Source organism: Hibiscus syriacus, unplaced genomic scaffold (genome assembly GCF_006381635.1).
Source record: "Hibiscus syriacus cultivar Baekdansim isolate YM2019G1 unplaced genomic scaffold, ASM638163v2 tig00110783_pilon, whole genome shotgun sequence".
In the NCBI taxonomy this organism is placed as follows: domain Eukaryota; kingdom Viridiplantae; phylum Streptophyta; class Magnoliopsida; order Malvales; family Malvaceae; genus Hibiscus; species Hibiscus syriacus.
This window is the reverse complement of record NW_024062861.1, coordinates 1,850,676-1,922,764: the sequence shown is the minus strand read 5'-3', so window position 1 is coordinate 1,922,764 and position 72,089 is coordinate 1,850,676. Positions and strand designations below refer to the sequence as shown.

General features: G+C 34.5%; 3 protein-coding genes across 3 annotated transcripts; all 3 read left to right on the top strand.

The window, feature by feature from the left end:
• Positions 1-28,669: 28,669 nt before the first annotated feature.
• Positions 28,670-40,282, top strand: LOC120140204 (polypyrimidine tract-binding protein homolog 1-like). The gene is made up of 10 exons (XM_039155218.1): positions 28,670-29,039; positions 29,703-29,912; positions 30,599-30,661; positions 30,757-30,830; positions 30,989-31,084; positions 32,179-32,236; positions 32,309-32,412; positions 32,509-32,588; positions 39,832-39,900; positions 40,197-40,282. Exons 1-10 carry the CDS (start codon positions 28,857-28,859, stop codon positions 40,202-40,204), a joined length of 945 nt encoding a protein of 314 aa, XP_039011149.1. The 5' UTR covers positions 28,670-28,856; the 3' UTR covers positions 40,205-40,282.
• A 12,080-nt stretch (positions 40,283-52,362) lies between these two features.
• LOC120140197 (expansin-A5-like) lies at positions 52,363-53,387 on the top strand. Its single transcript, XM_039155211.1, has 2 exons — positions 52,363-52,599; positions 52,693-53,387. The coding sequence occupies exons 1-2, from the start codon at positions 52,401-52,403 to the stop codon at positions 53,289-53,291; spliced, it is 798 nt and encodes a 265-aa protein (XP_039011142.1). The 5' UTR covers positions 52,363-52,400; the 3' UTR covers positions 53,292-53,387.
• A 6,443-nt stretch (positions 53,388-59,830) lies between these two features.
• LOC120140324 lies at positions 59,831-60,700 on the top strand. Its single transcript, XM_039155309.1, has one exon. It carries the CDS (start codon positions 59,831-59,833, stop codon positions 60,698-60,700), a length of 870 nt encoding a protein of 289 aa, XP_039011240.1.
• Positions 60,701-72,089: the final 11,389 nt, after the last annotated feature.

Below are 72,089 nucleotides of genomic sequence, written 5' to 3'. Positions count from 1 at the left end.
TATCGATACCCTAGACACAGTATCGATACTTCCTTACTGTGGTATCGATACTTTACTTCAGTATTGATACCCTTTCTAGATTCTGGAATTCGTCTTATAAAAATGGTACTGATACTTGTACATTGGTATCAATAATCTTAAAATGATTCATCAACTTTTACCTTATGGTATCGATACCCCGATATCACATATTTTTGCTTTGAAGTATCGGTATTGTTCATCTAGTACCGATACCCCCTACCCATAACTTGCTCGTTTCAACTTGAAATTTGACCAAACTCCCTTAAACCTTCCACTATGACCTCCTCTCAAGCCTTTAAACTTAACTATACTTATAAAAACTAACTTATTTTACTCTAACACACTTAATCATCCAAAATCCCATAATTTTACTTGAAACTAAAAATCTTACCAAAAATTCAACATGTTCTAAATCCATTTCTAACACTTTAGATTTCTTATTTCAGCTTATGACAAGTCAAATATGACTTCAAAATCCATTTTTTTTAACATTTTCTCATCAATTCATTTAAAAACCTTTTTTCTTCAATTACATATAACTTGAAATTCTTTTAGTTTCTACTTCTCTTTTAGCTTCCTTAAGCTTTCCTAACACTCCAAGAATCAAAATCAACTTAAAAATGAAAGAAATAACCAACTGGAAAAATTCTTACCTTAACCAAGCAGTCACGGTGGAAGAAGAAGAAGAAACTAACTTTGCAGATTTTTCTTTCCTTTCTCACATCCTCCACGTGCTTATTTAATACACCACTAACCAATTTTAAATTCATTAATTGCCAAAAGACCAAAACGACCCTTCCTCTTTTAATCTTTGCTAAACAATCCTTCACAAATATATTCTAAATAAATCCTTGAACTTTTCAATTTATCTAAATTGACCATAAAATTTTAAAATCTGCACTATGGTCACTAGCCCGGTTTTTTGGATGTTACACTCAATTTGGTTCGATATAATCTGAAGACCTATAGCCTTAACACGCCCTGGAGCGAGTATAATATTTTCATTTGTGCCTTTGACTATATTGTCTACATTTTAGAACATACGAAGCCTTAACCAACCCTCTGAAACTCGTTATTGACGTAGATGTTAGTGGCCTCTTACCATGTCTATAACGGATATCTGACCCTATCTCTAAGAATGGGAAGAGGCTTCACCTCTTGATCCTCTTGAATATCAAGACCTTTTAGTATGTTGTTGGAAAAAGCTCATAGAAGTGGAAGTTCTTTTTTTTACTGTCAAAATATCTGATTATATTTTTCTTCATATTTTGGACTCTATCCACAGCCTTGACCTGTCGTTCCAGCTTCGATAATACCTTAAACTAGTTTGCCACCATCTGCATGTGAATATCAATGTAGAGCCTCTCTCTAAATTTATAACACCTACCAACTCATGTGCATATTAGCTCAGTCTCATAAAATTTCGCTCATACTCAAAACATTTATCTATCCAATAAAATTAACTAAGAGAATCGATGTAACACCCCCAACCTGTACCCGACCCGGATACGAGTCTGATGTGTCACATTGACCAGTCAAAGCATATACTTTTATAAAAACCATAGAAAATTTAAAACTTCTATTCTATAAAGCAATTATTTTACATAAACATTTTTAAAACCTTAATAGACTCCATCAGAGCGTACATATATAATGACTTAGTTACATGCCAACATACTAAATTATATGACAAGACATACTTTACAAAAAAATTCTGATATGAACTTTGCGCGGAGATATGTTGCTTTACGGATCCGAAGCTTGATCTTCTGACTTATCCACACCTACGTATAAAACACTTACACACTAAGTCATAGACTTAGTGAGTCATGTAAATGTACAATGCAAACTAATAAATGCATACATATATCATATAATACACATCATGTAACCCCCTAGACCCAGCCTATGCGTTTCGACTAAGTCTAGTGGCTCACATTATGATTCTTTAAGACATTTTTTTTTTCCGAAACCGTTATTCAATCAATGTAAAATCACATTATAAATGACATGAAGTTATAATAAATCATACTATCAAAACCTAACTTGTAAATATAATACCAATAAGTAATAAATTAATTTAAAACATATCTTAAAAATCAAATCACGATAAACCGAATAGTAATAGCAAAAGTGTCATCATATTAAAATACCATACTTTAAAATAAGGTCCATGTTAACAAAATAAAGACAACTTGCAAGGTAAAAACATTACAATCAAATATACTTCAAGAGATATGTTGATCCTCCAAGTGCTCAATCCAGGGTAACTAACCAACAGTATCTGAAAGGGGGAAAACATTTTCGAAAAGTGAGCTAGGCTCAGTGTGTCCCAATATTACCATAAAATCACTATAGGTACACTAAACAAATCATAGTCCAATAAGTCTCATAAAATTATACTGCAATAAATCTCTTTAAAAAGCGTTACCCTAAGGGAACATCTTAGGGCCTGAGAGCCTACCCAAGATAGATTTCGGGGCCGTGGGGCCTACCTAAGAACACATCTTAGGGCCGCAGGGCCTACCCGAGAATAATCTCAGGGCCGCAGAGCCTACCTAAGAGTCACATTAGGTCTGTAAAATTTTCTAGCTTGATCAGAGCTGTACTTTATAAATTCGTATTCCAAAAATTCAATTGCACCGTGTTATAAATTCCATAAATCCATAAACATGGTAATCATATACCATTTCAAAACAATTATCAGATAACAGTCATAATCCATAAATCATCACATTAAATCGGTGCATCAACAATACGGAAACCAAAGAATTCAGTGTACCACATATTAAAACAAATAAAACAGTTCAGTAATAAATAGGGAACACACCTCGATAATAGTTCAAATCGTGGATCTACTGATTGCTGGTTTCACCACGCTCTGCTACAGTTTTCGAACCTAATTTATAATATCACTATATTACTAATGGGTAACATAAATAAATCTCTAAAATCATAAAATTTACGAGTCTTACGAGTGAATACTGGTATACGTGGTTTAACTGATCTAGAAGAGTTGGGTCGAGCTATCGAACGATCCGGAGAGTCTCTTGTACCTTCAAACAATAATAATTAATCAGCCCCAAATCTTACTTAATTGTTCAAAGCTAGAATTCTTAAGTATATAAGCATTTTTCGGGTTTGACTATCATTTTGGGGTATTTCGAGTCTGAATTTGGCCAAACGAACTGCGGAATCGGAATCAGGACGTCGAAAAACATAAAGTATGACTTTTTGAAAATTCAGATTCTTGGTCAAAGTCAAAGTCAACCACTTTGACCGTAGATTTGGAGACCTTCGGATTCGAATTTGACAAAACAGACCACGGAAACGGATTCGGCACGTCGAAAACTATCAGGATAGGTATACTCAGAAAAGATTAACGGTCGTTTAATGCTCGGTCAAAGCCATTTTAAGTTTTGGTCAAAGAAAGTCAACGGTCAACGTCAACGGTCAACGGTCGGGTCGGGTCGGGTCAACGGTCGGGTCGGGTCGGGTCAACGGTCGGGTCGGGTCAGACCGGTCAAACCGATTCAGACCGGTCAAACCGGTTCGAACCGGTTGAAACCGGTCAAACCGGTCAGAACCGGTTGAAAACCGGTCAAACCGGTTTCCAGTAGCCACTCGCCCTGCGGCGGCGCGTGTGGCGCGTGAGGCGTCCTCCGGGGCCCTAAAAATCCCGGAAAAATTTCTAAAAATTATTTTGAACGATTTTAAGATACTTACAACGATCGGTTCAAATTTTTGAACGGCGGAGAGCTCGATTTCAAATCGGCCGAATCTTTGACTGCACCACCTCCTCACGCGCCGCCATCTACGGCGGACAAGATTGACACCGGTGAACTCGGAACGGCACAAGGAACACGATGGTGCGGGAGGTGTCGTAAACAGAGCAACGATCAGCGGTGAATTTAAGATTTTCTCGGCGATAGAGCTAACAAAACCGTCGCTACTTTGACTGGAAATTCCCGACGTTTGGCCGCGTTTCGCTTCAATTAATTTGAAGGTTTTGCTCCTCGCTCGATGATGAACACAACGGTGGTTTCAAAACAACGATCGGAATTCGGACGGCGTCGGAATCGAGTTTGGAAGTTGTGTGCGTGAGGAAGGATTTGTGAAATTGATTTTTGTTTTTCAAAACAGAAATCACGCATATATCAATTATCTGCCGACACTCCATGGTTAAATTCAGGGCTTGGTCCCTGAATTTTCTTTAACTTTAAAACAAGCTCCAAGTTTTAAAATCTTTCAATTCAGTCCCAAATTTTCACAATTAAACCCTCAAATTTTAATTAAATATTATTTTGAAAATCAGGTTGTTACAATTCTCCCCCTCTACAAGAAATTTCGTCCTCGAAATTTACCTTATGAGAATAGTTGAGGAAACTGAGCCTCCATTGACTCCAATGTCTCCCAAGTAGCTTCTGAGGGGCCTCGATTCCTCCACTGAACTTTGACCATTGGAATTCGTCTATTCCGAAGAACTCGTTCATCTCTCTCCAAGATCTGAATGGGCTCCTCTTCATATGACAAATTAGGTCTCAGCTCTACTTCTTCAACCTGAATAATGTGACCTGGATCTGGACGGTATCTCCTCAACATTGATACATGAAAGACATCATGAATACGACTTAGCTCAGAAGGCAACTCAAGCTGATATGCAACAGGTCCTACCCTCTTCAAGATACGAAATGGTCCAATAAATCTTGGACTCAATTTACCCTTACGCCCGAATCTTAATACTTTCTTCCAGGGTGAAACTTTCAAAAAGACCCGATCTCCCACTTCAAACTGTATATCCTTCCTTCTTTGATCTGCATAAGATTTCTGCCTATCAAATGCCTCTTTCAGACGGTCACGGATTAATCTGACTGTGTCCTCCGTCTCTCGCACTAACTCAGGTCCCAACGTTTTCCTATCACGCAACTCAGTCCAACAGATCGGAGTGCGACATTTACGCCCATAGAGTGCTTCATATGGTGCCATACGAATACTGGTCTGATAACTGTTATTGTAAGCAAATTCAGCCAACGGCAAAAAGTTCTCCCAACTACCATGAAAATCGATTACGCAACCCCGCAACATATCCTCCAGAATTTGAATTACTCTCTCAGATTGACCATCAGTTTGTGGATGAAAGGATGTACTATAATCCAATCTTGTTCCCAAAGCCGTATGTAACGCCTTCCAAAATCTCGAAGTAAATCTCGGATCTCGATCAGAAATAATAGACAATGGAACACCATGCAATCTGACAATCTCTGAAATATACAATCTTGCCAGCTTATCCAAAGTATAATTTACTCGCACAGGAATGAAGTGAGCTGACTTTGTAAGTCTGTCAACAATCACCCAAACAGAATCTTTTTTTCAAAGGAGTCATAGGCAAGCCAGTAACAAAATCCATAGTAATACGCTCCCATTTCCATTCAGGAATCTTGATAGGCTGTAACAAACCTGATGGATGTTGATGTTCTGCCTTAACTTGCTGACAAGTCAAACACCTAGCCACAAAGTTAGATATGTCTTTCTTCATACCAGTCCAATAATACCTCTCTCTCAAATTCCAGTACATCTTATCTCCTCCGGGGTGCATAGCATATGGACTACTATGAGCCTCAGTAAGGATAGTCTGCCTCAATTCAGCGTCATCAGGCACACAATATCTACCTTTAAAGCATAAAACTTCATCCTGATCAATTGCGTAATCTGTGTTTGTCCCCTGCTCTACTTGCTCAAAGATGGAAAGCAAGGAGCTATCAAGGGGCTGCTTAGCTTTAATCTCATCAACCAAGGTCGGCTTAACTTGCCATTCTGCTAACAAAGTGCCATCGTCATATAAATTCATCTTGGCCATTAAAGACCTCAACTTCGATACCGTCTTTCGACTCAAAGCATCTGCTACAATGTTAGCTTTACCAGGGTGGTAATCAATCACGCAATCATAATCCTTTAGAAGCTCTAACCAGCGACGCTGTCTCAAATTAAGTTCCTTCTGGGTCAGAAGATACTTTAAGCTCTTATGATCTGTGAAGATGTAACACTTCTCTCCATAAAGATAGTGTCTCCAAATCTTCAAGGCAAAAATTACTGCTGCCAACTCTAAATCGTGAGTAGGATAATTACTCTCATGCGGCCGCAGCTGACGGGATGCATAAGCCACCACCTTACTTTCCTGCATTAAAACACAACCAAGTCCTGAATGTGAAGCATCACTATACACTGTAAAATCCTTCCCGGACTCCGGTTGAATCAACACCGGTGCTTGAGTCAAAACCGCCTTTAATTTCTCAAAGCTCTCCTGTTGTGCCTCGCCCCAGTCAAACAACACATTCTTCCTTAACAACTTTGTCAAAGGAGAAGCAATGATCGAGAAGCCCTCAACAAAACGTCGATAATAACCAGCCAAGCCCAAGAAACTGCGGATTTCAGATACGTTCTTAGGTCGTTTCCAATTCATAATAGCCTCTATCTTGCTGGGATCAACCTGAACACCTCGCGCAGAAATAATATGCCCCAGAAATGACACTTCTTGAAGCCAAAACTCACACTTGCTTAGTTTGGCATATAGACGATGCTCTCTCAAAGTCCGCAGAACGATCTTCAAATGCTCGTCATGCTCTGCCTCAGTACGAGAATAGATCAGAATATCGTCAATGAAGACCACCACAAATTGATCCAAATATGGTCGGAACACCCGATTCATCAAATCCATAAAAGCTGCAGGAGCGTTCGTCAAACCAAAAGGCATCACTAAAAATTCATAATGACCATATCTAGTGCGAATGGCCGTTTTTGCAACATCAGATCCTTTAACTTTCAATTGATAATACCCCGAACGAAGATCAATCTTAGAGAATACAGTAGCTCCTCGCAATTGATCAAATAAGTCATCAATCCTGGGTAATGGGTATTTATTCTTGACCGTCATCTTATTCAATTTCCGATAGTCAATACATAATCTTAGCGACCCATCCTTCTTTTTCACGAATAGAACTGGAGCTCCCCATGGTGAAGTACTATGTCGGATAAATCCTCGATCGAATAATTCTTGCAATTGGACCTTCAACTCCTTAAGTTCCTTTGGAGCCATGCGATAAGGTGCCATAGAAATAGGTGAAGATCCCGGATAAGTCTCAATCTCGAACTCTACCTCTCTATCAGGAGGTAACCCAGGCAACTTCTCAGGAAAAACATCAGGAAACTCGCTAACTGTACGAATCTCCTCGATTGTGGACAATGCACCTTTAGTGATCAAAATACAGGCAATGAACGTCTCATATCCCTTTCGGATCATACGATCAATTTCCATCGCTGAAACTATATTGGAGAGATAGCCACGCCGTTCACCAATTAACACAACAGTCCGACCATCTGAAGTCTTCAGGGTAGCTCACTTGTACTCGCAATCCAGATTTACCTTGTGTTTATTCAACCAATCCATCCCAAGAATTAGATCAAACTCCTCTAGAGGAAGCTCCATAAGATCAGCGAGAAAAATTTCTCCCTGCACCTCCAAAGGACAACGCCGAAATACCTTATTCACTAATACCGCTTGTCCTACTGGACTTGTAACTGTAACAGTATTTTCAGTGTTCTCTATCGGAATCTGAAGGTTTCGAGATACTGAGCTCGATACATAGGAGTGAGTGGAGCCATTGTCCAGTAATGCAAAGTATGGGATAGAATAAATAGTAAATGTACCTGCAATAACCTCAGGCTCATCTCTGTCATCCCGACATCTAGTGGCATAAACCAAGGCTGGCTCTCTAGCCTCAGAAACTGTTGGCCCTCTATTTTGCTGAGGTCGAGCTCTACTGTCTGTCATGGACGCTGAACCACGAGCGTTTACTTGGCTACAATCTCTAATTGGAGTATGTACTGTAGTCTGAGAACGCACAGGAGTCTGGGTAGCGATCCGCTCAGACGAAGCTAGCTGAGGACAATCCCTCCGAAAATGTCCACTAGATCCACAATGAAAACATGCTCCGGTCTTCCTATAACACTCTCCCGTGTGCAGTTTCCCACAAAAGTCACACTGAGGCACTAGAACCGGAACCGAAGAACCACCTCTACTAACAGCTGAAGGTGATGATACAGTAGGCCTGAAGCGTGTATTGCTCCTCTGAGGGGCTGAAGTACGAGTCCTCTTACCGGAATGTGCGGATGATTCAGTATGGCCAAAAGATTTCCTAGATCGCTCCTGATCAACACGCTCTCTACCATAAGCTAACGCCTCCATCTCCTCAGCATCCTTGGCTCTGCTTACCAGCACATCAAAAATCTCATCTTGAAGGGCTACCACCTGCCTACGTACCTCGTATCTGAGTCCAAAGGCAAATTTACGACATCGATCTCTTTCGGTAGGCACCAGACTGATTCCATACTTTAACAATTTCAAGAACTCTATCTCATACTCTGAAACAGTCATGTCACCCTGAACCAAGTCCTGAAACTGCTGTCGTCTCTGGACTAAGTAGCGCTCACCCAAGAATCGGCTCCGAAAGCGCTCCTTGAAGAAATCCCATGTCAAACGATCAGTAGAAACACTACTGGTCACTGACTCCCACCATGTGTGGGCATTTCCATCTAACATCGCTACTGCCCCCAAATATCTCTTTACTGAGTCCAAACCCAACTGATCCATGCGTCTTTCTGTATCCTGTAGCCAATCTTCTACTTCAGTAGGAATTCCTCCAAGCTGTCCTCCAAAAGTCCTGACCCCATTAGCAATTAGAGTCTGCGAAATAGGAACCTCAGATACAACACCAGCAGCTCTGACTGCTCCCTGTATCAACTGCAGAAATTGTCTACCAAAAGTCTCATCCAAAGCAACTCCGGTAGATTCTGACTCAATATCTGTCGCTCCTATGATCGGTGTAGTCATGCCAATACCATCGGTAGGAGGCATATTCGTTGGGGTCGTAGGAGCAGGATCACCTATCGGAGGTGGGGGATCTACTCGTATCTCATCGATCGGATCTGCAAATCTAGCCACTCGACCTCGTCCACGGCTAGTTCGACGACCACGTCTAGCACTCATTTTGATGGATCTCAAGTTTACTACAGAAGATAAAACTTAGGGTTAGATAAGCACTTGGAGTCTCGAACACAGTTAAAATTTTTAATAACTTTGTGATATGACCTTTGTATCTTGTTTTGTAAAATATTTCAAAATCGTATCTTCCATGTGGACTCATACACAGTCCGAGGATTAAAAACCAAAAGCTCTGATACCAAAAAAATGTAACCCCCTAGACCCAGCCTATGCGTTTCGACTAAGTCTAGTGGCTCACATTATGATTCTTTAAGACATTTTTTTTTCCGAAACCGTTATTCAATCAATGTAAAATCACATTATAAATGACATGAAGTTATAATAAATCATACTATCAAAACCTAACTTGTAAATATAATACCAATAAGTAATAAATTAATTTAAAACATATCTTAAAAATCAAATCACGATAAACCGAATAGTAATAGCAAAAGTGTCATCATATTAAAATACCATACTTTAAAATAAGGTCCATGTTAACAAAATAAAGACAACTTGCAAGGTAAAAACATTACAATCAAATATACTTCAAGAGATATGTTGATCCTCCAAGTGCTCAATCCAGGGTAACTAACCAACAGTATCTGAAAGGGGGAAAACATTTTCGAAAAGTGAGCTAGGCTCAGTGTGTCCCAATATTACCATAAAATCACTATAGGTACACTAAACAAATCATAGTCCAATAAGTCTCATAAAATTATACTGCAATAAATCTCTTTAAAAAGCGTTACCCTAAGGGAACATCTTAGGGCCTGAGAGCCTACCCAAGATAGATTTCGGGGCCGTGGGGCCTACTTAAGAACACATCTTAGGGCCGCAGGGCCTACCCGAGAATAATCTCAGGGCCGCAGAGCCTACCTAAGAGTCACATTAGGTCTGTAAAATTTTCCAGCTTGATCAGAGCTGTACTTTATAAATTCGTATTCCAAAAATTCAATTGCACCGTGTTATAAATTCCATAAATCCATAAACATGGTAATCATATACCATTTCAAAACAATTATCAGATAACAGTCATAATCCATAAATCATCACATTAAATCGGTGCATCAACAATACGGAAACCAAAGAATTCAGTGTACCACATATTAAAACAAATAAAACAGTTCAGTAATAAATAGGGAACACACCTCGATAATAGTTCAAATCGTGGATCTACTGATTGCTGGTTTCACCACGCTCTGCTACAGTTTTCGAACCTAATTTATAATATCACTATATTACTAATGGGTAACATAAATAAATCTCTAAAATCATAAAATTTACGAGTCTTATGAGTGAATACTGGTATACGTTGTTTAACTGATCTAGAAGAGTTGGGTCGAGCTATCGAACGATCCGGAGAGTCTTTTGTACCTTCAAACAATAATAATTAATCAGCCTCAAATCTTACTTAATTGTTCAAAGCTAGAATTCTTAATTATATAAGCATTTTTCGGGTTTGACTATCATTTTGGGGTATTTCGAGTTTGAATTTGGCCAAACGGACTGCGGAATCGGAATCAGGACGTCGAAAAACATAAAGTATGACTTTTTGAAAATTCAGATTCTTGGTCAAAGTCAAAGTCAACCACTTTGACCGTAGATTTGGAGACCTTCGGATTCGAATTTGACAAAACAGACCACGGAAACAGATTCGGCACGTCGAAAACTATCAGGATAGGTATACTCGGAAAAGATTAACGGTCGTTTAATGCTCGGTCAAAGCCATTTTAAGTTTTGGTCAAAGAAAGTCAACGGTCAACGTCAACGGTCAACGGTCAACGGTCAACGGTCGGGTCGGGTCGGGTCAACGGTCGGGTCGGGTCAGACCGGTCAAACCGATTCAGACCGGTCAAACCGGTTCGAACCGGTTAAAACCGGTCAAACCGGTCAGAACCGGTTGAAAACCGGTCAAACCGGTTTCCAGCAGCCACTCGCCTTGCGGCGGCGCGTGAGGCGTCCTCCGGGGCCCTAAAAATCCCGGAAAAATTTCTAAATATTATTTTGAGCGATTTCAAGATACTTACAACGATCGGTTCAAATTTTTGAACGGCGGAGAGCTCGATTTCAAATCGGCCGAATCTTTGACTGCACCACCTCCTCACGCGCCGCCGTCTACGGCGGACAAGATTGACACCGGTGAACTCGGAACGGCACAAGGAACACGATGGTGCGGGAGGTGTCGTAAACAGAGCAACGATCAGCGGTGAATTTAAGATTTTCTCGGCGATAGAGCTAACAAAACCGTCGCTACTTTGACTGGAAATTCCCGACGTTTGGCCGCGTTTCGCTTCAATTAATTTGAAGGTTTTGCTCCTCGCTCGATGATGAACACAACGGTGGTTTCAAAACAACGATCGGAATTCGGACGGCGTCGGAATCGAGTTTGGAAGTTGTGTGCGTGAGGAAGGATTTGTGAAATTGATTTCTGTTTTTCAAAACAGAAATCACGCATATATCAATTGTCTGCCGACACTCCATGGTTAAATTCAGGGCTTGGTCCCTGAATTTTCTTTAACTTTAAAACAAGCTCCAAGTTTTAAAATCTTTCAATTCAGTCCCAAATTTTCACAATTAAACCCTCAAATTTTAATTAAATATTATTTTGAAAATCGGGTTGTTACACATCATAATTACATACATATTAAACCAATCATTGACATATTTCCTTATCATTAAATCTATTCCATCATATGAGCATATATTTGACATAAACGTATAATATAACTCTAAAACACAATAATACATGAATAAATACTAATGTCATATCATACATAATTACATATCATCTCTTATCACAAAACACATATGCACTCATTATCATTATCTTCTTTTCTATTATCATATGATTCTGAGCTTATCATTTATACCTGTCATATAATACCAATATCATTTCACAAAAAACACATACATTATCATAACACATATTTATTATCTTTAAAGCCCATGCAATCTTTTGAGAACTTAATGTATGTGAGTACATAGAGGTTGTACACAATGTTGTCACCACAGCTCGTATAAATCCCACTAGGGGCGTATAGAAGTTATCCCGTAGGACCACTACGTCCCGAAGGACCACTGTGTCCCGAAGGTCCACTATATCCCGAATGACCACTCCTTAAGAACCATATACATAATACAATGGACAAATAAGTGTACCGAAGTACCACATATACGTTTCACAGAATTATATATATGTCCCGAATGACCACGTAGAGCCCTCGACTCTTGGCATGTCAACTATACCTATAGCTCTCATAACACATGACATGGGCATTATTTTTTTATATCTTTTCACATATTTATGTAGGCACATAGTTCACTTTCACATAGCATATTTCCATGTAATTCACATTCATTTATCACATAGCTTTTCACTTTTACTTGTATTCATTTTCACATAGTTCATAGTCATGATTCTTATCTCATAACACATGTTCGAATATACATGTTCTCATACAATCCCTTCATTCAATTATAACATTTATTCTAGCTTATTATGCTAACATGTATTCATATCATTCATTTCACATACATAACATATCATATAACATTATAATAGAAACACATATGAGTCATATTACTTTCACATATATTTTATCATGTATCTCAGGATCACATGACCTATTATTATAAATACATGCATTTACATAGTTCACACATAAAGATGCATTCAGCAATTAGACATATACATTTACTCATATACCATACATCTAACACCATATCACTACATGTTTATGCTTTAGTACTTATATCATATAATATTGGAATTAGACTCATCACAAGTCTTAATCCCTTAACATAACGTACACTTACTATCATGTACTCATCTGGTCTCAATGAACACTCTTAAGCTCTTGTTTTCTTTGCGTTTCTTACTATGCCGACCTATCTGAACTTTGCTTTCGATCGATGTCTACACAATCTGTAACACCCCTAACTCATATTCGACCCGAATACAAGTCCGAGATGTCACATTGACTTTTCAAACTTTGATTCTTAAAGAAAAATCCTGGGAATTTAAAACTTTCATTAAAACAAAATACTTTAATTACATAAAAGAGACCACTTAATACAAAATCGATCAGAGCATTCGTAATTAACCAATTATTACATACCAACACTTTATACACAACAAAATACCTACTTTGTCAATAACTTCTGATCTGATTTCTTAGTAATGTTGTTGTCTGTGCCACTGCTATTATGAATCTTCTTATTTCTTGGTACCTATAAATCACTTACACGCTAAGTCATACACTTAGTGAGGCAATAAATGAATATGCAACAATATCTTCATGAATATGCATTCTTACCATTTCCTTAATGACATTTCAATATGCATGTATCTATTACACAATAACATATATAATCATATCATACATGTACAAAACTTACCTTATTGTACCACTTTCACTTTACTTTGTATTTCAATTGCCCATGTATATTATTGAGAATAGAGGTATGTGAGTGCATTGAGGTTGTGCACTAATGCTGTCACCACAGCTCGTATCAATTCCCTCATGAGGCACCGAACCTTAATTCAGTATTCGTCCCGAATGACTGTCATATATGTCCCGTAGGACCACTACATCCCGAAGGACTACATCCCGAATGACTATTGTACCCTCGACTCTTGGCATGCAAATTACACCTATAGCTCTCATATCGTATACTATGGGCATTATTCTTAAATTTTATATGCTCATGTACTTATGTCATTTCTCTTGTGATCATGTAGTTCATGTCATTTCTCTTGTGATCATGTAGCTCATGTCATTTCTCTTGTGATCATGTAGCTCATGTCATGTTCTCATATCACATATCATATCACATGTGTATTTGAATCTATTCATATATATACATCATTTATCCAATCACATGAACATATATATGCCTTATGCATGTATTACAATAATTATCATGTATGCATGTTCACAACTATTGTACTATGAAAATCAATATAGAAATTAGACTTATCACAAGTCTTATTCCATTATACTATACATATAGTATGCACTCACCTTAGCTTTGCTTTGATTCGATTCTAATCCTTTGATCGTTCCGGAATAAGATTACTTTTAGTATCTACATAATCATACATGGATCTATATCAGTATTATAGCTAATATACTCTAATGGTTCACTCTTTAGATTAAGATAAATGTCAATTTCCTCTTTGAATGAAGGTATGCATCGATGCACTACTTGTGTATCGGTGCATAAAATGCATTCAATGTTTTATTATTAATGGGATGCATCGATGCATGCCTTATGCATCGATGCACTAATTGCATTCGATGTTTTTATTTTAAAAGAGTGCATCGATGCACTACCTGTGCATCGATACACCTTCAAACACTTTCTGGGTTTTAACCTTGATGCATCGATGCACTATGAATATGCATCGATGCACTCTGCCCAGAATCCTCTTTTTGAACCCGAAAATTCATTCATTTTGGATTAAATCCTTCATGTTTAATCCACTTTTTCATTCTTAACTATAGTACACATCCTTAAACCAATTTATACTCATTTATTTCATCTTAAACCTCTAAATTCTATCCTTCATATGTAATTTAAGAATTACATCAATAATTCAACATGTTTGAATTTCACTTTTAACACTTCATATATCTTAACTAGATTGATGACAAGTCAAATTTAACTTTCAATTCTAGTTATGAACTCTATTCCAAAATTTCATTTAAGAACTTCAAATCTTAAATCTATTCTAACTCCATCATCCTTTGATGTTAAGATAACTTAAGCTTTCCTTAAGCTTAGTTATCATCTAATAATCAAAACCCAATATTAAATTTAACAAGAAATTCAATAATCAGAAATCTTACCTTTGCTTTGGTTCACACGCACAAGGAAGAAAGAAGAAGAAGAGAACTCTGGAAGTCTTGGGTGTTTTCTCCCCTTCTACCCACGTGTATCCTTATATATACATACGTATCCATTCTTTAATTATTTTTCCTTGCAATTACTCTATTGTCCTTTCATTCCTTCTTCCTTTCAATTCCATCCTACACAATAATTTACATGTAAATCTTTATACTATTCATTCATTTTATTTTAACCACCAAATTTTGAGACTTTACAATTTAGTCACTAACCCGGTATTGAGGATGTTACACAATCATATATTTATACTATCAGTATCCCATTGTTATACTATAATCTATAATTTCTTAGACTGAAAGAAAGATTTATTTCATTTCCCATTAAAGTGCATCGGTACATTCTACAGTGCATCGATGCATTCTTTAACATGTACATCGATGCACTATCCATGCATCGGTACACAAATCACCTTCGATGTTCTAATCTTAAGGGGGTGCATCGATGCACTAATTGCATTCGATATTCATTTATTTGAGAGTGCATCGATACACATTGAAGATGCATCGATGCACACAACCCAGAATTTCAATTTTAAGCACGAAATTCACTATCTTTTATCTCAACTCTTCATCTTTCACATCCTTTAATTTTCCTAACTTTCATACACACACTTAAACTCATTTCTACTCAATAATCATTTCTTTAAACTCAACATCCTATCCTTTATATGGCATTCAAGAATCACACTCAATTTTCAACATGTTCTAAATCTAATTCTAACACTTCATATTCCTTAATCAAGCTGGTGACAAGTCAAATTCAACTTCCAATTTCATTTAAACCCTCTTATTCAAATTTTCACTTGATCACCCCTTATATTAAATCTTCCATAATTTCTTTATCTTTAGTTTTCTATCTCCTTTTAAGTTCTCTTAATCTTTCCTAATGCTCTATCAATTAAAACCATTCTTTTAATTACAAGAAAATCAATTGAAAATCAAACTCACCTTAGCCATGAAGAGCTCACGTTGAGAGGAAAAAGAAGCTGAAGAAGACTCTGGAGAAATTATCTCATTCCCACGTGCTTATTATCCTTTATAAAGAGAAATAAAATCTTCCCTATCAAATGACCATAATACCCTTGTTACTTTTAAACTTTGATATTAAATCCATCATCAAAACTTTTCATTTAAGTCCCTAAACTTTCCATCTTTTCTAAAATTGGTCACTAAATTTACCAAAATTCTATTATGGTCATTGACCCGACTTTTAGGATGTTACAAATCTCTCATCCTTTAAAGAAAATTCGTCCTCGAATTTTTCACTGCACGCACATTAAGAACATATCTTCTAATGTTCTTATGTTATTTCCTTTACTTAATCTTTCCTTCATTCATTAAAAATCAAAATCTCTTTTTACACAAATCATATCTTTTCTTTCATGCTCACATGCTATTTTCCTATCACTTATGCTCATCTCTGATTACTGATCTTTATCACCTATTCATAACTTTGATAATTAATACTCTTTGCACAAATCTTATTCTTTGTAAAGTCATTGTTCGCATCACAATACACATATCCTTAACTTCCTTCAAACATATTAATCGTTATCTCTTTCACTACATCACATTTACATAATCAAATACATAACCATTTACAAATTTACACCATACTCTGTTAGTTTTACCTGATATCATCTTTAATCTTTTAACTACATTCTTCATCACTTAACCTTGTCAGTCCACAATAGTTATTCCAATCATATACACTATTTCCGATCGAAATTAACTCATTATTAATTTATTTTATTAATTCAACTCACATTCTTACTCATTCATAATGCAATTTTCCTGAATTCAAACTCAAACATTTCAACTTTCTTTATCTTATAAACCAATCATCAATGTACCCATTCTTAAACCCTTGTAAAATAGTACCTATATCACTTGATCCTTTGATATGGAATGCATCTAATTCCAACCAAGGTTGTATTTGACACCTAAAATATCAGTTCTCTTAATCCTTCTGAACTCTCTCCTTAAAACATTAACACTATAACACTCATTCCATCTGGACACAAGCCATTCACAAACCACTTGCATACCTCATTTTCATTTAATTTAGCCTAACAACAATTCCTTCAGCTTATCAAACTGTACTCTTATTCATACACGTTAGAATTTTCTTGTTTCAAATTCATAAACTATGTTCTCATATTTCTGATGAACTTACCACCAAGATACATATTATCAAACTTTTCCAAACTAATAACCACATCACTAAATCTTCTATCATTCTCATGATAATATCTATTCACTATACTTCAACTCATACATATAGTAACTAAACTACTTCATCCCACTTCTCTACTTCCAAAACAGTTGAGACCCTATAACATTATTCTAACATGCTTTCAACTTTTTGAAAAGCAACCTTTGTTGTTCCAAAGCATTTCCTGAGGTGTTCGCTCTTCATCCTGCCTGGCCAGGTGAATTGCTACTACCATCAGGTTCACCTCTCGCTTTCTTTGAAATTCTCATAATTAGATTTCTACTATATTAAACTAATCTTGTTCTATTAGCAAGACAACATACTACTTACACTATCAGATCAGAATTTTTTTTCACTCTGTGTTGGCATGTATACATTTTAAAACTCTTTTACCTTTGGTTTAAGCCTAGAATTGACTAAACCTTAGCTCTGATACCATTAAATGTAACACCCCCAACCCGTACCCGACTCGAATACGAGTCTGAGGTGTCACATTGACCATTCAAAGCATATACTTTTATAAAAACCATAGAAAATTTAAAAATTCTATTCTATAAAGTAATTCTTTTACATAAACATGTTTAAAACCTTAACAGACTCCATCAGAGCATACATATATAATGACTTAGTTACATGCCAACATACTAAATTATATGACAAGACATACTTTAAAAAATATTTCTGATCTGAACTTTGCGCAGAGATATGATGCTTTACGGATCTGAAGCTTGATCTTCTGACTTATCCACACCTACATATAAAACACTTACACACTAAGTCATAGACTTAGTAAGTCATGTAAATGCACAATGCAAACTAATAAATACATACATATATCATATAATACACATCATAATTACATACCTATTAAACCAATCATTAACATATTTCCTTATCATTAAATCTATTCCATCATATGAGCATATATTTGACATAAACGTATAATATAACTCTAAAACACAATAATACATGAATAAATACTAATGTCATATCATACATAATTACATATCATCTCTTATCACAAAACACATATGCACTCATTATCATTATCTTCTTTTCTATTATCATATGATTCTGAGCTTATCATTTATACCTCTCATATAACACCAATATCATTTCACAAAAAACACATACATTATCATAACACATATTTATTATCTTTAAAGCCCATGCAATCTTTTGAGAACTTAATGTATGTGAGTACATAGAGGTTGTACACAATGTTGCCACCACAGCTCATATAAATCCCACTAGGGGCGTATATAATTTATCCCGTAGGACCACTACGTCCTGAAGGACCACTGTGTCCCGAAGGTTCACTATATCCCGAAGGACCACTCTTTAAGAACCATATACATAATACAATGGACAAATAAGTGTACCGAAGTACCACATATACGTTTCACAGAATTACATATATGTCCCGAATGAGCACGTAGAGCCCTCGACTCTTGGCATGCCAACTATACCTATAGCTCTCATAACACATGACATGGGCATTACTTTTTATATATTTTCACATATTTACATAGGCACATATTTCACTTTCACATAGCATATTTCCATGTAATTCACATTCACTTATCACATAACTTTTCACTTTTACTTGTATTCATTTTCACATAGTTCATAGTCGTGATTCTTATCTCATAACACATGTTCGAATATACATGTTCTCATACAATCCCTTCATTCAATTATAACATTTATTCTAGCTTATTATGCTAACATGTATTCATATCATTCATTTCACATACATAACATATCATATAACATTATAATAGAAACACATATGAGTTATATTACTTTCACATGTATTTTATCATGTATCTCATGATCACATGACCTATTATCATAAATATATGCATTTACATAGTTCACACATAAAGATGCATTCAACAATTAGACATATGCATTTACTCATATACCATACATCTAACACCATATCACTACATGTTTATGCTTTAGTACTTATATCATATAATATCGGAATTAAACTCATCGGAAGTCTTAATTCCTTAACATAATGTACACTTACTATCATGTACTCACCTGGTCTCAATGAACACTCTTAAGCTCTTTTTTTCTTTGCGTATCTTACTCTGCCGACTTATCTGAACTTTACTTTCGATCGATGTCTACTCAATCATATATTTATACTATCAGTATCCCATTGATATACTATAATCTATAATTTCTTAGACTGAAAGAAATATTTATTCCATTTCTCATTGAAGTGCATCTGTACATTCTACAGTGCATCGATGCATTCTTTAACATGTGCATCGATACACTATCCATGCATCGGTACGCAAATCACCTTCGATGTTCTAATCTTAAGGGGGTGCATCGATGCACTCATTATGAATCGATGCACTAATTGCATTCGATATTCATTTATTTGAGAGTGCATCGATACACATTGAAGATGCATCAATGCACACAACCCATAATTTCCATTTTAAGCACTAAATTCACTCTTTTTTTCATCTCAACTCTTCATCTTTCACCTCCTTTAATATTCCTAACTTTCATACACAAACTTAAACTCATTTCTACTCAATAATCACTTCTTTAAACTCAACATCTTATCCTTTATATGGCATTCAAGAATCACACTCAATTTTTAACATGTTCTAAATCTAATTCTAACATTTTATATTCCTTAATCAAGTTGGTGGCAAGTCAAATTCAACTTCCAATTTCATTTAAACCCTCTTATTCAATTTTTCACTTGATCACCCCTTATATTAAATCTTCCATAACTTCTTTATCTTTAGTTTTCTATCTCCTTTTAAGTTCTCTTAATCTTTCCTAATGCTCCATCAATTAAAACAATTCTTTTAATTACAAGAAAATCAATTGAAAATCAAACTCACCTTAGCCATGAAGAGCTCACGTTGAGAGGAAGAAGAAACTGAAGAAGACTCTGGAGAAATTTTCTCATTCCCACGTGCTTATTATCCTTTATAAAGAGAAATAAAAATCTTCCCTATCAAATGACCATAATACCCTTATTACTTTCAAACTTTGATATTAAATCCATCATCAAAACTTTTCATTTAAGTCCCTGAACTTTTCATCTTTTCTGAAATTGGTCACTAAATTTACCAAAATTCTATTATGGTCATTGACCCATCTTTTGGGATGTTACAATTGCATCCGAAGATTGTCCATTGTTTCTTTATAACGTACTTATCTCTGAACTAATGTAGGAATATCTCTCAAATATGTACCTCTGGTTGTATGACCATCTCAATCGTCTCCCACCAGTCAATTATATCACCATTGAGAAGAGTAGTGGTGTATTCGAGATTACCATCAGGGGTAAGGTAGAATTGCCTCAATATCTTCAGTGTCTCCTTGAACCACTAGTCAATAGTTATCAGGTTATCCTCACTTGATCCATGAAAGTCCATAGTCCTATACCTATAAAGCCTCTTTATCAGAGATTCCTATAGAGCGATTCTAGCGAAAACAACTGACATAATTGTTTATACCACCGGAATATCATCAACTATCTCTCTCTCTCAAGGTAATCGTTAAGAAAAGTAAAAAAATATATTTTAGGGCGCTAGTTTCGAAATTCGATAGTGAATTTTGATACTACAATAGAAAATTTTATGGTATCAAAACTTCACACTGAGTTCTGATATTCATCGAAACATTTTCGATACTATCTTGATAGTTTTGGAACTTTCAAACCCTAATTTACAATTTTTTTATTTTAAATCCTCCTTGATGATATTAAGTCTTTTATAACCCTTATATTTGATACAAAAGGGTTGTTTATTAGCCTCTTAATGGAACCATTGCTCGTTTCAACTTGAAATTTGACCAAACTCCCTTAAACCTTCCACTATGACCTCGTCTCAAGCCTTTAAACTTAACTATACTTATAAAAACTAACTTATTTTACTCTAACACACTTAATCATCCAAAATCCCATAATTTTACTTGAAACTAAAAATCTTACCAAAAATTCAACATGTTCTAAATCCATTTCTAACACTTTAGATTTCTTATTTCAGCTTATGACAAGTAAAATATGACTTCAAAATCTATTTATTAACCTTTTCTCATTAATTCATTTAAAAACCTTTTTTCTGCAATTACCCATAACATGAAATTCTTTTAGTTTCTAATTCTCTTTTAGCTTCCTTAAGCTTCCTAACACTCCAAGAATCAAAATCAACTTAAAAATGAAAAGAATAACCAACTGGAAAAATTCTTACCTTAACCAAGCACTCACGGTGAAAGAAGAAGAAGAAACTAAGTTTGCAGATTTTTCTTTCCTTTCTCACGTCCTCCATGCCTTCACAAATATATTATAAATAAATCCCTGAACTTTTCAATTTATCTAAATTGACCATAAAATTTTAAAATCTTGCACTTTGGTCACTAGCCCAATTTTTGGGATGTTACACTCGATTTGGTTTGATATAATCTGAAGACCTATAGCCTTAACACGCCCTGGAGTGGCTATAATATTTTCATTTGTGCCTTTGACTATATTGTCTACATTTTAGAACATACGAAGCCTTAACCAACCCTTCGAAACTCGTTATTGACGTAGATGTTAGTGGCCTCTTACCATGTCTATAACGGATATTTGACCCGATCTCTAAGAATGGGAAGAGGCTCCACCTCTTGATCCTCTTGAATATCAAGACCTTTTAGTATGTTATTGGAAAAAGCTCATAGAAGTGGAAGTTCTTTTTTTTTACTGTCAAACTATCTGATTAGATTTTTCTTCATATTTTGGACTCTATCCACAACCTTGACCTGTCGTTCCAGCTTCGATAATACCTTAAACGAGTTTGCCACCAACTACATGCGAATATCAATGTAGAGTCTCTCTCTAAATTTATAGCACCTACCAACTCATGTGCATATTAGCTCAGTCTCATAAAATTTCACTCATACTCAAAACATTTATATATTCTCTAAATTAACTAAGAGAATTGCATCCGAAGATTGTCCATGCGAGTCTTTATAACGTACTTATCTCTGAACTAATGTAGAAATATCTCTCAAATAGGTACATCTGGTTGTATGACCATCTCAATCGCCTCCCACCAGTCAATTATGTCACCATTGAGAAGAGTAGTGGTGTATTCGAGATTACCATCAAGGGTAAGGTAAAATTGCCTCAATATCTTCAGTGTCTCATTGAACCACTAGTCAATAGATATCAGGTTGTCCTCACTTGATCCATGAAAGTCCATAGTCATGTACCTATGAAGCCTCTTTATCGGAGATTCCTATAGAGCGATTCTAGCGAAAACAACTGACAGAATTGTTTATACCACCAGAATATCGTCAACTATCTCTCTCTCAAGGTAATCGTTAAGAAAAGCAAAAAATTATATTTTAGGGCACTAGTTTCGAAATTCGATAGTGAATTTTGATACTACAATAGAAAATTTTATGGTATCGAAACTTCACACAGAGTTTTGATATTCATCGAAACATTTTTGATACTATCTTGATAGTTTTGGAACTTTCAAACCCTAATTTACATTTTTTTTAAATCCCCCTTGATGATATTAAGTCTTTTATAATCTTTATATTTGATACAAAGGGGCTGTTTTTTGCCTCTTAATCACTACAAGAAAATATACCTTTAATGACACACGAACGATGACACACACTAATTTATGACTTGCAAAACATGTTTGTCATAAAAAAATGTCATGTTTCTTAAAATCATAACGATTTATGACTTACAATAATGTGTGTCATATTTAATAGTCATAATCTAAAAAATTTAGCAAATACACGGAATACACTTTTCATTGTGTGTCATCTCTAAAGGTCGTCTTTTAATTTTCCCCCCATAATTTTCATCTTCACTTCTTTTCAGTCTCTTTTTCCAGTCTGTTTCCCTCTCTCTACGTACCCTTTCAAACTTTTCAAATATCAGCAAAAAATGCCCCATCCCTTCCGCATTAGCATTGTCTCGTATCCATTTCTCTTCTCTTCTCTTCTTTTCTCATTTTTCTTCAAAATTAGTTTCCTTTGTTTCGTTTATGGGGGTTCTATTCAACAATGTCAAAGGCTAATGTCGAGAAGGTGAAGCGGTTAAGAGCTTAGGTTTAAAACTACGATTGGGGAAGATGTGGGATGGAGGCATAGGTGGTGAGGCTTTTGGCTTTGAATTCTGGGTCTGAGATTGAGCTTGATAGGCCATATGCTGAGTTTTGGATGGGAACCCATGACTCAGAGCCAAGTTTTATGGCTGATGATAATGGAGAAGGTGGGAATTTGGGTTTAAGAGATTAGATTTTGAAGAATCTGAATGTGCTTGGTCACAAGGTTTTGAAAAAATAGGGGCCTGATCTTCCTTTTATGTTCAAGGTTTATTCTTTTCTTTTACACGTATTTCTCTACTTTATTTTTGGGAATTTCTTTTTTTCCCTATTATTTCCTTTGATTACTGGAAATTTAATTTTGATTTTTGTGTGCATGTGTTTGGAATTGGGTTAATGAGTTTTCTTTTTCATTTTAATGGTAATGGCTAGAACCATATCAATCATTGTTTTCTGTATTGTCTTACGGCCACCATAACTCTTTGCTTCTACATTCATTGTACTTGCCGATAAAAAAATATGATGATAAGGGAAGCCTGGATGATGGTTGAATCAACCATTTTCTATGCTGAAACTACTGATATAATTAGAATGGGTTGCATTTGAAAGCAACATAACCTCATTCTCATATATAGCTTTGAATCCATCGAAAACATTCAAGATTTCATAGCTCAGGAAATATTGATATGGCGTATGCAGTTGCGGACTGATTCTGTGTTTCATATGCTTTAATATTGGTACTTTCATTGGAAAAACCCCTTTCAAGACAGGCACATCCGGATAAAGAATTAGCCAAAGAATTGCATAAGTTGAAGCGAAATCTCTATAAGGATACTAATCATAAACCTGAGATGGCTTTGGCCATAACATAATTCAGGGCCCTTTGTGGGTTCATTACTTTTGAGATAATACATGAATCATGCTCGGTTTTTTATGGTGAAACTTCCCTTTCCTGGTTGTCTTCTTCGAGTGAATTACTCTTGCCTTTATGTTTGCTAAAATTCTTTAATTATATTGTTCTCTCCATGATTTGTAGATCTTGTAATCTAGGTCTTTACCTAATTGCATGCTTGATTCACATTGGGCTTATGCACAAATTCACAATTTTATACTTTTTGTACTGTTGAAGTCTTGAAGATGGCATATAGTAATACTAATGTGAAACTTGCAATTTCCAGAGAAAAGTAGCAAAAATGATCAACAAACAGAGGGAGGCTCTATTGAAACTACAGTTTCATCTGGTCACTTGCATGAAACGAGTCACGAAGGTTATGATGTTCCAAGTACTGCCACTGGTGACCTTAAGAGTGAGAACCATGGAGATACAGATGGAAGTGGCAACTCTGGAGTAGATGAGAATGATGTGCAGAATGGAAGGCCTTTGTCTCCTGGAACACGTGCATTGATGTGTGATGAAGAAGACACAATGTTTATGGAAGTGAAGTCACCTAATTTATTGATAAATCATTCTCGAAATGTCACTCAGAAATCATCTAATGGCCATGAGTGCACAGAGGTCTATGCAGAGCAAGAAAGGCTTGTTTTGACATTGTTTCGTGATTTTCTCAATAAGCTAGTTGGTTTCACAATTCTATACTCCTAATTTTGATAATTTTATTAGGGGCAATATCTGGTTAGTGTTCATTCTCAGAAACTCTCCAAAGAGTTAAGTTACTACCTCCATTACAATTTGCACTATTACGGCTTTCTTTAGAGCTCTAAATTAACTGATTAATGTTGAAGGTTCTACTTTTGGGTGTTAAAAAATTCAGAATTGAAAGAAATAAAAGATTAGTTTTCTTGTCTTTTTATCCCATCTTGATATTCTCATTGTAAATCTTAGGTGTTAGTTTTCAATTAACATTCTTAAATGCTGATTTGACCTAATACGTTTCACAGAGACAATGTGGTCTTAATCGGCTAGAAGTGAAAAAAGAAGTAAACAAGAAGCCATGGAAAATGGTGCTGGGAAATTTGGGAATGCAACAGTTAAGGAGCCTTATCCTAGAGGAATTGTAAAGTCTCTGATCCCAGCACTTGTAGAAACAGGTCACGCTTTCCCTACAGTATCTTCTGCTTTGTGTTTTGTATTAGTTGATGGATGCTTCTTGTTTGTACTTACCATTTTCTTTGATTCTGCCAACTATTATCATATATATGAAGCAAGTATTTTTTTTCTTCTTTGTAGGAGCTTCTCGGTCGATCCACTGATTTCTTGTGTACACGCCCGGATGGTAAGGGCATATTAGTTTAAAATATTGTGTGCAAAATAAAATCTTTGTCGTGAAGCCGAAAATTGCTTAGATATATCGAAGTGGTAGCAGGTGAAGATTGTTGATTTGCAGTGCCAGGTAATATTTTACAGGATTATCCGTTACCGAACCGAACTTAATTTTACTCCAACCCTTTACATTTCAATTCCCTCTCGTTCAACGAACAACGGATTTAAAGACTTCTTACTGTGGAACATCTCCGAAAGAATTCTTCGTGGAAACCGTATGTACTTAACATATTTGATTGTTTTCTTTTAGTTTTCTTTTATTTATTATTTATGTGGATTTAAAGACTGGTTCAGGTATCTTGATATGCTTCCCACCACTTTTGGGAATCCGTTATGGTTTACCGATGATGAGATACTGGAATTGAGAGAAACAATCTTGTATAGAGCAACTGAATTGCGGGTAAATATAAGCATATAGTTTAACGTTTCTCTTGAAGATGGAATGCATGTAATTTGACTACCCATGATGATGAAAGTTAGTGTAATTGTTTTATAGAATTGAATTTTGTTGTTGTTAATTTTATTTTTAGACTTGAAGGCAGTGGCAACATGGGAAGTTCCTGTCCCAAAGGTAAGCATTAATGCATTATTATTTGTAATCAATAAGCTTAATTCTCAGTATTATTGGAAACGTTCTTTAATAAAATGTAAGTTCCACTGTCAATATGCCTTTTGTTCCTAATATTTTCTATGTTGTTAATTAGTTCCCTTTGTTTGGGACTCTGCTGTTATGCTTTTAACTGATCTATGAATTTCTTGTTTTTTGCCTTTATAATATCCTTTTTGTATTCTATTTTTCATGCATATAGCATCGCAAGCCAATTTCAAAGTTAAATTACTATTAATAGTCTATTCCCGAGGACATTTAACTTATATGTGACTTCTGTGGTTACCAACTGATCGGTATGTAATTTAGTAATCTAATTTGCTAAATCAGTGCGATTGAGTAATTCATGTTTCCATACTTTATGCATTATTATCCGTCTTTCCCACCTTAGAGGGATTGTAATTAGAGTTCTATGTGCCAAGGTGGGTATTTGAGTTGTACTATATTTCCTGTTTAGAAGTTGTGAATTAAGCATGCTGATAAACAAAATTGAATTATTTTGATTCTTAGTTTTGACATAATTGGACTACTTAGCGTTGTATTATTCTTGTTCCTTATCACTTCATTTTCAATTTTCTTTTGTAGATATACAATGAGCAAATAACAGATTTATTGGATCCAAATCAAAGAAACCTGCAGGTATAATGGATTTTGTGCTATAATTTTGGGAAGGGTTCGGGAACAGCTGGTGCATCTGATGTTCCTACTAGTTTAATTGAAGTCAATGCTCATTCGCAGCCTGTTTCAAGAGTTCTCGACTCTGAAGAAGCAACTTCAAAATTACAGAAGAAGCTAGAGGAGTTGCATATAAGATCTTATAATCTGTTAGTATCTTCTTGTGATAATCTGAGAACATTCTTGGTTTTTTGTTTTCAAATAGCCATAGGTGCTGGATATTATGTTTGTAACTTAATGTGAATATATTGTATGTAAATGGATTGCTTATATATAATATGATATATATATTTAGTATTATGAGGCATTAAATGTGATTTCGTTTGATTATTTGTCAATCTACAATATATATAACAATAATTTACAAAATACAATCACGACACACGAATTTGTGTCATCTTTTTTAATGGGGTGTGCTTCAATGACACGCAATGTAAGTCAAACATGTGTGTTACAAATTTTTGACACACAAATGTGTGTCATCTTAATTTATGACGGGGGCTTCAATGACGCTCAATGAACGTCATAAATGCGCGTCATAAATGTGTGTCATAAATACGCGTCATAAATTTATGACGCACAATTGCGCGTCATCTTAAATTCATGTCGGTGGCTTCAACGACAGGCAAATGTGTGTCATCTGCACCCATAGATGACGCGCAATGCGCGTCATTAAAGAGGTTTTTTCTACTAGTGAATGGAACCATTCAGTGCTGAATGATGAACCGTTCAACATTCAGCGCGTTTGTTTTGCACCTCTGAATGATTCAGTGCTGACTAATTCAGCAAAACAATGTTTAATGATTCAACAAAGAAGTACATTCTGAATCATTCAAATCCATTATCAAACAACATGTCACATTCAGAGCTAATTCATACAGAGCTTCTAAATTATTCAGCATTTGAATCATTCAACGCTTAATTATTCTGAAGTAAACAAACAACCCCTGAGTCTTTTATAACCCTAATTTATTTGCGATTAAATTTTGACCAGTAAACTTGATATCTATAATCTAATATTTTATTTAGTTTTGATTGTCTAATTTAATCCTAAAAATAAAAAAATGAACAAAATTATTGACGTACCATAGTCGATGAATTTAGGGGCTATTTGAACTCTGGATCAATCTTTCCTTATTTTTTATTTTTCCATTTTCCCGTTTATTATCGTTTATACATATTTAAAAATTTTAATTATAATTGGAAAAGAGCTAAGAATAGAAATGGACACGACACTCGAACTTGACGGGTTTAAGATGAGAAATATTCGATATGACTGAAAACTAATATAAAAAAATGGTTGTCCCTTGTTCCCATATGTAATGGGGTAAGGGGGAGGAAAGATAGTAGGCTACCTCCAACACTAGGTTGAGAGCAACACTGAAAACTAATATAATTATACCTTATATATTTAGAGATAATTATAATAATACCCCTCTTTATATTATTTATTTTAAATTAAATCCCTATTTCCCTCAACACTAGTTTGAGAGCAACACTGAAAACTAATATAATTATACCTTATATATTTAGAAATAATTATAATAATACCCCTCTTTATATTATTTATTTTAAATTAAATTCCTATTTTATAGAATAAAATTAATAATTTTATATTTTTTCAGATCAAATCAACTCAAAATCGAATTTTATATTAAAAGTTGGATCAAATTTTGAGTTGATTGAAATTTACTTTAAACTCGGGCCAAATTAAATTTCGAATAAAAGATATAAAATTTTCAGATTATATCAAATTCATCAAAAACCCAATTTAAAAAACCCCCCTCAACCCGACTAATGCCCCTCCCTAGCTAAGAATGACAAACCAGGGCAACGTAGTAAATTGATTGGCACATGCTCTCACATTTGAACCATAAATATTCCAGCATCACAAAACCCCCAAAACTGACGAAATCAAATATCCTCATCGCTGAAGAATACTAAGAATTTTCCCGAGAAAATTCCCGTATTTTCTATCGAACCAAATACCTTTCCTCCTCCTTTCAGAAACCCTAGATGTCAACGTCAAGCCAACCCCAATTCCGTTATACCCAGACGCCGTCGAAGGTCTTGCATCTCCGTAATCTCCCATGGGAGTGTACGGAAGAGGAAATCGTTGAACTTTGTAGACCCTTTGGGAAGATCGTTAACACTAAGTGCAATGTTGGCGCCAATAGGAACCAAACTTTTGTTGAATTTGTAAGCTTCTAATTCCATCGATTTTTTTCAAGTTATAGTTTATGGATTGCTTTGCGTTGGGAAAAATGAAGAAGTTCAGTTTGTGTTACGTAAGGGCAATCAACTATCGATTGTTTACTCTTTTGGTAATTCAATTTTCTAGTGTAAATTTCAATGTGTATCTTAAAATTGTCAAAGCATGAGTTCTTTTTTGTGAGTCTTGTTTTCTTAGTTTGGCATGGTGAAAATCTGATTTTATTTTTGCTGATTTTTATAGATATTGTGCTATGTAAATTTGATGGATTAATTTCTGAATTCCAGAGTGTTATTTTCGGTTTTTCTTTTTTGTTCTTTTTAATATTGTGGTGTATTGAGCTGGTGGGAACTGGTGCTTTTTTATCTCCGTGTTGGATTAAGGTTAATAAGTGAAGTACTCACTGAAAAATATTAAATATATTTGTTTTTGTTCACATTTGGAAGTGTAATTTCCATGTGTCAACTTGATCACCAATCGGGTTGGATTTTGGATTTTTTGGGTCAATGGTAATTTATCGTTTGGGTTCTATTCTTCTTTTGTTTTGTTTAAATTTTAATGGGCTAATTCATATAGTGAAATTTAGATAATATTTACAGGTTGAGCAGTGATGTTTTTCTGTTACTCAATGATGTTACTTTTATTTTCAGGTAGACTTAAATCAGGCTATTTCGATGGTTTCATACTATGCTTCATCATCAGAGCCAGCACAGGTTCGTGGAAAAACTGTTTATATTCAATATTCAAACAGACATGAAATTGTCAACAACAAGAGTCCTGGAGATACCCCAGGAAATGTGTTGCTTGTTACCATTGAAGGCGTGGAAGCTAATGATGTGATCATTGAGACAATTCACTTGGTAAGTTCTTATTACTGGGTTCTGCATTTCTTCAACTAAATGCCTTCAATTCTTGCAGATGCTCTGTTAACTTGCCACTAAAAGAAATGTCTAAAATTTTAAAACTCTCTCCACGCTTAAGGTGCCCCAAATTAAGGAGCGTATTTGTATGATTAAATGAAGATGTCTTGTATTTGTGCCTCTAGAAGAGGCCTACTTTAGTTCGGCCAAAGTCTTGTGCACTACCATACGCTAAGTACCACTCTTATTGCCTTGTGTTATTGCTTATTCGGATGATGAATGATGATGTTCTTAAACCCTGTCTTTTAAGGAATGTGCTTTTCAATTAGAGAACGCAGGACCATATCCCATATATATGAAATGAATTACACTCATCTTTTCTTGTTCTTTTACATATATAGAGATAGCAGTTTTTGATTGAAATCAGTTGAATCACAGATGGCTATGCCCCTTATTTAGATTCCTTTGTTGGAGACCGTTTGGAAATATAATCATGTATGTCATACTCCTTTCTAAGGTCTATCTTGAGGAATGTATGCACAGGTGTCATTCTGCACTTATTTCTCATCCATTTAGATTTGCTAACAAAGTTTTTTTACATTATACCCATGTTTGTGACGGTTTCTAATGTTCTTTCTCATTTGTATTTTTGACATATAATTGTTTCTAATTTAATTTTGTTTCAGGTATTTTCTGCATTTGGTTTTGTTCACAAAATTGCTACTTTTGAAAAGGCTGCTAGCTTCCAGGTGAGATGTCAAAATTGCATTTAGTTTTTCTTTTGGATCTGTGTAGATTGCATATCTTCCAATATGATGTTCATTTTTATGACAATGGTTGGCAGGCATTAATCCAATTCACTGATGCTGAAACTGCTTCTTCAGCGAGGGATGCCTTGGATGGTAGAAGTATTCCCAGGTATGTACTGCTTCCTTTCCTCTTCTTCCTCCTCCCATACCAGCACACTCATTTTTGTCATTTCTCTAGCATCACTTAATTCTCTTATACATATATGGTTTGGGAATTGAATAAAAATGTGGTTTCATTCTAATGCTTTTTTCATGATATTATTTAAGGTACTTGCTTCCGGATCATGTTACTTCTTGTCACCTGCGGATCTCGTATTCTGCGAACACTGATCTGAATATCAAGTTTCAGTCTCATCGGAGCAGGTAAAAGTGGACCAATGAATACCGAGTTGTTTTCTATTGAAATTCAATGTTTTGGTCATTTTTATTTCTGAAATTTCAAGTAATGTGACTGCTTAACTTTTATTGTGGCATCTGATATGTTGCCAATTAATGTGTGTGCTTTTTTGTCATCTAGGGTGTTAGTGAAGCCTCGTAGACAGCACACAGATGTGTTGTCTAATAATTTTCTTAACTTTTGAAAACAGTTCAATACATAAGCAGATCTCATCTTAGTTGAAGTTGTTTTTTATGTTGATTGAGGAATTGCCTTTTGGTGGTGCCATGAGTGGTAGTCACCCTTTATACATATATGTTTTCAATAATGGACTGTAACACATATCCTCTAACATGCTACTGTGGTAACATTAGTCTGATTTCAGGTTTAAATATTGCTTTTAAGCTTATTTAGTGTTCACCATTGGGAACTTTGTATTTGGGGTTGACACTTCAAACAACTGCTTTGGGTTTGCAAATTTATTTATTCTATTAGCTGGTATTTTATAGTATTTTGAAGTCATCAACTATGATGGTGAGCATAATGTTAACTGGCATGAGAAGTAAGTTCATTGTGGACGGAAAGGGCAATTTGTAAAATTTATTTCTGATCAATTTATGGTGTTATAATTTGAGTAGCACTTCATAAAAATATGATTGGTCTAGCTTCTCTTAGTCCACATATGGAATTAATTCTCACTTTCCCTTGGCCAAGATCAACGGTAGCATCCAGACAGTCGGTTGCAATTAGACTATAGTCTTCAATTGATATTAGTTTGAAAGCTTTTGTTTCTCTTTGTTATATAATTCAAATCAACTGGAGTGTATAAAAAAAAATATAATTCAAATCAACTGGATGCTCATATTTTCTTGATCTGCAATTGCTGTTAGTCAGGATGCTGATGGATTGGAGCCCACAATTCATTCTCATTTTGTATATTCATTTGCAATAGCATCACTTTGTTACCCTTATTGCTTCTATCTTGATCAAATGACAATTTCTATTCAAATTGGGTTATGCATTTCTACTTTATTTGTAACAATTACATTAAATTTTCTGGTTGTGTTTGAGCATTTTGTAGGGATTATACCAATCCATACCTTCCTGTCAATCCGACTGCAATGGAGGGGCTTATGCAGGTAGTGCTTTCATTTACAAATATTTGAGCTATTTTTCAATAGCGACTGTCACTAATATGTTGTAATCTCCAGCCTGCAGTTGGTCCAGATGGAAAAAAGCAAGAACCTCAGAGCAATGTGCTACTTGCTTCAATTGAAAATATGCAGTATGCTGTGACAGTAGATGTTCTTCACACGTAAGAGATTCTGCTGCACTGCTACTTAATTGACATGGAAATACTGGTTAATTGTTTCAAGATGCTCACATATTACTCTACTGGTTGCTTATTGTAGGTATTCTCTGCATTTGGTGCGGTCCAAAAGATTGCTATATTCGAGAAGAATGGTGGAACACAGGCACTAATTCAATATCCTGGTATTCTTTTTATCATATGAATTTTTAATTGTTTTATGTATCTTTTTGGCAGTGTTGTCGAGGTGTGTACTTTGGTGCTAAGGCTTAGTGCCAGGTGACACAAGTGCCTTAGGCCTCGTCAGGAACAACACATTTGATTTGGCACATGCTTGGTTCACCTAGGCTACTTTTTATGTAAGGTGATAGGATCAAAGAAAGCTTGCCTGACTGATGTCCTGTTGGCTTCATTTTTGTGCGTGTGTTTTTTCCCATTAATTGTACTTTTAATTGTAAAAAAAAAGGGGTATAATAATAACTCCCTACTTATTGCACAACCACCTTTTTGTACAAAAGTTCTTTAAAAACCAAAGCTAAGGATTGATGTTGTGCATCACCATTGATGCAAGCTAGCTTTCTTTGCTTCTGCGGCATTGTAGCCTAGTAACAAAAGTAGCCAATTGAAATTTTCTATAAGACCAATTTTTAGAAGGAAGAGAATTTGTGTGCATATACTTATGTGAAATTTCCATTTCCCATTTCAGGCACTTTTTAGATGACTCATGCTCAAAATTTTGAGAAAATTATTAGTATAACCCTTTAAACTCCTATTGATACCTGAACGTTAGTCCATGCAACATCGTTTGAGTATTCTAATGTTTTTTTTTTTATAAAAATGAAGGCCTCGTTAAAAAACCCCTTCATAACCGTCAAGCAACAAAGACTCATCGGACATTGGAAAGAGGAAAAAAGTGCCTTAGAAATTTTATTGCATAAGAAGCAAGTACAATAAGATCATACTACCACCCAAGAACGATGGCAGCCCACTTAACCCATTGCAAAACAGCAGTACCTACATGAATATGTTTATACCCTACAACAAAACCAACTCATATGATGATCAACCAATTACAAACAAAAATCATTCCCTAATGTTCCCGAAAAACCAAAAATTGAAAAACAACCACCCAATTAATTCCCCATCATTTAACCAATCCCTTGTTTGGCAAGTTTATTCGCTTCACAATTTGCTACTCTGGCTACATGACGGACAATGACCCCTTTATTGACCACGATGTTTGCAATATCTTTAACAATGGATAGAAACATCGGAGTGGAGATAGCTGGATTTTTTATCCATTCCACTGCCACTGCACTATCGGACTCCAAAATAATCCTTTGATTAATCGACAAATCCGAATCCAAGAACAGATTCAAACCTCTCTTCACTGCCATCAATTCTGCCATAATAGGAGGACCGGATCCAACTTGTTCTGAGAATGAAACCAACATCACTCCTTTCTCGTCTCTTATAAGTCCACCAATTCCTCCCTTAGACCACTATCTGTCCATAGCACCATCTACATTCAGTTTAACAAAACCCGTAGGTGGAGGAGACCAACTGACTACCTTTTGCGATATCTTTTCGTCGAACTTAACACGATCAACTAGCAACTGATCCCCCACAAGACTATCAAAAGAGACCATCAATTTGGGAAATTTTGAAGAAAACCATGATGCTACTCTATACCTTGATAGAAAAGATAACAAAGTGAAATATAATTTCCCATTATTAAAAATAATATCATTCCTCATTTTCCAAATTGACCACAAAACCGCTCCTGGAATGAAGGTCCAAACGCATGAACGTGGCACAAGATCAAACCAAACTGAAAATAAGGCCACAGGGCACTCTGGAATTGCAAAGGAAACATCCCACCGACGCAAGAAGCTAGTCCATAACCCCCAAGACACTTTGCAAGAAAAGAATAGATGAGAAACCGTTTCTTGAACCAACCCACAGAACGGACAATACGGATCTTCTATACCTTGCACCCCACGTTTTATTAACTCTACATTGACCGCAATCTTCTTGTGCACCACTTGCCAAATAAAATATTCAACCCTAGGAGGAGCTACACCGGCTCAGAGACGGTTCTTTTCCAGTGAAAACTATCGAAAGAGGTTCCAAAAAAAATTCAAGACAAGATTTCACTGAAAACCTCCCATCTCCTTCTCCGGCCCATACAAGAGTATCATCCATTGATGACGAAGGATTTAAATTATACAATAATGCCATAAGCTCGTTCCATTGCATCAACTCCCAATCGGCAAGATTTCTCTTTATGGCAATATCCCAGAAACAGCCTGTCGAATTATTTTTCCTGAAATCGGCGATCTTCCCCTCCTTGTTGATTGATAATGCGAACAATCGAGGAAAACGTACCCTCAAAAAAACTCCATCCAACCAAGCGTCATGCCAGAACCTTATTGATTCCCCATTTCCCGCCTTCAGCAGAAAGTTACTTCGCAAACATTCCCCAAACTCATCATCGGAGCAACAATTCTTCACAACCCCTTTCCATATCCAAGAAGCTTTGTAAGAGGCCGAACTATCAACCCCCATAGTATTTGGATTAATATTGTTTTTGCAACAAATTATCCTTTTCCACCAAGAGTTTTTATCGTTAGCAAACTTCCAGGTCCATTTTCTTAATAAAGTTCTATTCATAAGCTCAAGATTTGGAACCCCAATCCCTCCCAACTCCTTAGGCTTGCAAGCAATTTCCCAATTAACCCAATGAATTTTGTTTTTAATACCCGAATTCCCCCAAAGAAAATTTGCCATAATTGAGTTGAGCCTCTTCAAAACACACCTTGGTAATCTAAAAATCGACATGAAGTATATTGGTAAGGAGCAAAGAATCGACTTAATCAACACCACTCTACCAACGATGGATAGGGAGACAGATTTCCACGCGGACAATTTTTTGTAAAACTTTTTGAATTATCGGATCCCATAGAGTAATTGAGTTTTTCTTTGGCCCAAGTGGAAGACCCAAGTTTTCCGTTGGAAAAGAACCCACTATGCACCCTATTGCAACAGCCCACTCAGAAATAACCTCGTCTTCCACGTTGATATCGAATAACCCGCTCTTTGAAAGATTAATCTTCAATCCTGACATCAACTCAAAAATCAGAAGCACCCTTCTCATATTTTTCAGTTCCCCAATAGACTCATTACAAAAAATTGACAAATCATCTGCGAATTGAAGATGAGAGAGCTGAAAAGAATCTCCCAGACTCCCAATCTCAAATCCTCTAAACAAACCTAACCTCACAGCTTTCGACAACATCTAGCTCAACAGTTCGACAACCAAATTGAAAAGGAGCGGGGAAAGAGAGCAACCCTGACGAAGACCCCTCGCAATCCGAAATTCATTTGAAGGAGAACCATTCACTAACACCGAAATGGAAGCCATAGAAACACATTTTCATCCAAGATCTCCATCTCTGACCAAACCCCATGCAATCCACTAATTTCAATAGCAAATTCCAATCGATTGAGTCATATGCTCTTCTGAAGTCAACCTTAAACGCTACTCCTTGAAGACCTTTCCTCCTCAAATAGTCAATTCCCTCATTCGCGATAAAGGAACAATCTGTGATTTGCCGACCCGGAATGAAAGCAAATTGGGAAGGGCCAACTACTGCATCCATACATTGACTTAATCTTCTGGATAACACCTTTGACAAGATCTTGTACAGTCCACCCACCATACTTATTGGTCTAAAATCCTTGACGGTTTCCGAATTCGATTTTTTCGGGATTAAGGTAACGAAAGAATGATTTACCCCTTTATCCCAACTTTTCCCGACAAAGAAATCACAAAAAACTTCATGATGTCCTCTTTCATCCCAAAGCGTTAACAATCCTCCTGATGATTCGACTGCCGGTGATTTTACAAAGCCATTCAAAAGATTTCCACCCAACCTCCTCCTTAAGGAAGGAATGATACTCTCTAGCTTCATTTCTTGTATGAACATTAGCGTTGGTCTCTTTTGTAAGATAATATTCCTCACAGCCCTAGACTTTTCTTTCCTGCCTAACCCCCGCACATTCCACGATATTATACTAAAATTTGACATAAAAAGAACGGAACAAACACCCACTTCCTACAGAACATCAGAGTCCATATGCCATTGTCTTTTCCTCAGTCACTGCCTTCGCCTTTTCCATGAAAACTTTTTTTCCTCCTCGGAACGTAACACCCATCAATTTGCTTACTTCCTAAGTAGCTCGAGCTTCTTCATCCTCATCCGAACAATGCCCTTATGACTTTGTTTTTTCCTTCCTCATCTTTCTCGAATTGCTCCTTCCCCTGCTTCTACTATATACTCTCTTGTAAATTTTATTTCCGATTCTGCTGCTTGACGCCTTCCTTTCTATCGAGCGACCACGATTTGAAGGAGAGCCCACTAAACTGATTTTCCTACGAGCATCAAGCTGAATCGAACCTCCTTAAATGAATCCTGGAGCAATCCTTAAATTGGAAGTATTTTTATTTGGAGAATTATGTCTGATAGACCCAATCTCACTATCACGAACCTGCTCGTTATTCTCCTTATTTGAACACGACATTTTCTGCATCATTAGGCTTACACAAATGTCTTGCTTAGTAGAATCCATCTCCACCGAATTTAGATATCTTGGAACCAATTCCTCAATAATTCCGGAAGCAGAAGCAAGGACGCCACCTGTCCTCAAATCTGGATCACACGGAACCGAACTCGCCTTGTTCATCATTCCAACCTCTTGGGCAACTTCATCCCTCAATATCCCCTCAACATCGCATTGATTCTCTGGTGCTTCTTCAACCCATTCATCAGAAAATTCTCCATGGCTCTCATCATTCGTTACCTCTGAATATCCATCAGTCGATAGCTCAACTTTGACCTTTATAACATATAACCTGCCATTGGTGTTTATTGAAATTGACTCCGGAAGATCAAACGGACTGCCCACTCGAATCACCATCTTCGTTGTTGTACAATCCAACTTCATCAAGGTTTTCTTCCTAATCTCTACTAACTCCCCCCACCGTGATGCCAGGCTTGAAAAGAAGACCTCATTCCAGCAATTAAGAGGAACTCCGATTAGCGAGACTTCACAAAAGGCCAAAGGGCCTCCTCCTTCCGATAACACTGGTCTCAACCAGTCGAACCAGTAATTAAGCTCCAAGGATTTATCACTCAGGGCCTTCAACTTGTCCTCCTCCGACAGAAAAGTAACTAGACAATAATTCCTGGCGTACCCCATTTCGCAACATTAGCGACAATACCTTCACTTTGCAACGCTCTTTGAATTAATTCCACGTTGTACGATTGTTTATGAATACCTGTCATCGCCACTTTAGCCATTTTCTCTCCTCCACCGGAATGAAAACATTATAGGGCTCTTTCGCAACTCCGTTTCCCCTCGTTTGATTGTTCGGTACTAAAACCTCTTTGTACGATCTATCATCTCTGAAGCTTCCAGAATACTCTCGTCCCTTCCTCGAATTTCCTAATGCGCCACCACCGGTCTTCTCTGCAATCCCATAAACATTTCCCTTAACCTCTACCGCCTTTTTGTTTCTCTGATATTTGGCGACCCCCACAGATACCCTCAAACCAGCAATCCAGGAACCATTGGTTTTCTCAATGGCATTCCTCATACCATTTTCAGTTGCAAACTGGACGAACACAAATGTGGCAGTTTTATACCTTGGTTTATTCAAGATATTCGGGATAAAGATCCTAACAACAGGACCATGACATAGGAACAGATCCCTTACTTCTCTTCTAGTTACTCTCTTGGATAGGTTGTTGACGAAAATTGTCCATTCTTCACCAGAGGAAGAGCGACTTTTCATACGCCATATCGCTCTTTCTCTATTCTGCTCACTCATATTAAAAAACAGCAACCAAAACTTTGATTAATGCACCACCCACGGAACAATCACCAGCCAAGATATCCTATGTGCAGCCAACCACCAACAATAAAATCGGACAACGAAACCGGCTGCAATGGACTGCCGATTCAGACAGATTATGATCGGACAGCAATGAGGAATTAAAATGCAGTAACTGTGCGGCGAAAAAACATCAGATTTATTGGCTATTCTATGGCTGACTGCAGCTCCGATCGGCAAATCAATTTGCAGCTGTAACTATACGGTGAACAAAACCAGTTTGACACCAACGAACAGATTGAGAGCAGAAGACGATGAATCTGGTTAAAATATTGAAAAATAGACGCCTTGAAATCAGGACAGTACACTGTTTTCCCCCAGTAACTGACTTGAAAGTCCCAAAGATAGCAAAAGCTGAGGGCTAAGATGTTTCTGAGATTCCGGTCTGCTGTGTTTTGAAATGAAAAGAACCAGAGAAATAATTTTCCGGGAAAGTTGATGTCTCTGGACGTCTTAAGCGGCGCGAAACATGGTGGAACAGTGACGGAGCGGGAAACTTGTGGTCATGGACAACTTGTGAATATTGACCAAAAAAAGAAAAATTCTGCATGTTCTGTTGGATTGAAGTGGACCTCAAATTAGAGTATATATCTTAATCATATTCTGTATAGATACATTCACATACAGAGTCACACACACATGCATGCACACAGACACAGATACATGTATATGCACCCGCGCGAGCGCGCGCACACACACACACACACATTGTGCCATACTTGGGCATTTTTTTCCTGAAAGACGGATCCAAAAGGCATACCTCACTTGAGTGATCATTTGTCTTGTTTCAATGCATTTTTTTTAATTCTTAGTTTGTTTTGGAGTTGCTGTCAGTTGTAGCAATAAGTTTTCAACACAGCGAAGCTTCTGTAAAGCTTTGTTTGGTAGAGGGGAAAGAAAATGCATAATTTTCCAATTTGTATTGATTTGTTTTTATGCATTAGGATGGAAAATGGTCATTTCTCTTATTTTATTTCCTCCGACTTTCCTTTCCTTCCAAACACACTAAGAAGATATTTTATATTCGATTTTCCATTCTCTTGTTTCATCCTTTCACTTTTCCATTCAACCAACTGACCAAGCACACTTAAGTGATGAATCTGGTTGCTGGGACTAGAATAAAAAAAGCAAGTCAGATCTAGTTTACTATGTAATTTTAGGTCTGATGCAAATATTTTGTTCTCTTTTCTTCTTTTTGTATGTGTATCTATTTTATTATATAGAACTATATCATATTTCCCTTCACATTGCTATATTTCGAAATTTGTTCCATTTCTGAGTGATTGATGGATATAAATATTTCTTTTTCCTTCTCAATTGTCAGTCTCTGAGTCTGTTCCCCAGGGACTCTCGGACATCTTACAACCTGCAAATTATTATTATTATTATTATTTTTGTTGTTGTTGCATTGCATGTTCTATTTTGTTAGATATTATGGTTGGCTTTACTGACGTATGATTGGTTACATTCGGATGTCACGTCCGCAGCTGTTGCCAAAGAATCCTTAGAGGGACACTGCATATATGATGGTGGCTATTGTAAGCTTCATCTATCTTACTCTCGTCATACTGATCTCAATATAAAGGTATATATATATATATATGTGGTTTTGAGTTAGTGTTCATAAGAAAAGGAAAGAAGAAAAATAAATTAACGACATCATTAGACGATAAAGGCGATCCATTGATCCAAAAAAGGGAGGATATGAACCTTTTAAATGTATGCTTCTTGACACTTGGTTCCGATCCTTACCTGCTAAACTATTGTTCTATTGCTTGGCTTGACACACATTCACTACATGTGATTCTTGATTAGTTTCTCTTTTGCCACACAGGCTTATAGTGAAAAAAGTAGAGATTACATGGTCTCAGACCTAAGTTTGCTCGCGACGCATGTTCCAGGAATGTCTGCCTCTTCAAATGTTTGGCAGAATCCTCAGAGTGCTCCACTGTACTCTGGGACTGACTATGCCGCTTCAGCCGCAATTCAAGCTCAACCCTCTGTGGGACAAATTCCAGCTTGGGATCCAAGTTTACAGGCTAGGCCACCATATGGATCCGTGGCCGGAAGTGTTCCTGGTCAAGAATATCAAACGTCTGCAGTCCCTTCATACATGAATGCTGCACCACCTGCTGGCTCATCACCCCATTCCCAACTTGTTGCGTCTTCCATGAGAATGCCGCCGTCAGGAACAACTGTAAGTCCTGGTGGTGCCCCAGCTCCAGGTCAGCCTCCTCATTATGGCCAATGATCAGTGTTTTTACGTCTCCGGAGTTGAAATGAATAGAAATCAGATCTCTTGGTATGCAATCTCTCCCCCTTTTTTTATCTTTTTATAATTCTGAAACCATTTCCATTGTTGGTGTAATGTGTATGCTTGTCTTTTCAAGGTTTTTACAAATATTGAGGTAGCAGCTCTTGTAAGAATCCAGCACAGTGAGAACAAATTTCATATTGATAGTCATCAGCCCTAGATTTTACATATTGATTTTTTTCGTACCTTTTCAGTTTAAGACACCAAATTTAGTTAACCATTTTAGAAATATGCATTATTACAAGAAGAAAAACTATTTTATGAAAAAAATATATTTGACAATTAAATTAACAATTTATTATTAGTGGAGTAGTAGAAAGTTTATTCATAATATATTGTACTTATTTTATTTAACGATTTATAAAATATGAAAGATAAAAATACCCATAAAATAATATGCACTAGACTTAAACATACATGTATTTGTCATTTTCTAATTGAATTGATGACCGGTTAATTGATCAGACTATACTCAGTTATGGAATTAAATATAATAGTATACATAACACATTAGTAATAGGTTCTAAAATTTAAAATATGGATGAAATTTAAATAATAATAATGTTTTTAAGCTTGGATTAGAAATTTTAATATTTTATCCTATTTTATATCTATGAAATGAAAAGGGAGAAATCAATTAAAAAATTAAATTTAAAAATATAATATAATTTAAGTAAAGAAAATTCAATAGAGCTAAAGATTTGAATCATCAAAATCAAGTCCATTGGAATTTAGAATATTTTGGACTACTAATGAGATTAGTTTAAGTAGTAAGTAGTTTGATATCGTTTAAACAAGTTCGAGATCTTGTGTATGAAAAAAAAATTCTCTTTGGGAGATTCACCTATCAAAATCAAGTTTGCAATGCGAGTCGGTTTGAATTAATTAGGATGAAGTCTTGGAACCAGAAGGACAACAAAAAAATAAAAGCATTTTGGACCCAAGAATTTACATTATTTTTCTCGTTGTATTCAGTTATAAATTAATTATAAGAAAAAAATATATATACATATATATTTCAATAATTTATTTAAGATATTGGGTGATAAAACAAATATTAAAATTAAAGAATTGTGTCCACGGGTTGCATATAACGTTAGAAATAATTTTTTTATAAAAAAATGTCAACTAAACCTTTGGAGAAGGTTGATAAATAAAACATAAGAGAGAAATGAGATTTATTCCAATTTAAGATATCAATAATGATTATATTCCATTCTATATGATTAGTAATCCCATAAATTAGATTCATGTGAAAAATTAGGCATGTATACAATTTAGATGCACACAATCGTGTAGATTATAAATTGACATTGACTAGTATGATACTTTATTGATAATATTATATGCTTGTACTTGATCCTCTTTACTTATATTGTCTAGGATGCTTTTATATATATATATATATATATATATATATATATATACGGTTAAACAATGTATGATTTTTATTTAAGAAAAATGGACATACAAGAACATCATATGCCTCATTAAGGAACCTCTCCAATTACAAGAAGAAAAAGAGCATATAATGATGATCAAGAATATAAAAAAGTCACTTACAAAGTCATAATCTCACATCACCTCATTCGACCAATTGTATCGCTTATATTTATAAATTGCAGGTAGTGCAATAGAGTAGAAGTGTACCATTGAACTTTGTAAAGCTCATCGTTAAGATATTTTCGTTTACAGGTTGTAGCTTGAATTTGTTCAAGAAGTATTATCATAACATGATTTTCAGCAACATATCATCGAAGTATAACACTTATATGTATACTCATAATTTGTATTACTAGTTTGTAAACTCTATTGATATTTGGCTATTTTGATTTATATATTAAATTGTCACGAAATTTCAATTTTGTATAAATATATTTTTAACTATTTTGGAATATTCATATAATGTTTTGGTTTACGATGAAAAAGAAAGATTTTAAATTTGATGACTGTTTAAGCGACAATGTGACGTCTTAAACCCATTTGTTGTGTTGATTGATTGATTAGAATTGTACTTAAGCATGTGTGAGATTAAATTTCCCTTTTTATCTTATGTTCCCGATTGGGTGATATCCTTATTCTAATTCTGACTAGATTCTTTACGCAGGGTTACATCTTCATCCTGATTTTCTGTATTCTGATTTGGATATATCTTCAGAGGGTAACGTTTCCATTCAGTTTTATCCGCGGTGAAAGGTAAAATTATGTAATGTAGTTGCTATATTCTGATGATTAATTTCTAATGTTACTATTTACATATTATCTATGCATGCTGTTATATATATATATATGTTGTATTTAGGAGACACACTGAATTTATTAGCTCACTTTCTATTTTTTTCTTTTTCAGATCCCTTTGACTTTTAGGACTATGACTGGTACTTGGAGGATCGTTTAGTAGCACGTTTTCCTTTCAGACACTGTATGAATGTTTTTAGACTTTATATTATTTATTTTCCGTTGCTTTTTTTATATATTTTTATATGGTTCTTTGGGATATTATATTTTTACATGTTTTGGATTTTAAATTCGAATTGTAGTATGTATTTTTCGTAACCGTCTTTTGGTTGGGCCCCGAATTGGGCTTCGACTTGAAATAATTGGGTTGGGAGTCGCCACCGATCACTTTAAAACAAATTTAGGTGGGTCAGACACCATCTTACCTGATATGCGTTTTTACCATAAATGCGTCGGGTTCGGGAGTCGGTTACGGTCAAGGAAGGATTAACACCCTTGAACCACCCTTTCGGTACCAATTAATTTGTCGGTTGTCTTAAATTAAGAAATTGTAATTTAAAATTAAAAGGTAAAAATACGATCACAATTACTTACCTTAGATAGTTTTAAAGGTGTGGTCTTAAGAAGGTCAAAAAATCATGTTAGATAAAAAGGTAAGAAATAAATAAATAAATTAATTAATTAAAATGAAGAAAAAACAAATTAAATAAAAGATAAGATAAAAAAAGTAAAGATAAAATAGTAAGTAAAATAAATATAAAAAATAAAGAAAAAGAAGAAAAAATATATATAAATAAAACAAATAAATAAAATAATAATAAAAAAGTAAAAATATATATATATATATATATAATAAATTGAAAAATAAAAAAATAATATATATATATATAAATTAATAAAACTGATAATAAAAAAATAATATATATATATATATATAATCTAAAAATTAAAAATATATACTAAAGTAAAAATGAAAATGCATAAAATGTAAAAAAATATTACATGAAAAAAAAAGAAAAAAAATAACAAAACAATTAAATAAAATGAGTAACAAGGGAAATGTGCGTATAAATGAAGTTAAATAAATAAAATAATAATAATTAAAACGTAAATGTAAGAGACCGAATCAAAAGTAAAAAAAAAATGCTACCTTTTATTTCCTTTTCGAATCGTTTACAATAGCTTTGCCTTTGTATTTTCCGTGCTTTCCTCTGTATTTTGTATGTAAATCGTGTGTTACAAATGGGGAGGATTACATGTATGTATAGTGAAAAAACTAACTATTTTTAGAATCCTAATGCAACTAGACTCCTTGCTCGGTTGTTGCACGTTTATTGGTGTGGTTGTTACTTTAAAAGATATGGTGGTGGAAGAGTCCTTCTAGGAGAGAAACTCTTGCTAGTTCTATCTTTTAAGAAAATGGGTGTCTACAGCTGTCCTTTTTTGTCCTTTTTCGTGGAACGAAAAATAGGACAAAGATAAAAAGACACAAATTTTCGTTCAGTGGAGTTGAAAAATAACTACTTGTCGAATTGAATTACGGATGAATCCTCCGTCGCGAAGTCGAGTCCATCTTGAAATGATTTAAATCAGAATGTGGCTTCTTGTTGTAGTCCACTCTGGTCTTTTTCTCGATTTAAAGACCTTGGCTAAAAAATCGACTGGAAAGTAATCTCTTGACTCCACAATGTGGTTGATATGCCCTTGAGCTGAATGAAACCGAACTCGAAAAGTCTTTGCTGAAAGATAGTTTTTCTCGACTTAAGCTATGCTGACGGAAAAAGGCTTCTTGATACTAAGGCACGGCTAACCCATACCTTCTTCTCGTCTTGAAAACCTCAATTACAGCCGGACAATAGTGTGATTGAGGTGTCATCGAGCTGAATAGAATCGAACTCGACAATTTTATTGACAGATAACCCTTCTTGCCTTGAGCTATGCTGTAAATGATGTGCCTTAGAGCTGAGAATAGTCGAACTCGAAGGTTTTTTGGTGACAGATAACCCTTCTAGCCTTGAGTTATACTGTAAATGATGTGCCCTCGAAGCTGAGTGTAATCAAACTCGAGGGTTTGGTATTTCAAGAGAAACATTTTCAAAGGTTTTTTTTTGTGTTTCAAGAGAAACAATTTCAAAGGTTTTTTGTGTTTCAAGAGAAACTGTATTCAAATATTGAAGTTTCAAGGGAAACTGTCTCAAGGGATACAAAATTTTGTTTCAAGGGAACCTATCTCAAAATTCATTTCAAGGGAAATGTTTTTAATGTTTATGTTTCAAGAGAAACTATCTCAAGAGAAACAAAACTTAGTTCCAACAGAAAATTTCTCAAGGGAGACGAAATTTGTTTCAAGGGAAACAGATTCAAAGATTTTGTTTCAAGAGAAACTATCTCAAGAGAGACAAAATTCATTTCAAGGGAAATGTTTTCAATGTTTATGTTTCAAGAGAAACTGTCTCAAGGGAGACAAAATTTGTTTCAAGGGGAACTTATTCAAATATTTTGTGTTTCAAGGGAAATGTTTTCAAAGTTTATGCTTCAAGAGAAACTATCTCAAGAGAGACAAAACTTAGTTCCAAAAGAAAATGTCTCAAGGGAGACGAAATTTGTTTCAAGGAAAAGATATTCAAAGATTATGTTTCAAGGGAAACTGTCTCAAGAGAGACAAAACTTGGAAAATATCTCAAGAGAGACAATGGTGAGCACGATTCCCTTCGTCGTGAAGTTAAAACCGTGGATGGTCCATTCATTGTGAAGTTGAGCCTTGGAATTGGATATTTTTCATCGTGAAGTTGAAATCCAAATAAGTTGTATTGTTCTGAGTCCAATATCCTCCGCCGTGAAGTTGAAATTGGCTATGGAACTTGGAAATTGTTTGTTGACAACCAGTTGTCCCTTCGCTGTGAAGTTGAACTTGTGTTGTCTCGAGTCCAATATCCTTCGCTGTGAAGTTGAAATTGGTTTTGAAACTGGGAAATTGTTTGTTGACAACCAGTCGTCCCTTCGTTGTGAAGTTGAACTTGTGTTGTCTTGAGTCCAATATCCTTCGTTGTGAAGTTGAAATTGGCTCTGAAATTGGGAAATTATTTGTTGACAACCAGGCATCCCTTCGTTGTGAAGTTGAACTTGTATTGTCTCGGGTGGCACGATATCCTCCGTCGTGGAGTTGAAATCGTGGATGTGTGGGTACGATATCCTTAGTCGTGGAGTTGAAAACGCAGGTGGCCCCTTCGTCGTGAAGTTGAGCCTTGACTTGGATATCCTTCGTTGTGAGGTTGAAATCCAAGTATTGTATGTTGCGGGTGGACACGATTCCCTTCGCCGTGAAGTTGAAACCGTGGATGACCCCTTTATTATGAAGTTTGGTTTCGAGCTAGATATCCTTCTTCGTGAAGTTGAAATCTACTCTCGAGCAAATTGTGTCGCTTCGAGTACAATATCCTTCGCTGTGAAGTTGAAATTGACTCTGACTGAAACTGGAAAGTTGTTTTGTTGTCAGACAGTCGCCCCTTCGCTGTGAGGTCGAGCAACCACCATCAACTTTTGAATGTGCTTTTGAATCGAGTATCCTTCCTCTTGAAATTGAAACTTGACTTTAAAAGCTGCAAAAACTTATGTTTACAAAAAATGATAAATGTGATGCTCTTAAGTATGTCTAAGATGTATGTAACATGAATTAGTTATGTTTTATCCCCTGGATGGAGTCTCGTGCTTTGTCTGCTTGTTCCTGCATGTGGAGGAAATGTCTTCAAAAGGTCTGATAATTCATATCAGGATGTTGAATCCCCAAAGATACCCCAATATTCGATGTTGAATCTCCAAAAAAGCCCCAATATTCGATGTTGAATCTCCAAGAATGCCCCCAATATTCCTCATTTCTTGCTTCAGCATTGATTCTAAGCATGAGTTTTATGTCTAAGAGCCACATGTCATTTACCAAGATCCACTCTAGAGAGATTGTCTTATTTGAAAAAAAATGTTTTTCTTTCTCTTTTATTTCCAAAGTTCTGAAAATATCAAAAAGAGTTTCAAAAAATGTTTAATCAAAAATTTTGAAAATATTGCCCCTTTCACGATTTTACAATTGAGACAAATCATAAAACTAGAGTTCATTGGATATCAAAGAATTAATTTCATTGTTAATCCTTCAATAAATTATAGCTATTTGACAAGTGCCAAGATCAAAGCTATTTTTGGGAAATGGTTAAGTAAGGAAATGATAAAAAAGTCTCAGGTTATTGTGTTTGGTCAAAGGTTTGACATTTTTGTTTATTTGATGCTCAAAGGTTTGATGGGGTAGCTTGATGCTCCTCTATTGGAAGTATTCTCCGATTCTCAGCTTTCATGGTCACGCTCGGATTGTGCGATGCCTTATCAAGGAATTTGTGTGATCGCCTCAGCTGTCCAATTTTTGTATTCAAGTAGCATTTTCAAATTATCAACTCGAATCCTCTTTTGGTTTCAAGACACCATTTGAAATTTACGTCTTGAACCCCCTTTTGTTATTTTTCTCTATCATGCATTAATTACAGTATTTTTTGCAAATAAAGATTAATCCTGATGGGCGGGATGAAATCTGAAAATAGTCTCTTCTGTTCAGAAATCCATGTATGATTAGAAGGGACTTTTAAGGCACGTAATGTAGGTCATGATTCATGGTTATGAAAGAAAAAGATAAATAGGCCCAAACAAGTATTTCAGGGTATTGAACCAATGATCAATTCATTCTGATGTCTTCAATCATATCTTGCTCAATTTGAATATGCTTGTATGTGTCTCTCTATTGATGCTCTATGATCTTCGAGTGGAGTGATTCGATGATTTAGAAATGATTGTGCTTGATCAATCTCATTTGATGCTCTTTGATCTTCGAGTGAAGTGGTTCAGTGATTCGGAAATGATTATGCTTGATCAATCTCATAGTTTGAATCTTGATGCGTTGTTTGAATCGAGGGAATCTTTGCATATGCATCTTGTCTTCTTTTTTCTTTAATTTTTCTTTGTTTTTTTCTTTGCTTTTTTTCTATTTTTTCTATTTTTGTTCTGATTGAATCTTCACACTTGGCATTTGGTTCACCTTTCAGAATTTCATCTGAATCAATATCTGCACTCATGCGAGCAGATTTTCTCCACCTTGCCCCCCAGTGTGGAGGGTGATCCTTGGTTAGGGTTGAATCAGAAGAAAAATACTATAAACTCAAAAGGGGACACAAGGGATATATATTTTCTCCTGTTTTGAAGGGGTAAAGAAAGAAAGTTGTTTATCATTTCATACATGGAAGCTTTCACAGAAGAGGTATCCCCAGGGGGATAGATTTTCAGAATTAATTTTATTCACATAAAAACAGTGTAATTAATGCATGATAGAATTATTTCGAGTGAATTCTTCTTTCTATTTCTTGCCCCTAACATGTCTCAATGTTCAGGCTTCCTGCGAGATGCCCCAAGTTGTGTCTTAGAAGAATGCTCATGTTCAAATGAACAACTCAATGCCTTGGGTTTTAATGGTATAAAAATGTCAATTTTGAGTCTAAAAAGACAATGGTGTGACTTTATTGATTCAAAGAAAGGTATGGGTGTATCAAAAAGATAAAGACATTGTTAAAAAAAAATCAAAGGGAGTAATGTCAAAATTTGGTCTTTTTGGTAATGACCATGAGTTATTTTGGGTAAAGAATCAAGGTATTTTATTTTGGGGTTTGAGACAGGATAAGAATGGTTGAATCTTGCCATATGTTAAAAATCTATAATTCTTGAAGAATTAAAAGAATTCTTAATTTATTTAATATTCGAAGAACTAAAGATTAAAATTTGTTCAATTACTCCACCTTAGAAAGTAGCATAAATTCAATCGTTTAAAAGATTAAGCAAACAAGAAAGATCAAAGACGTGTTCAAACAAAACAATCCTCTAAGTGCAAATGATATACGCAATGCCCTCTTCTTCGCCTGTCTATGCCTCTGAATCCATCAAGTTTTGGATCTCGCGCTTCAGCGCCTTATAGTTCTCAGAGGAATGTTTGGGGGTTCCTATGTGGTAACTACAAAAAGCTTCAAAATCGTAGCCCTTAGGAGATGTGGACTCTTTTCTCAGATCATCCTGGTAGGCTTAGTCGTACAACTAGCAGATCGGGCTCATTCGTTGTGATTTCAGTTTTTTTCTTTTGATGATACAATCTTGCTTCCATGTGGTGTCATGTGGTTAAAACCACTTCATCGAATTCTCCATGAAGAAATTTCATGTTTATGAAAATGCTTAAAAAATGAAATGTATATGCAAAATGCAAAATGCAAAATGCAAAAATGCATGAAATGTTCGAGGCATTGATCCAAAAACATGTATGTTATTATAAATAATCTTTATTGGGACAAAAGTATTTTATCTTTTAAGAGACAATAAACATATTTAAAGGTACATCTGGACTAAATCCTCTAGACCCAGAACAGGTTGACTAGTCATTTGCCTTTGTCTTTCACCGATTGAATAAATTGTCAAACCGCTCCGGCCTCTCTGGATGAACCGTGAAAATGTTGAGTTATTTTTTGTACTTGTTCCTAGAAGTATCGAATGACTGCATCTCTGACTTTCATCCTTTGCTGAACATGTTCTATAACGGAAACATCATTGAAATCCTCCATCAAAGGGATTATCTGAAGTTCATTGAATTTGTCGACAATGGCTTCCAATTCAGCTATCATTTTGTCATCTTGTTCTTTTTGTCTTTGAAGGGACTCTCGAGGTCAGTAACCTTTTTCTCATCTTGCCCCTGCCATCTTTGTCAACCCATTTTTGAAAAGTTGACTTTTGATCTATTTGATTATGGGCACCATGTCTTCTTGATCGAATGTGACACATAGTTGTCTTGCAAATTGTCCTAATTTTCTTTCTGAGTCTTTTCGGACCATAGTCTGACCCCTGTATTTTTCACCTCTTGTATTACAACCCCTTTGTCCATTAATGCAGATTATTCATGTTTTAACAAACACGTTTTTGGTGGATCAACACCTCTTTTGAATGATGTAAATGAAAAAAAATGCCAAAGAGCAAAAATAAAAGGAAAAAAAGTTAGTGAAATAAGGATAAAAATAAAAAAAAATGATGAAAATAAAGAGTCCTACCCCACATGCTTATTATTCCTACCTGGACATGATCTCTATCCCACATGCTAATTTCAAACAAATCCTAACCGCATATTAGTCTAGTTCGCATGCTTTGAACAGAAAATAAAGCAAGAAGTAAAGCAACCTAGGGTTTGGAAATGAGGTTTTGGGGTGGGCTCTAATTCTCCATCGTCTCCCGGGTTAGGTTCTAAAAAATGGTTCCCGAGTTCTCCTTGCTGGTGCCCCCTTGGGCTTGCCAGACCCTTAGTCATAAACCCATTACAAACTTGTGTGGACTAAGTTAAACTCGAGATGATACATTCCCTTATGCCCATACGGAGAATAAATTCACACGAAGACATACGGTATATGAATCCCGAAGGTTACTTGCTAGGCCCATACGGTGAATAAATTCACACGAAGGCGTCGCTTTCACCCCCCACTTAAAAGGGTTCGGAGCTCGGGTATAGAGTCAAAGATGGAAACTTTTTCAAAAATCTGAAATCATTGAAAAAACGTCAGTACAACTATTTACTTGAAAAAAAATCAAAGATAAATAATTAGAATCGAATAAATAAATTAAAATTTAAACTTGTAATTTTCGCTAAAAAAAGACAACCGACAATTAATTTCGACCTGACTCACTTACTTGTCCCCAACGGAGTCGCCAAGCTGTCATAACCGTCTTTCGGTTGGGCCCCGAATTGGGCTTCGACTTAAAATAATTGGGTTGGGAGTCACCACCGACCACTTTAAAACGAATTTAGGTGGGTCGGACACCATTTTACCTGATCTACGTTTTTACCAGAAATGTATCGGGTTCGGGAGTCGGTTACGGTCAAGGAAGGATTAGCACCCTTGAACCATCCTTTCGGTACCAATTAATTTGCAGGTTGTCTTAAATTAAGAAAATTGTAATTTAAAATTAAAAGGTAAAAATATGATCACAATTACTTACCTTAGATGGTTTTAAAGGTGTGGTCTTAAGAAGGTCAAAAAACCATGTTAGATAAAAAGGTAAAAAATAAATAAATAAATTAAATTAAAATGAAGAAAAAACAAATTAAATAAAAGATAAGATAAAGAAAGTAAAGATAAAATAGTAAGTAAAATAAATATAAAAAAAATAAAAAATAAAGAAAAAGAAGAAAAAAATATATAAATAAAACAAATAAATAAAATAATAATAAAAAAATAAAAATAATATATATATATAATCTAAAAAAATAAAAATATATACTAAAGTAAAAATGAAAATGCATAAAATGTAAAAAATGTAAAAAAATATTACATGAAAAAAAGAAAAGAAAAATAACAAAACAATTAAATAAAATGAGTAACAAGAGAAATGTGCGTATAAATAAAGTTAAATAAATAAAATAATAATAATTAAAACATAAATGTAAGAGACCGAATTAAAAGTAAAAAAAGATGATACATTTTATTTCCTTTTCGAATCGTTTACAATAGCTTTGCCTTTGTATTTTTCGTGCTTTCATCTATATTTTGTATGTAAATCGTGTGTTACAAATGAGGAGAATTACATGTATTTATAGTGAAAAAAATTAACTATTTTTAGAATCCTATTAATAATAGAATCCTAATGCAACTAGACTTCTTGCTCGGTTATTGCACGTTTGTTGGTGTGGTTGTTGCTTTAAAAGATATGGTGGTGGAAGAGTCCTCTTAAGAGAGAAATTCTTGCTAGTTCTATCTTTTAAGAAAATGGGTGTCTGCAGTATTATTAACTCTTATTTATGTTTACGGATTTATATCAATTTTCTGATGATGCATTTTATAATCCGAAAATTTCATGATTTTTGATAATCTAAATTAGTGGTCTTCAAGATTCAATCGTAACGTCATACCGAATTTAAGGAGTTAAATTACAGCTATATAACAACCGCTATTTTAATAACGAACGGCTATTTAAATCCCGACAATAGTTACGCTGCACGATTAATGGTCCAAAAAGTCTTTACAGCAGCAAAATATTCTCTTCTAGATGAGGCCAATTTTGGTTTTGTCCTCCTCATGCAACCAATATGACGTTAAAAAGGATTCACTTAAACCACCAGACTGTTTATAACTTCATGGATTCGTTTGTGCTGTTGTCCCCTCCAATGGCCACCCCATCCCACGTTAAAAACCTACGCGTTTTAATTTTATTCCTTAAGACTTGCCCAGCTATCTCCCATATTTCCGCACAATCAGCATAAAGCCCCACAATTACAGTGGCTTGGTCCCAACAGCTCAACTGGTTTGATTTTGACTGCCCTCTATTTATTCCACTTCAATCACCCCCTCTCCATTTCCATAAACAACACTTTTCAAGGTTCATTTCCCATTCACACTCCTCTTTTTCGTTCCTATTTTCACTTCCGAGTTGATGGAGTTTGTTCTTTTCATGTGCAGGGAAATGGGGCTTTTGTGGTTTGTTGTTCTGGTTGTATCACTTGATCAAGTCATCAACTTCGTCCATGGTTTTCCATGGAATCATCGCAATCATGCCCATCGAGGATACCATGGACCATGGATCAATGCTCATGCCACTTTTTATGGAGGCGGCGATGCTTCTGGAACAATGGGTACATTCTCTTCCTGACATACCTAAAATATAAAATAATGCGTTCATCCCTGCGATGAAATTTGGGTTGACATTTTGGGTTATTTTGGTGTAGGTGGAGCATGTGGGTACGGTAACCTGTATAGCCAAGGATATGGTGTTAACACGGCAGCATTGAGTACTGCATTGTTCGACAATGGGCTGAGTTGCGGTGCATGTTATGAGCTGAGGTGCGTGAACGACCCAAAATGGTGCCTGCCTGGTTCCATCGTGGTCACCGCCACTAACTTCTGCCCACCGGGTGGCTGGTGTGACCCTCCTAATCACCACTTCGATCTCTCTCAGCCTATTTTCCAACACATTGCTCAGTACAAAGCTGGGATTGTGCCCGTCATTTATAGAAGGGTGAGATGCAGGAAAAGAGGGGGGATAAGGTTCACCGTCAATGGACATTCTTACTTCAATTTAGTGCTTGTAACCAATGTTGGAGGCGCCGGTGATGTTCACTCCGTCGCCATTAAAGGTTCAAGGACAAGATGGCAACCGATGTCAAGGAACTGGGGCCAAAACTGGCAAAGCAATGCTTACCTCAATGGCCAAAGCTTGTCGTTTCTGGTTACAACCAGCGATGGCCGCAGTGTTCTGTCTTACAACGTTGCTCCACCGGGTTGGTCCTTCGGTCAGACTTACACCGGCCGACAATTTCGGTTTTAAGTCCTAGATTTCAATAACTGTCGTTACACAGAGGTTATAACCGTTGTTTAGGCTGATGTTTTAAGTACAAAATAAGGAATTTTTATTTTTAGTTTTTTGGTATGCCAAAGGCACGCTTTTACCTTGCTCGTGAAATGCCATTGAAAAGGCTTCTTTCGTAGGTTTTGATTGACGTGTATGGCTTTTTTTTTCCTACTTTTTGAACAATTATTGAGAAAGATTCAGCAATTTGTGACGATGGAAAGATCTTTTGTTAATTAAGTATGCAAGATATATATCTGTTTTTTCTAAGGTAATTTAATTATATGATCATCTTAAAATTTAAATTTTTTTTATATTAATTGTTTGTTGTATTGATGTTGTCCATTTTTAAAAAAAATTTATATACATCGTATATAAAAAAAATCTACTATTATTCTTTTGGTTGTCCTCTCAACTCTCTAGGGTTTTTATCATGATTAATTCAGACCGATATAAATTACACATTTGACTTTAATAAATGAATCTTTAAATAAAAATTTTCTACACATGTAAAATCTCAAACTCAAAATTTACTAAAATTTACTTAAATCAATCTATTAATTAAAATTCTATTATTAATATATATATATATATATATCTTAATCATAAACGATATTTTTAATTCATCATTAAATATGTATATCATTATTTTGATGGGTTGACTACGTGGAAATTGTGGTTTTAGGAACTGTCGGCAGATTTTTTTTATTATTTTGACGAAAAGGTTGAACACCCACGTGAATGTACAATGTTATTTTCTTACAATGACAGACAAAAAGTGCACTAAATTTCATTGATCTTTTCTTTCAAATTTAAGTCGTTGGTCCAACAACTTTTCATTATTTGTCCCATTCATCTTATATTTAAATATGATTATAAATAGTAAAAATATATTTCAAGTTATTTAATAATGTGTTTGGTGATAAACGAATTATCTTTTAAAAAATTATAAACATGTTACTCATTTAAAATATTATTACAAACAAATAAATTTATCGTTAAAATTAAAATAAACGTCTAATGTGATTTGATATAACAATATTTTAATTCTTCAAAACTTATCTATTCTATGATTTTTTTCATACTAAAATCAATTCATCAAATATAAGCTTTTATATTTAAAAATTTCATCAATTTAATATTTTTTTATATGGTCAAACCAAGCGAGTTTATTGGATCAAACCAATAGTTGGATAACTATATTATGTCATGAACCAACAAGTTTCTTTAAACGGTAAGTATACCAAAAAAGTAACAACGAATGAATGGTTAAATTTATTAAATTAATTTATATTAAGATCAAATTGATATATTGTATAATTTTTAGGACTAATATTGTTATTTACCATGCTATATCATTATTTCGTCTAATATTTAACAATCAATAATTTGTTTATAATAATATTTTAATTACGTGATATATTTATAATTTTTTTTAAAAATAATAAATTTATTACAAAAATATAATTTAGAATGTATTTTACTCATTATAAAAATATGTAAATATAAATTTTTTTATATTATTGATCAAAATTTTGACTTGATCTAATCCTTCCTCCATGGAGACAATGGCTAGGAACCAAGCGCTGTTTCCGCCTTCATTCCCTGCTTTGATATTCATAGGTGGCTTCTTTGTCAAAAGGAAAAGAAAATGACATTTCCCAAAATTTAACATTCACAACTAAATTTGTCAATTGAGTTAGTTGAATTAGGGATGAGTTTCCATAACATCAATTTAAATAGTTTCGTGTTCACATGGACTGAGTCAGAATTGAACTATGATGGGATAAATTATTTAACTTCAAAATAATTTTGAAACTTAAAGGTTCTAAAATATAATTAAACGAGACAGATTTGAGATTAAAGCTTAATTTAATTAATTTTAAAATTGACAGTATCCTAAAAATAATTATACCAGAAAATTTGGGAATGACAAGGACATAATTGTAATAGTTTTAAAACTACTAGTGACTTAAGATAAAATTAGACCATCAAAGTTTGAGGTACATTCACCCTTCCACCTATAACATGGATTTGTACCCGCATGTTCATATGATTTAAGTTTAAATTATTTCTCTTTTTTAAAAAGGTTTGAATTGAACTCCTCAGTGGTTTCGGTAGTAAAATAGAATGTTGTTATTCTTAGAAGTTCTGAGTTCAAGCAGTTGCGTTTGTAGGGTATGTGTGCATTGTCAATAGGTTAAGAAAGTTATGAATATATACTACCTTGTAATCACCTCATACTACTAAAAAAAAGTTTGGATCAATTTAATTTTTATTTTTTTTATTAAATTTAAGTTATTTTGATTTTAAATTCAAATTATTTCAATTTTAAATTGATTCAATTTTTTTAAAAATTCTAATTATTTTAAGTTTAAATCATATAAATTTAACACTCAAATTATTTGAATTCAGATTTTTTTTCAAATTAAAATTTATAATTTTATTGAGACCTCATTTTACCAGAAAGTCAGAATAAAGAGATGTTTTTGGGATAATGAAAGCCAGGTTGGCTAAGTGGACATATGAAAGTGGATGATATCTAATCAAAGATATGGAAAATTTGGGCAATGCATCCATTTATTTAAGTCTCTTGACTTAAGTACGAAATAAATGATCTTAGTAGTTAATATTTTTTTGTTATTACTAAAGGTCCTGAGTTTTAACAACGTGTATGTAAAGATATGATGGTTCATTATCAAAATAATTGAATCTTTAAAATATATTACCTTATATTCCCCAAATTTATATAAAAAAAAACTCACATCTTACTCTCAATTGATTGAAACAACAATATTATTATTCAATGACTTAGAAACTATTTTAGTAAAATATTTGAAAACCATTAATACTTATATTTGAGCGTAATTAAATCTATTATAAATATAATAGATTTAGTATTAGTAACTTTGAGAGAGTTGTACGTTTTGTGATTAGCGAGTTTCACTAAATTCTTTATAATTTTAATATATCTCAGTCAACAATTTAACTTTAAGCTCAGACAACCACAAATTTTCTAATGAAAAAAGATAAGTTTGTAATATATGAATAATCAAATGATCATTTTGTAATTTTTAACAGCCAAATGACTCAATAAAACAATACTCTTTAATCTATAGATCATTTGATAATTTTTAGTAGTCGATAATTCAATAAAATAATATCTTATAGATGAAAACCATTTGTCTACTTTACCTAAAGTAAATTTACTTTTTAAAAGTATATATTGCCCAAGTTTGTCATGATTTATGGGAGAAATAAGCAGCTCATAAATGCCGAGTATGTTGTAATTAGTCGGTGGGCCTATAAGCCCATCAATTGGCCCATACGGTATACACTGTAAAACGGAAGGTGACAAAGTGGTACTGTGGTAGTTTTGCTTAGGGATGGCAATGGGTCGGGTCGGGTCGGGTTTTTGGACCACCCGACCCGACCCGAGAAGAAAGGGTTCTCCACCCGTGACCCGACCCGAACCGACCCGACAAAATTAATGTTTCACCCGACCCGACCCGACCCGAATATATGACTTAGAAACCCGACCCAACCCGACCCGAAATAATAATAAAAAAATTTAATTCAATGAAAACAGTGACTTAATTGAAAAAAATTATATATGGAGGGATATTATTGTAATTATCCCTAAATATATAAGATAAAATTATATATATTTTTCGGGTCGGGTTTTTTTTACCCTAAACCCGACCCGACCCGAACAGTGCATTTAAAAAAAAAACCCGACCTGAACCCGAATTTTTTTAAAAAAAATCCGACCCGATCGGGTCAGGTCGGGTCGGAACCCGTCGGATTCGAGTTGAGTTGCCATCCCTAGTTTTGCTGTGCAGCAATTAATATGCGACTAAAAAAATGGTGTAACATGTTTGAATGGTTATCGGTAAACGAAAAATTGTAAAATATCAATTTAAAATATATCAAAATCATAACAAATTATGTAAAAGAATGATATTTTCTGTTGTAACTAAAAATATTACACGAGTTTCAAAATTGATTCAAATTTAATATTAATGGTAATATTTTTTGTTGTAATTGAAAATGTTATCCCCTTACATAATTTGTTATGATTTTAATAAAATTTTAGGTTAGAACTTGAAATGTTACGAAATAAAATTAAAATGTTAAATGTTTGGTAACATTTCCGGTTATAATATAAAATCTTACATGAGTTTGCGAATTACGACAAACTTAATTTGATGATAACATTTTATGTTATAGCCGGAAATATTATCCATTTTACGTACTTTGTTATGATTTTGGGTAACATTTTTAACCGAACAACCTAAAATGTCACATATTTGGATAACATTTTCGATTGCAAAATAAAATATTATGTGCGTTTCTAAATTGTTTCAAACTTAATTTGAATGTGACATTTTAGATTACAGTCGGAACTGTTACCCCTTTAACATAATTTGTTATAATTTTAGGTAATATTTTGGGTTACAACTGAAAATGTTAACCTGAACAATCTAAAGTGTTAAATGTGATTCAATACTTATTTCACAATAACCATCAATACTTATAACTAGGTATTATACTTACCGAGACTTAAAATTGAGATTAACATTTTAAGTTACAATCGGAAAAGTTATCCTTTACATACTTTGTTATGATCAACCTAATATTTTAGGTTGTAACCTAAAATGTTACCTAGTCCAACCTAAAACGTTATATATTTTGGTAATATTTTACAACCTAAAATGTTAAATGCGATTCAATACTTATTTCACAACAAGTATCGATACTTATAATTAAGCATTTATCGTGATCTAAAATTGAGATTAACATTTAAGTTTTAAAATATAACATTTTATGATATATTTTCCGGGTGCATTCATTTGTTTTCAAATGATTAAGTACCAATACTTAATTTCTAGTATCAAAACTTATAAAAAGAATAATGCATACAACTCATCTCAAATATTGCCCAAATTGTGTATTGAGTAATAATACAAATTTCCTTTCACTAATTTTTTACTCCAATCAGCAATAAAATACTATTACTTAATTAAATAAATTTTCGTAATCTATTTCTCATCCACAATTTACCTAACCATTCATAATTTAACATGCATATCTTTCTTTGGTTACGATGAATTAGCGGAGGGATACAATTATTCGTCTTAGGCGAATAACCCACGATCATGTTCTATTTTCATAAATCATACAATACCATTGAGAGGATACAATTTACTCTTTAATTGAGCTATGATTCTATATTTATAAATGTAATTATATCATGTATGAGATACATATTCAACATATCAACCATCATGTTACAACCATGAGACGTATCAGTTATTGTTATATCAAAATATGCAAGTTACACATACATGGTTCTACATGTACTCAAGATTAAGATAAATATATCTTGAACGTCACAAGTGAATTTAATATATAAATGAATTTAAGATTAATTTATCTTGGACCCAATCCAATGTGTTGTTAGTCCTGGTTAATGCACCTACGTCTCTACTTAGGAGTCAACTTGTTCGGTTAGCAAATATAAGCTATCTCTTCTTGGGACTTTAGATGACATAATAGTCCTAATATGAACTATGAGTCCATACTAATACATATATGTATCTACTTACAAGCCAAATTGAATCTCATGGAATAAGTGATTATTTTTCAAATTATAAGGGGACAAGTGAAACTTTTTACCAAATCTTGTGGGTGAAGGTGTCTTTTATGTTAATAAATAAATGATCCTAAAAACCAAAGCTGAGAAAGGGAAAAATATTGTCTGAAACAAGGGTGGCAATGGCCCCTTCCCAGTTTTACTCCATTAATGATTAAAAAGAAAGAACATGGGAAACCTAAATAACAGTACAACTTGAGCTTATACTTATGGTTATTAACGTGTGTACATGAAAGGTCCCTTTTAGATGCAACACAAACTACCTGTGAAACTCGAATGAATTATTGATATTTCAATGGCCTCCTACCCAACTAAATGTTACCCTATCAATCTTCAACCTTTGTACGGCTTTTCATAATTTCCCCATTCATTTCTGACCATCTTTTTCCACTTGGATTTATTAACGTTGCCAACAACTATGACTCAATTTAATATTTATGAAAGATTATATATATTTGTATTCGACATTCACGTTGAATTTTTTTAGGTAAATACAAATAGCTAGTTTTATTAAAAAAGAAAATTCAAAATTATATTGACAGTTTACAGTGTAAACTAAACATATAATTATAACTTTTCCTATAATCATTGACACAGAACTAGCCACTTAAGATTTCTCAAGGACCGTACAAGAAAAATGTTAAAAACTCATCTAAAAAACTCGAAACAAAATAAAAATGCAAAGTCTAAAAAAACGAATTCATTAGGATAATCTAATCGTTGAGGCGCACGATACGATACTCTCCGGGTGCACGATAGCAGGTCTATCGAACCCACCGATTCTCGTCCCGTCGCCGGCGATTCAGTCCGTTTTTCAGTGCGATTCATCTATCTAGCATTTCCCATTCCTCATCCAAGAGTAATGGACTGGCGTAAACTTTTTGGGTGTCAAGCAGGGCACGAACTTGACTATTCTCCACCAGAAAAGAGCGATAAATCCCTAACTGTTCAACCTCCCCTTGAGGTCCTAGAGGCTAGTACGGCTGAGTGGAGAAATTCTCTGGTGGGTCAGTTCTTAGGGGCTGCTCCAAATTTCATCTCCCTCCAACGAACCATCGATAAACTCTGGAACCAGACTTCGACAGGAGCTCGCGCGCAGGTAAGTCTCGAAGGTAAAAATCTCTATATTTTCTCCTTCAATTATGATGTTGCTAGGGATTGGGTTCTTGAGAATGGCCCGTGGCATATTCTCAACAAACCTCTAATCCTTCGAAAGTGGGAACCCAATATGCAAAGACTGAACTTTGATCTTTCCAGATTGCCTCTATGGATACATTTATATAATATTCCATTAGAACTATACTCTAGAGAATGCCTTAGTTACATAGCCAGTGCTCTAGGAATTCCATTAACTATGGACTCTATTACTGCATCGAAAACTAGGCTTGAATATGCTAAGGTATGCATCGAAATAGGAGCAAAAAAAGACATTCCTGAAACTGTCGAAGTTATTCTTGCTAACGGCAAAACTTCCACAATCTTTGTCGAAGTTCCTTGGTTCCCTTATAGATGCAGGAAATGTAGTACATTTGGCCATTCTGATAAAGAATGCATGAACAAAACAAATCCTGCCCCTCCACAAATTAAAATCTGGAGAAAAAAGACACCTCTCATTGATAATGCTATTCATAAAACTGAAAATTTAGAATCCTTGAAGGTTGCTCTGCCTGACTCTTCCTCCTCAAAGGAAATTGTTAACTCTGCTGATAACAATTCAATAACAGAACCATAACCTTTCCTAAAGGAGCAACCTGTTCATGCCGAATCCTCTAATCAACATCATAAAATTTTGAACGAGGAGAATCTTGGAGTAGAATTAGTTAACGATGTTACTCATGAATCTGCACCCATTTCTAATGATACTCCTTAAAATTCAAATCCTAAAAGAGGAAGAGGTAGGCCTTTAAAAATTAAAGCTAAATCAGTTTTAAGAGGCTCAGCAAATAGGTTCGAAAGTCTATCAACAGTTGAAGAAAATTCATCATTAAACGAGATGCCAGTAAAGAAAACAAGGCCAGCTGCTGCTGGAGTTGCTAAATTAATCAAAGAGTTAAAGTCAAAAAAGAAAGAACAAATCCAACAAGTAAAACGTACCTCAGAAGGAAATTCAGAGGGCTCTTCATCATCAATTTCCCAATGATAATTTGTTTTTGGAACACAAGGGGTTTCAATAACCCTCAAAAACAAAAAAAAAGTTCTGAACCGTGCTAATCTATTCAAAGTTGATGTTCTTTGTCTGTTAGAAACTCGAGTAAAACCTAAAAATTCCGCAAAAATCTTCAATACTACTTTAGGGAGTTGGAATGTTCTCACCAATTATGATTCTGCTATTAATGGTAGAATTTGGTTTATGTGGAAAAAAGGAATTGATATTTCTCTCTGTCATTCTACTGATCAAAGCATTACTGCTAATTATATTTTTAATAATACTCATTTTATTATCATTGCAATCTACGGTAGTAATAGTGGATCTTATAGAATATTTCTTTGGCAACACCTCAAAAACCTTAATACTAGGTTTGGATCACTCCCTTGGATTCTGGGAGGTGACTTTAATACCTATCTTCACCATAAAGAAAGCTCTGATTCTCTTCTCCTAGGACCTTATTCTTCCTCTGAAATGACTGATTTTCAAGAACTGGTTCATGATCTTTCCCTTTATGATCACCCTTTCTTTGGCCCTACCTATACTTGGAGCAATAAACAAAAAGATTCGTATCTTGCTAGGAAGCTTGATAGAGTGTTGATTAACACACATTGGGCTGTTTCATTTCAGAATTCTTTTGTCAAATTTACAGCCCCATGTCCTTCAGATCACTGTATGGCTCTTGCCTGGATCAACAAAGAGACTCAAACCAATAGGCCTAAGCCTTTTAAATTTTTCATTTTTTGGTCTAAGCATCCTAATTTCCTCGAACATATCCTCAATTCCTGGCAACAACCTTCCCAAGGAAATCCTATGATGAAGTTGTTTCTCAAGCTTAAACGCTTAAAACCTTGCTTGCAGAAGCTCAACAAGGATAACTATAGTGATATCTCTGTTAGAGTAAGGCTTAAAAAGAAAGAACTAGAACAAATTCAGATTTCAACTCTTAATGGAAACAATTCTTTAGTTAAATAATTGGATGTTCAAAAGGAGCTAAATGATTTAGAGGATATTGAGTACATATTCCTTAAACAAAAAGCGAAAGTTCAATGGATCAAAGAAGGAGATAAATGTACCAAACTTTTTCATTCTACCTTAGCCTCTAAAAATAAAAGAGACACCATTAGGATTCTTATTAATAATGAGGGTAAAAGGCTGGAGACTTAATATGATATGGCTAATGAAATTATTGATTTCTTTCATCATCAACTAGGTGAAACTGATCCTAAAGTTCAACCTCCTGACCCTTTTACCATGAGAAACTTGCTTCAAATCCATCTGCCTACTGAGGTTACTACTGATCTGATTAAAAATGTCACTACTGATGAAATCAAAGAAGCTTTATTTAACCAAGGTAATGACAAAGCTCCTGGTCCTGATGGTTTCACTCCTCTTTTTTTCAAACATTCCTGGTCTGTCATAGGGAATGATTTTGTTGATGCTGTCAAATACTTCTTTCAAGAGTCTCATATCCATCCAGCTTTTAATTCCACCATCATTATCTTGATCCCTAAAACCCATAATCCTAGCACAGTTAGGGACTTTATACCTATCTCTTGTTGTTCTGTAGTCTACAAAACTATAACTAAAATCCTTGTCAAAAGAATGAATCAGCTGTTGCCTAACCTTATATCTCTCAATCAAACCACTTTTGTGAGAGGCAGATCTATCATTGACAACACCCTCCTTGCTCAAGAATTAGTCAAAGGCTATGGTAGAAAGAACATTTCACCTAGATGTGCCCTTAAAATTGACTTACAAAAAGCCTTTGATTCCCTTAATTGGGATTTCATATCCTCAATTCTTAGAGCCATAGGACTACCTCCCATTTTCACAAAATGGATTGAAACTTGCTTCAAAGAAGCTAGATATTCCATTTCTTTTAATGGTAGTCTAATAGAGTACTTTAAGGGTCAGAGAGGTATTAGACAAGGAGACCCCTTATCTCCAATCCTTTTTGTGATAGCTATGAATATCCTCTCAAAAATTCTTAATCTTGCTGCTACTAGAGGTATTTTTGGATACCATCCTAAGTGCAAAAAACTTGGAATTACTCACTTGTCATTTGCTGACGACCTCTTAATCTTTTGCAAAGGAAATCTTGAATATATTGTTGGAGTTATAAGTGTTTTAAATCATTTTTATGTTTTATCTGGCCTGAACCTCAATATTAATAAAACAGAATTTTATGCGGCTGGAATACCAGATAGAACCTTGGACTCCATTAAATCTGTCACTAGTTTTAAACAAGGTTTCCTGCCTGTTAGGTACCTTGGAGTTCCACTTGTTACTCGGAAGCTTACTGAAAAAGACTGTCTACCTCTCTACGATACTATTAAACGTAGGCTTCATCATTGTTCTGGTAAACTTTTAAGCTATGATGGTCGTCTCGAGCTAATTAAAACTGTTCTCTACAGCGTTGTTAACTTTTAGAATAGACAATTCATTCTACCTCAGAAAGTTATCAATTGTCTAGAACAACTTTTCTCTTGCTTTCTTTGGAAAGGAAACGATACATCTGCTAAGGGCGCTAGGATAAGTTGGGATCGACTTTGCTGTCCCAAATCTGAAGGAGGTCTCGGGTTGAAAAACATTCATACCTGGAATAAAGCTTGCATGTTACAACTCATTCAAAAAATAATGGCTGGTGAGGGCTCTTTATGGGTTGCTTGGATTCACTGCTATGTTATTAAAAATAACGATCTAAATGACATTAATGTTAATCCTTCCCATAGCTGGACCATCAAAAAGCTAATAAAAATTAAAAGTGAAGCCTTTTCTTTTTTATCTACTGGTACCACGAATATAAAAGATTTATAGGATAATATAAGAGTTCATAGGGATAAGGTTTCTTGGCATAAGGTGATTTGGTTTCCTTTTCACATCCCAAAGATAAGCATTATCTCTTGGATGGCAATTCTGGATCGGCTCCCTACTCGTGATAGGCTTATTAGAATGAGTATTGCGTCTGAAAGTCTTTGTATTCTATGCAATGAGGATCATGAATCTAGAAATCATTTGTTTGTTGACTGTACTTATGCTACTTCTCTATGGAATTCTATTATGAATCTATCTAGAATGAGAGATACTCACAGGTCTTGGGATTCAAGGCTTCAATGGGTTGCTCAAACATGGAAAGGCAAGTCTCTTCTTTCTACTGTAATGCGGATCGCCTGGACTGCTTTCATATACTTCATTTGGGAAGAGAGAAACAGAAGATTATTCAACAGAGGTACAAGAACAACAGAGCAACTTCTCAAGGCTATAAAGGAGCTTGTTCGAAACAAAATCAGTGACAAGGGTTTTTAATAGAATAGACTATGTTAATTCTAGACTTTGTAATTATTGGGGTATAGACTAACTCTGGTAAATATGTGTTTTTACTCCCATTTGGGTTGATTGATGTATGTTTTGAACCTTTTCTATTTGGGTAATAAAATTCTACTTAACCAAAAAAAATGCAAATAGATCTGACTGCATCGGCAAAAAAAACAACAATAAGGGATCAAGATATTGAAAGACCACCGACAATCGCAAATAAGAATCGAGCGGTGTGAGAAAACTATATTTGAACGCAAATCACATATCTAAATTCATCCGAGGGTCCAAAGCATGACAAATCATAAGGATAACAATACGCGCTATTTTTATCAGTTGAGGTGATTCAAATCAAACCCTGAGAAAATTAAATGATAAGATCGGCCAAACAACCAATAAAAAGACTAAAACGTATCATAAGACGGACAAAAATATACTATAAAGATAGAGAAAAAATGTCATGAAGACATAATTATAAAAAAAAAATCAAATATGTTTATAGAAAAATAAGGAAAGACAATAAATACAGACAGTAAATAACCCACATCAAGATTGATGCCAACAACCAATCAAGAAAAAGTAAGAGAAAAGAAAAATTACATTCACGTCAAAATCTAAATAATATAATTGAGTGATACAACATCGCAGATGTATGGCTTAGATTTGGCCGCTTTATATATATAGTATGATTAACTGTCATGCATGCTGTTTTTAATTTCTTATCCAAATTTGAGCAAAGTGAATTGTTTATTGCTTCGAATTGGCCAGCATGATCATGGCTTCTCTAGGAGGAGCAGGGGGGGGGGGGGCATTAATTAGGGGTGCCTTAAACCAGATATAAGTTTAAACTGGGTACAAAGTTTTTCGTTATGATGGACAAATCTATCTTGTATATTTTTAATCAGATCCAACATTCGAATTGATATTTTGAATTGAGAATCGATAATGTAATAAATTTGGAATACATTATTAGATTAAAATTTATAATTATATTTTTAATGCATATTATCATCATAAAATCAAGTGATCAATTATGTTATAAAAGTTATAAGATATTAGAAATATCATGAAAATAAAATTTTATATATTATTAAAGTTGTATTTATAATTTAACAAGTGACAAAATTATAAATACATACAATAATTGATTCTTAAATCAGCTATATAAAGATATTATTATCCCAAGAAATTGATCATTTCGTATTTTCTCTTGTCCTCTCAAGAGTTTATACTTAATGGGGCATTTGGATGTGGGAATGTGAGATTCTCATGGGAATGAAATCTATATTCCCTCGTTTGGTTAGCCGGGAATCTCATTCTCGATAATGTAAGATTACCAATAGTGAATTTTTGGGGTATATTATCGGGAATGTCATTACCTCCATTTCCTTAGGTATTGTTGGATTACCGACGTTTTGGACTAAAATGCCCTTAAAAAAATTTCTTTCAAAAATATCATTTTTCTGATGTTGAATAATAAAAATTCTACAAAGGTTAAATTACAAATTTATCCTTAAACTATTTTAGATTTACAAAAAAAGTCTATAATTAAAATTTTATATGAAGTTCAGGGGTTAAAATAAAATTTTACCCTTTCATTAAACCATTTTATTTTTTTCAATTTTGTAAAAAAATTATATAAATTTTATGAATTTAAACTTTTTAAAGAAAATGTATAAATATTTTCCAACTTGTTAAAAAAACAAATATATAATAAGGACAATTTGGTCAAATATACATTCCAATAATCTTTTATTCCTTTAACCAAACACGATAATCTTACATTCCTGCTAAACCAACTAAACACAAAATACAACATTCCCAGTAATCCTATTCCCTGGTAATCTTACATTTCCACTGGTAATCTTACATTCCGTGAACCAAACGCACCCTAAGAGACACATATCTTCTTGTAATTCATGTGTTTATTGATTGGCTCAAAGCAAAGCTAATATTTATCCGAGTTTCAAGCAACAACTGTGATAATAAATGTGACAATTATAAGGTATTTTTATGTGAGCATTATATTTGTCAAAAAATTAGTCTTTTGTTCGAGATGGTTTATTGTCAATGTTTGATTACTACAACAAGAATATCGTTAACTATTAGTATTACTGTACAAAGACTTGGTATTAGTGTAATGTTTGGTATCTTGAGATTAGAATTAGTCATTATTTTGAATATATTATTTTCTTATGAATATTAATGTGAGCTTGTTGTTTATTTTGTTCCATACTCAGTTAGTTCTTCTACCGTCACAATTTCTACTAATATCAATTCATTTTTCATGTTTAATGGGATGAATGTCAAAGAAAGGAAAAACACTTATAGTGTTGGCTGTATGGTCATAGACATGCATTAAGGGAAGAAAAACATGTACCTTTCAATGCGGAAAACAATCATATAAAACGGAACTTTGAGAGGTGATATCGTTTAAATTGCATGAACCTAATGTTCATGAAACACAACATTCCAAAAGCCTTTAGGGACACATAATCTGAAGAGATTACTAAGGTTAAAGTATTCTTTGACGAAATTGAAAAACGTTTTGCTAAAAAAGATAAGGTCGGGATGAAATCACTTCTGACTTTTTTAATGTCTATGAAGTATAAAGGTCAAAGAAATATGAGGGAGTAAGTTATGAGAATATTCCATATTTCTTTAAAACTTAAGGCGATAAAGATTGAGTTCTGAAGATTTACTTGTTCTTATAGTTCTGGTATCGCTTCCTGCACAGTTTAATCAATTTAAAATCAATTATAACAATCAAAAGGAGAAATAGACTCTAAATGAGCTTATTTCTCATTGTGTGCAAGAGGAATAAAGGTTGAAGCAAGATAAATCTAAAAGTGCTCACTTGGTTTGTGCCTCAAAAGATGAGAGCGAGAAAAGGAAACATCATAATGAAGATGTTAAAGGTCCAGCCAGAAGAAACAACAACAAGATAAAGAATGTTTTTTTTAATAAGTTTGGACATATGAAGAAAGATTGTACCAAATATCACGCTCGACGTACAAAGAAAAATATTATTATTACTTTGGTATGTTCTAAGGTTAATTTAGCTTCAATAATATAAACACTTGATGGATATATTTTAGTGCTATGACTCACATAAGTGTTTCTATGCAGGATTGCTTAAATTACCGAAAGCCAAGTAATGGTGAAAGGCACAACTTTGTGAGCGAGGTAAAATCGGTAAAGGTGGAAACAATAAGACATTTTAGGTTGCTATTAGGAAATGGTTTTTATTTGAATTTATAAGACACTTTCTTTGTATTGTCTTTTCGGAGGAATTTGATTTCTATTTTTTTATTGGACAAATTTGGATATTATTGTTCATTTGAAAATAATTAGTTTACTTTGTCTTAAATTCAAATATTGTTAGAATTGGTTGTTTGAATGCATATGACAACCTTTATTTACTAGATATAATTGCATCTTATAATGAAACATTGCACGTGGAATCACATGGTACTAAACATAAATTAAATAAGAAAAATTCAGTATCATTATGGCATAAGAGTTGAGTGTTTAGTGTCTTAGGGTCTCTTGATTTTACAGACATTAATGTACATGTTTACTTTATCAAGGGAAAACATACAAAAACTAAGATTAGGTGCCAACAAATCTATAGATGTCTTATAATTAATTCATATGGATATTTGTGGATCATTCCCTATAACATCCTACGAGATCTTAATCTTTGGATGTAGTCAAAGCTTATAAAGTTGAAGTTGAGAATCAACACAACAAAAGGATTAAGAAAGTCAGATCTGATCGTGGTGATGAGTACTAAGGTAAATATGATGGCTCAAGTGAACAACATCCAAAAGTATTTGCTAAATTCTTAGACCAATGTGATATTCTCCCATATTACTCCATGTTAGGATCACCTAGTATGAATGGTATAACTGAGAGACGTAATAAGACTCGTAAAGATATGATAAAAAGTATGATCGATCATTCTACCTTACCCAGGTCTCTCCAGGGATAAGCATTAAAGACAACAATTTACATTATGAATAGAGTACGGATTAAAGCAACTATAATAGCACCATATGAACTTTGGATAGGTCAAAATACTAGTTTAAAACACTTTCATATTTGAGAATGTCCAGCTGAGGCAATACCTTATAAGCCACATGAAAATAAATTTGACTCCAAAATAGCACATTATGATCCTACAATTAAGAAAATTTGAGACGAAAAATGCAACATTTTTTTAGTGATATTGAGTTTGGAGGGAGAAATAAGGTTAAAGATGGATGAATTAAATTCTAATTCAGTTCCTATAACTTTTAATGGTGTTCATTTTTTTATACCTATTATTAATTAAGAAGTGAAAGCAAAACCTTAACAAGACAATATTGAACATCTCCTTATTCAAGATAAGATAATTATTTCACAAGAACAAACTCAATAACCTCAAGAACAAGTGTCATTAAGGGATTCACGAGAGAAATGAGAAATGTTATTTTGGATGATTACATTGTATTATTTCAAGAAATTGAAGATGATTCAATCAACTTTCATCATACCATAAAAAGTACTAACTCTAAAAAGTGGATTAGTCATGTAAGAAGAGTACACTACAACCAAATAGGTCTATAGCGGCATTATTGGCAGCGTTTTGATAGCAAACGCCGCTAACTTTACATATATAGTGACATTTATAGTCAAATAGCCACAAAATATCAACATTAGCGGCGTTTTTAGATAAACGCCGCTAGAAACTAATACTTTAGTGGCGTTTTTGAGAAAAATGCCACAATAGATTAAACATATAGTGGTGTTTGTAATTACAAACGACGCAATTGTTGTTGTCCCATACCCTTTAGTGGTGTTTATAAAAAACGGCACAATAGACTAAACATATAGTGGTGTTTGTAGTTGCAAACGCCACAATAGATATGTAATTTGTGGCTTTTTTTTTAATAAACGACGAATTAGTCTCATCAATTTGTGGCATTTTAAAAAAACGTTGTTATTGCAATCATTTTGTGGCATTTGAATTTACAAACACCGCGAAGGTTATATCTTAAATCATGCGAAACCCTTTCCCCCTTTCCATCTGTTTCTTTACCTATTTTCAATTATCCCAGACATTTACTCCACAAAACTATTTTGCCCGTTACCGTTCGAAGCCATCATCGCCTCCAATGTCACGCCATTCAACACCGTCGTGCGACTACCGCCGTCAAGGTAAACATTTACATATTGCATTTTCAGACATTAAAAACCGGCTGCTTTGTTTTTACAAAAGTGTAAATCTGGATTCTGTGAATATCAGAATGCAAAAGAAGCAAAAGTGTAAATCTGGATTCTATGGGGTTTAAGGTTTACTCTAGTTTTGCTTTCAGTTTTATTCCATTAGAAGTTATGACCATGCACGAGGTTGATGGAATCTAGAAGGTAAAAAGCTAGTGTGCAAGCCAATTAACCTTGCAAAACTGTCAACATGTTTAGAATTTCCATAGAATCTGTGACTATCAGCCTTATCTTGCCTCAATGTAGAAATCGATGTTTTCAATGGTAGAATTGCAAGTTGTCCACAACAATTATCTGAAGTTGTTACGATCTGATAAATTTATCGATGCATGGCCGGTATCATCATGTATGAATATGTTTAAAACTTGTATTGAATGTCGCAGGTTGTGTTACTTCCTGCAGAGAAGTTTGAACTTTTCCTTTAACTTCCCCACAATGTATTTTGTTCTTTTCTGTTTTATATCGTCATGCCGAATTTTCTCAAATTAATTAAAACACAAATAAAATTGATGTAGAAGGAAGAATGAAGCCTTAATTTGCAAGTGGAAGTAGAGAAAGAAGCCTAGCAGCTGTTAATGGTAGGATCTTTTCTAGTTTTTGTCTCGTGAATTGGTATCTTAATTACATGATTTTAGGTAAAATGTTTTTATTGGATTTCTCAGAAATTAACAAGATTGTGTTGAGCAATTTTGCGATTAGCACCTGGATTGTCCTTTTGATGCTGCAGATAATTGTTTATGTTCCAGTAGAGTTATGTTAATGATTCACAATGTTTTTTTTTTCTTGGGTGGTTGCCACTGATTTCCCAGACAAATCTGTCGTAAAGTCGGATAATGAGTGGTTCTTCTTCTGCTCTCGTGGGAGAAAGTACCCGAATGGTTCACAAAGTAGACATGCAACTGAACAGGGTTACTGGAAAACCACAGGGAAAGAGCACAATGCCAAGTTGGGTTCTAATGTGATTGGTACCAAGAGGACTCTTGTGTTTCACACAAGTCGTGCACCAAGAGGGGAAAGAACAGAATGGATCATGCACGAATACTGCATAGACGGAAAGTCCCAGGAGATAAATCTTCATAACTATTGAACATATAATGGTTTCAATAAATTTAAATTAATCAGAAGACTGGTTGCCCTGCTTCGTATTAGGGAGACATATATTGCAGGTTCACGTTTGTAGTCAAGCCATATCAATAGATGCGGTTCACTGATTTGAGCTCAATATTTGGCTAAATATTCATGTTTCATTTGCTTTCTGAATTTGTAGGATTCCCTAGTTGTTTGCCTCCTTATGAAAAATAGCGAGTTTCGTCTGAATAACACATCAAAACCAGACTCCTCGGACTACACCATTTATGCATGACAACAACTGTGCTACCTTAGATGGTGCTACTGACCATACTGGAACTTCCGAACTGGACAAAGCCTATTTGAAGAAGGGTACTAGTAGTTATGATTCTCATTCTATTGGGCAATTCAATTCCGCATCTGAATCCTAACCGGATAATCAAATTGAGGAAGCATAAGGCACGACAACACTTGCTGCCAAGACTATGAAGCAGAGAGAGAATCAACATTTCAGAAAAAATATGAAGAACTTTAAAATCAAATTGAAGCTATGAAGCAGATGATGTAGTAGAATCAAACGAAGAATTCATCATCCTAGGTGTTTTCTTAGGTTAATGCTTTGTTTATTTTATTGAAAAATGTTGAACTACATTATATTTAACTTGGATGTTTATAAATTTTGATTTATTTATGTTTTTATGTATTATTACTTAATTCGAGTCGTAATTAAATTTAAGATGGTTATTGGATATTGTTACAGGCTAAATTTGGGTAATACAAAATAGGAAGAAGATATGTTGAAAATCAGTTTCAATTAACGACGTTTTAGGGGCAAAATACCACTAACGAAGTGTATATTTGGTGGCATATTTAGGAAAAAACGCCGCTAAATGACCAACCTATTGCGACATTTGTGACTAAAAACGCCGCTAAATATCAAACATGTTGCGGGAAAACGCCTATAAATATCAAACCTATTGCGGTGTTTGTGCCAAAAAGCCACGATATGGCGAACATGTTGCGGTGTTTGTATACTAAAACGCCGCTATATAACCTGACCTTTAGCAGCGTTTTAGTATACAAATGCCTCTACATAACCTGACTTTTAGCGGCGTTTATTAGTAGAAAACACCACTAATTGTTGCAGCGTTTGTATTAGCGGCTTTTTTTGCACCGATAGCATTTTTAGCGGCGCTTTTAAACGCAACTATAAGACAAAAAAAGCCGCTATAGACCAGTTCTGTTGTAGTGGTATAATCCCATGCAAGACAATAAAATTTGGGAAGTTGTCTCATTAACTGAAGATGCAAAAACCAATTGA

What these genes read in the sequence shown, in the direction of transcription:
- LOC120140204 (XM_039155218.1), top strand. Translation starts at nt 28,857, where the DNA reads ATGTCAACGTCAAGCCAACCCCAATTCCGTTATACCCAGACGCCGTCG. An exon ending in AAAAGGCTGCTAGCTTCCAG is followed by an intron (nt 30,662 to 30,756) that starts GTGAGATGTCAA and finishes AATGGTTGGCAG; the next exon opens with GCATTAATCCAATTCACTGA. An exon ending in CAATGGAGGGGCTTATGCAG is followed by an intron (nt 32,237 to 32,308) that starts GTAGTGCTTTCA and finishes TGTAATCTCCAG; the next exon opens with CCTGCAGTTGGTCCAGATGG.
- LOC120140197 (XM_039155211.1), top strand. Translation starts at nt 52,401, where the DNA reads ATGGAGTTTGTTCTTTTCATGTGCAGGGAAATGGGGCTTTTGTGGTTT. An exon ending in CGATGCTTCTGGAACAATGG is followed by an intron (nt 52,600 to 52,692) that starts GTACATTCTCTT and finishes ATTTTGGTGTAG; the next exon opens with GTGGAGCATGTGGGTACGGT.
- LOC120140324 (XM_039155309.1), top strand. Translation starts at nt 59,831, where the DNA reads ATGGACTGGCGTAAACTTTTTGGGTGTCAAGCAGGGCACGAACTTGAC.